This window comes from Eulemur rufifrons, chromosome 6 (genome assembly GCF_041146395.1).
Source record: "Eulemur rufifrons isolate Redbay chromosome 6, OSU_ERuf_1, whole genome shotgun sequence".
Lineage (NCBI taxonomy): Eukaryota > Metazoa > Chordata > Mammalia > Primates > Lemuridae > Eulemur > Eulemur rufifrons.
Window position 1 is genome coordinate 91,024,685 of NC_090988.1, and position 72,089 is coordinate 91,096,773.

General features: G+C 36.7%; 4 protein-coding genes and 1 pseudogene across 4 annotated transcripts; all 5 read right to left on the minus strand.

Annotated features, from left to right (window-relative positions):
- Positions 1-2,326: 2,326 nt before the first annotated feature.
- Positions 2,327-3,256, minus strand: LOC138384426 (olfactory receptor 4C6-like). The gene has a single exon (XM_069469930.1). It carries the CDS (start codon positions 3,254-3,256, stop codon positions 2,327-2,329), a length of 930 nt encoding a protein of 309 aa, XP_069326031.1.
- A 16,995-nt stretch (positions 3,257-20,251) lies between these two features.
- LOC138384933 (olfactory receptor 4C11-like) lies at positions 20,252-21,383 on the minus strand (annotated as a pseudogene).
- A 5,767-nt stretch (positions 21,384-27,150) lies between these two features.
- Positions 27,151-28,086, minus strand: LOC138384427 (olfactory receptor 4C15-like). Its single transcript, XM_069469931.1, has one exon. It carries the CDS (start codon positions 28,084-28,086, stop codon positions 27,151-27,153), a length of 936 nt encoding a protein of 311 aa, XP_069326032.1.
- Positions 28,087-47,592: 19,506 nt separating this feature from the next.
- On the minus strand, positions 47,593-48,519 carry LOC138384934 (olfactory receptor 4A15-like). Its single transcript, XM_069470576.1, has one exon. It carries the CDS (start codon positions 48,517-48,519, stop codon positions 47,593-47,595), a length of 927 nt encoding a protein of 308 aa, XP_069326677.1.
- An 11,255-nt stretch (positions 48,520-59,774) lies between these two features.
- Positions 59,775-60,710, minus strand: LOC138384428 (olfactory receptor 4C15-like). The gene has a single exon (XM_069469932.1). The coding sequence runs from the start codon at positions 60,708-60,710 to the stop codon at positions 59,775-59,777; it is 936 nt and encodes a 311-aa protein (XP_069326033.1).
- Between the last annotated feature and the right edge of the window lie 11,379 nt (positions 60,711-72,089).

The following is a 72,089-nucleotide window of genomic DNA, read 5'->3' on the forward strand; positions in this document are numbered from 1 at the left end:
CCCATTCTACTAAGTGAAGTATCCCAAGAATGGAAAAATAAGCACCACATGTACTCACCAGCAAACTGGTTTCCCTGAAGGTACCTCTTCATACTTTCAAATGCATGTTTTGGCTTGTAATTATCTTTCATTCTTTTTAGAGCCAATTTTGTGAAATGATGGATGAGTCAAAAGGGAAGGATGTGACTAATCGATGCACAGTACGTTGATGTTGTGAGAAGTTCCACTGTGGTGGTTTTAATCTTGAAAATGAGCCACATAGGCTACCTGGGACCAAGGTGGATAATGATATGCTGAAAACCGTAGTGGAAGCAAATCCACCTCAACCTACCTGTGAGATACACTACACTAAAAGCCCTGACTTAAGCATTGTAAAAGATATGCATGTGACAAAAACATTTGTACTCCCTTAATATTTTGAAATAGAAAAAATTGCCAAGACTTACTTGTGGAAAAGTACAGAATAAAATAGGGAAGCACCCCATTTAATGCGAACTAATATTAATCATCCACAGAAAAGTGAACAAACCGGGAACTGACCCTAAATTATAGGATCATGTTGTCAGAAAAACTCTCAACCATAGAATAAGAAACATAAACCTAAAACTAATATTAAGCTGTTTATTTGATTGAAATTTTTCAAATTATTAATCCCCACACATACAAATATAAAACTAAGGACTTCACTCTAAGGTCCATTCCAATGTTTTTATTATATGATTATAATAAAAAATCATCATAAGGTTTTAATGAAGATTCAAATAATCACATTATTATGGAATTTTCTTCTGTGTTGATAAGAGAAAAAACTAAAGAAATGTAAAGTCAAGATGGCTACTATATTCTGAAATATTTTAAGGAGGTATTGTGAAGTTTGCTCTACAATTGAAAATTAAAGGACACATAGAAGGTAGCTACAAAATCTTTATTTTATTTTATTTAAAAATTATATTTATTTATCTATTTATTTTTATCTCAAAATCTCTCCATGCCATGTTGTGCAACTCCCCTACAGCACAAAAGTTAGAGTCTACCTGTGTTCTGAAAGCATTTTTGACCTTGGGTCATTTTGAAGAGGTGGTAACAACATTCATTCACTTTGGGACTTTGGGAAGGGCTCGAACCTTAGATGTGTTGTCACTACATAATCTGGTACTTGCTACATTTCTGGTCCCTCTTCTACTTTTTACTTGGATCATTATGTTCCACCCACACTGGTCTTTTAGGGTTTCTTGAAAATACCATGGTAGTTTCTGCAAGAGAGTTTTCTCTCTCTAGATTCTTCATTCTACTAATCTGTATATGTCTACTTCCTTCTGATCCTTCTTCAAATTATTATTATTGGTGCTCTTCATTATTATTAATTAACATATTTAATAACTTTTCCTAAAGAAATCTCAAAAGAATATAAAATCAGCTGAAATGTCACCTACTTAGAGAATCCTTCTCTGCCTATTCACTATGAAGTATCCCCCAAAATATAATCATAGCCCTCCATTTCCATTAACTCATTGTAATAATCACTTTCTGACTTTTTTTGTTTATTTTAAATTAAATTAAATTAAATTAATGGCTGTCTCATTTTCTTCCCTAAGCATCTGAATTTGGGTATTTGGAAAACAAAAGCTCTTGTGTTCTATAATTATAAAACAAATACTCATTGTAAACCTAATAGGTGCCAAGTATAAATAAAACAAAAGTTCTCCCCTCACTGACATCATCTTGGAGAAGGAGATCGAAAGTAACAAAAGTCAAATGGTAATTATACAAAGATAATTATACTTTATACTTTTGGTCATTGTTACTAGGAAAATGAAGACGTTAAGATAGAGAATAATGGCAGGAATGGAAGAAAATTCAGTAGAGTCATGGAGGGGAAAGGCTTCTCTGAGAACATGCGACTTAATCTAACTACTACTGGAAGTTAGAGAGAAACAACCACCTGCAGAGTGTGAGGGCTAATTTTCAGGTAGAGAGAAGTAAAAGCACTGAGATGGGGAAGGGCCTGTGTACTTCTAAGGCTGATGCTTAGGGAGGAAGCGGGTGAGGGCTCGAGATGTGTTTGCAGAGGTGGAGGCAGCAGTAAGATGATCAAGGAATCCTAGGAAAAGACTAGGAGACTCTGAGGCAATGGGAACTAAGGACAATCATAAAGCAGGAGAGTATCATAATCTCTAAACTGTAAATAATCTGAATCATAAATCAGAGTCTGTAGTTTTAAAAGGTGCCCCTGGCTGCCAGGGAGAATGCACAGGTTTAGTTCTCACTCACTTCTGAAAGAAAGACTTCTGCTTAGGGGAAACACTCAATGTTCTCAGCATGACAGTTACTTGCCAACCAAAGTCTCCTGTTTCATCCAAAGTTTCTTCATGGCAGTTTTCACCTCTGAATTCCTCAGGGTGTAGATCAAGGGATTTAACATGGGTGCGATGATTGCATCAGACACAGTCATTGCCTTGTCAACGGGGTAAGTGACCACAGGCCTTGTGTACAAGAAAATACACGGCACAAAGAACAACACAACCACCGTGAGGTGGGAGCCGCAGGTGGAGAAGGCTTTGTGCCGCCCTTCAGAGCTGTGAGACTTCAGGGAACATAGGATGACCGTGTAGGATGCAATCAGGATAAGGAAGATGGCCATACACATCACCCCACTGTTGAGGGTGATTAAGAGGCCTAGGATAGAGGTATCCATGCAGGCAAGTGCCAGCAACTGAAACAAATCACATAGAAAGTGATCTATGATATTAGGACCACAAAAGGGTATTTGATACATGAAGAGAAGCTGGATTGCTGCATGAATAAATCCCCCCACCCAAGCCCCTCCCACCATCAGGTGGCACACCCTAGGACGCATGATGCTGGTGTAGTGCAGGGGCTTACAGATGGCCACGTAGCGGTCATAGGCCATCACAGTGAGCAGGATGATGCCCACACCGCCAAAGAAATGCTCCGCAAAGAGCTGAGTCATGCAGCCTTCAAGGGAGATGGTAGCACTCTCAGAGAGGGAGTCCACAATTATCTTGGGGGAAATAACGGAAGAGAAGAAGACATCCGAAATGGATAAGAAAGTAAGAAAAAAATACATAGGTGATCTCAGACTCTGACTTGTGATTATGGTGACCACGATAAGTAGATTTCCAAACACTGTGGCCACATACATGATTAAAAACATGGCAGAAGATATTTTCCTCAGCTCTGGGTTCTCTACAAGGCCCAGAAGAATGAATTTTGTCACATTGTTTTTATTTTCCATTTATCACGTGCTGATATGAGTTCCAGATGAGTGTTGAGAATCCTAAAAAAGTCAACATATGATTTATCATTAGTGACTAGTTGGCTTCCTGTATTTCCATGACCTCATGGAAACTGGTGTTTTTTATTAATTTATTCACCATCCAAACTTTTGGCTTTTAAGAATGGGCTAAATAAAGAATTTAAGAAACAGATACTTCATTAATACAAGGTTTCCCCAAACCTTTTCTCCTTTCTTTCTAAATTGTTATTCCATGTGCAGTGGGTTTCTCTCCCTCCTTCTCTTACCTTTATGATTGTTACCATTAATGGCCAAATTTTTGAGCACCTGCCTCATATTGGGGGAAATTTCTCATTCCAGGCACTAAAATAATCCTGGTACTAGAATAATCCCATGATTTGCTTTGTTTTAAGTATGAAGAATCTGAATCCTGCAGAGTTTAAGAAACTTGACCAAGGTTGCATAGCTACTGAGAAGTGAAGCCCAAACGTGGACCATATTTTCTGATTCCAGAATCAGTGTCCTCAAACATCAATATTGCTTCTTCAGCAAGTATGCTGTTAGCCTATCATTCTCCAATGACTTTATATACTTTATAATTTATAAATGCACTTCATAATTTATAAATATAAATATAATATAAATACAAATTATAGTAGTAATTTATATTAGTAATTATAGTAGTAATTTATAACTACTTTATAATTATTATCCCATTTTATCTTAAAAACAAGCTGGTAAGAGAATTATTCTTTTGTGCCTTTTTTTAAAAAAATAAGATAATTCTTTTGTAATTTTGCACTTCACTTCTACATTTTAAATGATCACATACCTAAAAGTAATGATTATGTAATCTCTGGTTAATATATTGTTTAATGATGAAGTTTGCAAACCGTGATGGTCCAGCAAAAACCCAGATTCCCATATAAATGATTTGAACCCGAGTCAGTCCAGGTCATTCCTTTCAGTTTCCTTTGTCCTCTGCATGGAGCAAAGGATTCTGAGCATAATAATGACAACTAAACAATTAGCTTTTAGGCTGACCGTGTTGCTAGGCACTGTGCCAAGTATGTTAGATATATTACCTCATTTAAACCTTAGGATACCATATGAGGTAGGTGCCTGTACTGCTCCCATTGTAAAGAAAAACTGAAGTCTTGAGAAGTTAAATCTCTTGCATAATATTATATAATTATTTTGTTGTGGAGCTGACACTTTGATCACACAACTCAAATTCTTACCTACTGTGTTCCACCACAGGAGAAGAGAAGAGATTACATGGTATTCAAGGGGAGTTACTGCTGCAACCAAGAGGAAAGCTGCAATGAAACATATCTCATATTACTGGGAGTTTTTAAGCACAGACTAGATGCCTTTTCTTAGGCATTTCTCAAAAGGCATAGCTTCACATTGATATTTGGATTATACCACTCTGTAGATGCTAAAAGGTCACCCTTGGTTTCAATAACCCACTCCAGCCCTATCCCTTACACAAAGTGCAGAGCAGCCACAGCAGACTGTGGACCCGCCATATATTACTTAACCTCATCCTCCCACTGCTAGCCCACTAGCTGAGGTCTTTCTTGCAACAGCTCTTGTGAAGTAAAAAGCGTGCTGGCTCAGAAGTCAGGAAATGAGAAGTGGGTTTTATTGCAGGTTGGGTCGCTAGCATAGTCTGTTATTTGGGTGTGTTGCTGGAATCTCTGAGCCTCAGTTTCCTCACCTGCAGTGACTCTGTGCTCTTGAAACACAAACATTCAGTTTTCATTTGCATTAATGTTTTACGGCTTGGAGTAAGATTTTCTTCAGGAGTGGTTCATTTCATGTTCAAAATATTCATTCCTTTTGCAGCAATTTGGAAGGAATTGTAGACCATTATCCTAAGCGAAGTATCTCAACAATGGGAAAACAAACATCACACGTACTCTCTAATAAATTGGAACTAATTGATGGGCACACAAGTGCACAGAGGGAAGTAGTCATTGGGGGAGGAAGGGGAGAATCGGGGAGGGGCAAAAACCCACCTAAGTGGCACAGAGAACACTATTTGGGTGATGGGCACATTTATAGCCCTGACTTAAGCATTGTAACAAAAATATTTGTACCCCCTTTAATATTTTGAATTTTTTTTAAAAAAAGGAAAATTGAAAGTGCTGCTTTAGGTAATATCGGCGCCCTGTCTGTCCTTAAAGTTTGGCACCTAGAGTGACTCCCTGCTGATGTAGAACAGAATTGAACTCTTCCACCAGAAATTCAACTCCCATCACCAGTCCTCCTCCCTTACTGATGGGACTTCATTTCTTTGTCCTCTGCACTTTATTCCTCTGTCAGTCCCACCTGTTTCCTGCCAGACTCACACCCAGTTTCTTTCCACACCGTCTTTTTTTTTTTTTTTATTTCAGCAAATTATGGGAGTACAAAAGTTTAGGTTACGTATATTGCCCTTCTCTCCCCACCCCCCTGAGTCAGAGCTTCAAGCGTGTCCATTCCTAGATGGTGCGCATCACACTCATTATGAATGTATACACTAATCCCTGGAAAAATAAGCACACCATCTTTCTTTTCTCAGGGAATATTCCTGGATCCAGACACAGCAAATCTACCTCTAAGGCACAGCCAGGATACGCACTGGCTCTGTAATCTCAACCCTCCCAAACCTCAATTTCTGCAGCAGTGCAATTAGCAAAAGAGAAACTGTAGCTACTATGTTTGTATTGCCTACTAAGTATGGGCAATGATCAAAAAGCTTTTTCTCATTTAATTATCACGAACAGCAAAATAAAGTAAGCATCATGATTCTCTGGATTTTCTAAAGCAGCAACTGAGGCTTAGAGAAATTATGTAACTTTCTCATAGTTTCTTGCAGGCAACTGATGGATTCCAACTGCTACACTTCACAGGCCCCTGGTACTTTCACCTCCTGGCTCACAGAACAGCAGTGTGAGTCATAAAGCTTGGGAAAGCAGCATTGCACGTTGTTGAATTTTTCCTGATCATGACATATGTCTGTGTGTGTAGGCTTACCTCCTGCCTCTCTCTGTGTCTTCTATCAACTGGTTTTCCCCAATGGCTGTCTTCACCAGCCTGAATATTTATCCCACCTACTTATAAAACGTTTTTTCTGTATATCATTATTTCATCTCATTACACATTTCTCTTATTTCCACAGGGAGAGCTTAAGGATTGCTACATCTTTAGCACATCTCAGAGTTCCTAATAGATGAGTAAGGATTCAGTGGGCACCAGCACAATCCAAGACATTTATCAATTGGTAGGAAACAGCAGTGAGCCGTGGGCTGATGGTGCCTGCCCATCTTCCAGGTGTGAAAGCAAATCTATTATCACGGTCTGGTTGCTATTTCTCTGTCAACCAGGTCTAATGATGCCATTTACTACACATCTTCTTTTCCATTTATTCCTAGACAGACTTCAGCCCAAACCTAGAATGAAACAGTACCTTGAACTTCCAGTTCAGTGTAGAGTCTTACCATCAGTTGCCTTCATGGTATGTCCTTTCACAGTAGGTCATGGAGGAATCCTTTTCAAAAGGCTGTTCTAGTGAAGACATGGGCAATTATAATTGACTTTCTTTTCTTGGCAAGTCCACTTCCTCACGTTTGAAATTTATTTTAGTAGACAACAAGTATTTCAAAAACTTGTCAGATGTGACCTATTTTTAAAAAACAAGAGCCAAGACTAGAAAATGTAAATTAATTGCAATGGAAATAACTGTGATCTAAAGAAATAAAAAGAAAACATGATATGAGCCTTAAAGCTAGACTGTGGCTAAGAGAAAGACAGACTAGGGGGTATTCCCAGCGGATAGAACAGATGTGTAAAGGTCCAGAGGTAGGGTGAAGGGACCTTGTGCAGTCTAAAACAGAGAACAAGGGTTCAAGTCCCAAACACTAAGTTCCAATTTTGACTTCTGGAACATGTGTTAGCTGCGTAGTTTACTGAGGATTATTTATACATTTGAGTAGGCATTTGTACTTAGAAATATTGAATTTGTAGATTTGTGTATGCAATTTAATAATGTAATTGTACAATTAATAAGCCACACACATACACATCTACATTGTACTTTATATTTCAATGAATGTCCTTGATAACATTGCATGTCAATATATGAACTTTTATGGTATTGCAATTGTCTGCTATTTTAGCAATGCTGCATTGAAAATCTTTGTACGTTTGTATACATGTACATACAGTTTGCCTATGTGTATGTACAATATGGAATAAATTGATCTAAGTATTTCTGTAAGGTAATTTTTTACAATAGAATTGCAGAATCAAAGACTATGAACATTTTAAGCTTTAACATGCCTTGATAAATTCTCCTTCCAAATATTTGTTCCCACCAATAATGTAGTAGAGAGCTTTTTTCTATAATTTGTCTTTCTTCTTTATGTCTATTCCTAACTTTTCAATGTTATTATTTTCATCTTTATTATCTCATAGATACGCATTGTATATTATAAAATAATCCGAAAAATTTTCAGCAAACATGTAAGCTACTAGATAAAATACAGTGACAGTTATTTTTGGTCTAAGTAGATTCACCAATGTACTCAAATAATAATATTAATAATAATAATTAGCAGTTGTTTATTATAGTGAGTTCGTTACTTGTTCAAGGCAACAGAGTTAGTGCAAGGTATTGCCTGGATTTAAATTCCAGGAAATCTGATTCTGCAGCTGATCATTCTTAGTTCTATTTCAACATATATAAATTATGTGTGATATTATACATACATATATGTATATGATCTTTTCCCAATAAACACCTGAGTACCTAGATAGCATATGAAGTTCTGTGAACACTCAACTAGACAATTAGATTTATCATGGAAGAACTTTAAAACAAGCCTTTAATACAAATATTTTCCCAGTTCATTTATCTTTTTATAAAACTAAGGATTAGTTAGTGGGAGTGTAACTACCTACAATAGAATTTTGCAGGGTAAAAATGGCAGTAATATTGTAATTTTAAAAACTATGGTCTACAATAACTTATTAGTGTCTGACCAGAGCTCCTAAGTTACCTCTATCATCAACATCACTAAACCACCAGCATCATCACCACCATCAGCACCACTGTCACCAGTACCATCATCATCATGGCTACCGTCACTACAGCCATTCCTGTAAAGCAGATCCACTTACAACTAAACTTAGTAGTTATGTTTTGACACAAAGACAAATATAAATATTGAACCCATTCCTAAATCAAACCATCACTCCAACATAGTATTGATAAAATATTATAAATTTTAAGAAAAATAGCACATTTTTTCAAAGTCAGCAATTAGAGGCCAATATGGGGAAGGAAAAGAAGAAAGGCCCTTGGGGCCAATTAAAAAAACATGAGAAAGAGAGAGAAGTAAAGAAAGAGTGTGAGACACATAAACCTGCAAAAGCAGAGAGAAGGAAGAGACAGAAAAAGAGGACTTAAGGAGGGAGGGAGAAAGAGAAAAAAGAGATAAAGAGATTAAAGAGAAATTATAAAAAAGCAAAAAGGGCATCAGAGAATCTAGTAATTATTTCCAAATATGCTATTGACTTCCTCTATTGCTGCCTATAAGTACTTTTTGGAAATGCACACGTATTATTTTATTTACCAATTTTCATACCTTAGAGATTGGTTTGTTTAATTTTTTAAAAATCTGCTCAAAAGGATACAAAAGTAGATCAAAATAACTTGGTCTAACTCAAGTTAGAATTCAAACGTAGACTCAAATTCATAACTCAAAGTTCCTTGCTTGGAGTATAAATATTGCTCATAGGTAAAGCAAACAGGTATTGAGTATGAATTATTGACATACATTAAGAGATCTACTTTTAGGTATATATGTACTTATTCAATAAAATTGATTCAATTAATAATTTTACATTTTGAAAATCATTTCTATGCTATAATTTTATGCACTTGCTAAAATTACATACTACATAACCAAATAATAAGGTGATCCATAGAGCTCAGCTTTTACAGTTGTATAAAGATTCTAAGGCCACCTGAGATGTAACCTAAGATTTTACCACACTCAAGGTTCATTCATGTGAAGTAACTTTTTCAGAGAGTCCAAGAACCAGGTGAAATTATTTCAGGTTGATGTTTCTAACTGTGGAGGCAAACCACCCAGATATAAATGGGTAAAAAGTCATCCAATTATTAACTCTTGGTCAAATATTTAGAACCAAAATTTCTATTGTTTACAAAGAAAAGTTTAAAGCAGAAGCCTTAATAATCCATGAGACTAATGAGGAAATAAACTTTCTGAGTCACCAAGGAATTCATAATTAAGAACAATCTCCAATTAGGAACAATTGCTAATAAGAGGTAGCCAAGTAGAGAATGTACCAAATCATTTCATGGTCCTTTTTAAATTCCAGTTGATTATATTTTTAGATGAAAGCAGAAACTGTTTTTGTTCAGCTTCGAGGAAATGTGTCATGACACTTAGGCATAAGGCTGTCTGCCACCATAAAGAAGGACCCATGAAAGACACACTTTAAGCAACCATGACCACATCCCTTGAATTCCTGATCAGAGCAAGGCTAAAACTGTGGCCATTCTCAGGAAAGACGCCATAAGACAAAATTAAAAATAAACATTAACAATAGAAATCACAACACTTTCCAATGTGATTTCATTCACATTGACTCATTTGTCTTCAACATCCTATAAATTATCAAGAACTAGCATGATCATCTCAATTTTTGAATCCAGTACTGTCAGATTATGTACTGGCTTCTGCTCTAGGGTCATTTTCATTAGCTATCTAATGTTACCACAGTCACTGGAGCCATTTCAACATGTGCTGGCATAACCTGCTCATGGTGGGAGAAGACGGGGAGGAGAGTAACACACAGCTATATATTTACTTCTTGCAACCTCTAAACCAGAAGTTATTCTAATGACTGCACTACACATCAACATCTGTCTATCACACCACTGTTTTGTTTTGTTCTTCATACTCATCACTATCTGAAATTATACCTTTCATTTAGTTTATTTGGTTAGTATTTATATGTCTTTCCTGAGAATATAATCACCATGAGAACACTGCCCTTTATATATTTTTCACCACTTGAGTCAGGGGCAATTTAGTATGTAGAACATGAAAAATAATAAACAAATGTGTGCTAAAAAGTAAATATGGTATATACATGTAATGGAATATTATTGAGCGATCAAAACAGGAAAGACATTTTTTTCTGATACAACAGGGATAAACCTTTAGCCCTTTACAAAAAGGCAAATACTGCACGATTCTACTTATGTGGTGTCTAAAGTAAAAAAATCATTGAAGCAGAAAGGAGAATGCTGGTTGCCAGGAGCTGGGCAAAGGGAGAAATAGGCTGCTTATGTTAATGGGTATAAAGTTTCAGTTATGCAAAATGAAAACGTTCTAGATACCTGGTGTACACCACTGTGCTTGTAGCTAACAATACAGTACCATCAACTTAAAAATTTATTAAGAGGTTGGATCTCATGTTATGTGTCTATATTAAAGAGAGAGAGAGAGAGAGGAAAATAAAGGGGGGGGGAAGACAGAGAAAGCAAATATTTGTAAAATCCTTTTCATGGTGCCTAGCTCAGGGTTAGCACTCACAAAACATTGTTCACCTCCTCATTTAAATACTAAAATTGTATCGTATTTCTTAACTTAATATGTTGCTTTACCTGTGTCATCATGTAACAGAGCCATACACTCCTTAGCATTCATTGTTTATTTTCAAACTTTGAAATAATTTCTTTTTTAAGGCTCAAAATGTTATTCGACAGCAGTTGCTATCCTTGAGCAGTTCTGCAACATAAGTGGAAAGCAAGATTTGGTTCCCTAATATAATTCATAAGCTAGCAATATTTTCCATTCCGAGATTGTCAAACTGACTTACAGTACCTCCTGGAGTCCTGTCATTTCCAAATCTGCTGTTGCCAATTTTTGCATGCGTGTTTCTCACTCATAATTTTATCACCTCCCCCATTGAATTCTTGGGATCTTTCAATCAGACTCCCATTTATTAGCTTTGATATTATTCTTTAAAAACTTGCTTATGCCTTGGATTAAGTGATATTTTTTCAATACTTCTCAAATTCTGACCCTTGGCTTGTTTTTATTTATTTTTTTATTATTTCACCATATTATGGGGTTACATAAGTTTAGGTTATGTATATTGCCCTTGCCCCTCTCCCCCTGAGTCAGAGCTTCAAGAATGTCCATCTCCCAGACAGTGCTCATCGCACTAATTATGTATGTATACACCCATCCCCCCACCCTACATCTGCCCAACACCCAATTAATGTTATTCCTGAATGTGCTCTTAGGTGATGATTAGACCAATTTGATGGGGAGTACATGTGGTGCTTATTTTTCCATTTTTGGGATACTTCACTTAATAGAATGGGTTCCAGCTCTATCCAGGAGAACATAAGAGATTCTATGTCACCATTATTTCTTATAGCTGAGTAATACTCCATGGTATACATATACCACATTTTATTAATCCACTCATGTATTGATGGGCACTTGGGTTGTTTCCACGTCTTTGCAATAGTGAATTGTGCTGCTAGAAACATTTGAGTGTAGATGTCTTTTTTATAGAATGTATTTTGTTCTTTTGGGTAGATGCCCAATAATGGGATTGCTGGATCAAATGGTAGGTCTACTTGTATCTGTTTAAGGTATTTCCATATTGCTTTCCACAGAGGTTGCACTAGTCTGCAGTCCCACCAGCAGTATATGAGTATTCCTGTCTCTCCGCACCCACGCCAACATTTCTTGTTTTGGGAGTTTTTGATAAAGGTCATTCTCACTGGAGTTAACTGATATCTCAGTGTGGTTTTGATTTGTTTTTCCCTGTTGATTAGAGATGTTGAGCATTTTTTCATATGTTTATTGGCCATTCTTCTGTCTTCTTTTGAAAAATTTCTATTCATGTCCTTTGCCCACTTTTTGATAGGGTTGTTTGATTTTTTTCTTGCTGATTTTCCTGAGTTCTAAATAGATTCTTGTTATCAGTCCTTTATCAGATGAGTAGCCTGCAAATTTTTTTTCCCATTCTGTAGGTTGTCTGTTTGCTCTCCTGACAGCTTCTTTGGCTGTGCAGAAGCTTTTTAATTTATCAGGTCCCATTTATTTGTTTTTGTTGTTGCTGTAATTGCCTTAGGGGTCTTCTTCATAAATTCTTTGCCTAGGCCAATGTCTATAAGAGTCTTTCCCACGTTTTCTTCTAGAATTCTAATAGTTTCACACCTAAGGTTTAAGTCTGTTATCCACCATGATTTGATTTTTGTGAGAGGTGAAAGCTGTGTGTCCTGTTTCAGTCTTTCTACATGTGGCTATCCAGTTTTCCCAGCACCATTTATTGAATAACAATTCTTTTCCCTAGTGTATGTTTTTGTCTGCTTTGTCCAAGATTAGATGGCTATATGAGGATGGTTTTATATCTGGATTCTCAGTTCTGTTCCACTGGTCTGTGTCCCTGTTCTTGTCACAATACCAAGCTGTGTTATAACCACAGCCTTGTAGTATAGTTTGAAGTCTGGTAAATTAATACCTCTCATTTTGTTCTTTTTGCCTAAAATTCCTTTTGCTGAACAGGGTCTTCTCTGGTTCCATACAAAGCTTAAAATTATTTTTTCTGTATCTGTGAAAAATGATGTTGGTAATTTAATAGGGATTGCATTGAATCTGTAGATCACTTTGGGTAGTATAGACATTTTAACAATGTTGATTCATTCAATCCACAAGCATGGTATGTTTTTCCATCTGTTTACAGGCTCTGCAATTTCCTTCCTTACTGTTATATAGTTCTCCCTGTAGAGGTCTTTTACTTCCTTAGTTAAATATATTCCTAGGTACTTTATTTTCTTTGTTGCTATTGTGAAGTGTTGAGTCTTTGATTTGGTTCTCAGTTTGACTATTATTGGCATATATGAATGCCTCTGATTTGTGTGTAGTGACTTTACATGCTCAGACTTTACTGAATTCATTTATCAATTCTAGGAGACTCTTGGTTGAATCCTTGAGGTTTTCTACATATAATATCATATCATCAGCAATGAGTGAGTGTTTGATCTCTTCTGTCCCCATTTGGACACCCTTGATTCTGCTGTCTTGCCTGATTGCTCTCGCAAGGACTTCCAGCACTATGTTGAATAGCAGTGGAGACAGTGGGCAACCTTGTCTGGTTCCAGTTCTAAGTGGGAACGCTTTCAGTTTTTCCCCATTCAATATGATGTTGTCTGTGGGTTTGTCATATATGGCTTTTGTCATTTTTAGGTAGGCCCTGTCTATGCCTATTTTATTAAGCGTTCTTATCATAAAACGGTGTTGAATTTTGTCAAATGCTTTTTCTGCTTCTATTGAGAGGATCATATGGTCTTTGTTTTTGCTTCTACTTATGTGGTGAATTACATTTATTAATTTGTGTATGTTGAACAATCCCTGCATCTCTGGGATGAATCCCACTTGGTCGTGATGGATTATTTTTTTTTTGATAATCACCTGGATTCGATTCGCTAGAATTTTATTGAGAATTTTTGCATCTATATTCATAAGGGAAATTGGTCTGTAGTTCTCTTTTGTTGTTGTGTCCTTTTCTGGTTTTGGTATCAGAGTTATGTTGGCTTCATAAAATGTGTTGGGGAGGATTCTGTCCTTCTCGATGTTGTGGAATAAATTTTGTAGGATAGGCACCAGTTCTTCTTTGTAGGTGTGGTAAAATTCAGCTGTGAAACCATCTGGTCTGGAGCTTATCTTTTTGGAAAGGTTTTTTATTGCTGTTTCAATTTCAGTTCTTGATATTGGTCTGTTCAGAAATTCTATTTCTTCCTGTTTGAGCCTATGGAGGCTGTGTATTTCTAAAAATTTGTCCATTTCCTCCACATTTTCCAGTTTGTGTGCATAAAGGTTTTTGTAGAATTCATAGATGGTACCTTGTTTCTCTGTGGCATCAGTTGTAATTTCTCCTTTCATGTTCCTGATGGGAGTTATTAGAGATTTTTCTTTTCTACACTTAGTTAGTGTAGCCAAAGGCATGTCAATTTGTTTATCTTTTCAAAGAACCATCTTTTTGTTTTATTAATCTCCCATATGGCTTTCCTGTTGTCCATTTCATTTAGCTCTGATTTGATCTTATTGATTTCTCTCATTCTGCTGGGTTTGGGGTCGGTCTGTTCTCTTTCTCCAGCTCTTTGAGTCTATTCATTAGATTGTCTATTTGCAAATGTTCTGTCTTTTGGATATAGGCATTTATGGAAATAAATTTAACTCTCAGGACTGCTTTATCTGTGTCTCACAGATTTTGATAACTTGTGTCTCCTTTGTCATTTAGTTCAAAGAATCTTTTGATTTCCATCTTGATTTCCTCGTTTATAAAATAATCATTCAGGAGAAGGTTGTTTAGCTTCCATGACTGAGTAGGAATGAGAATTTCTGTTAGGGTTAATTTCTACTTTTATTCTTCCATGATCTGAGAAGATGCATAGTATAATTTCTATTTTTAAAAATTTTTTAAGACATGCTTTGTGTCCTAGGATATGGTCAATCTTAGAGAATGTCCCATGAACAGGTCAGAAGAACATGTATTCAGTGGATTTTGGATAGAATGTTCTGTAAATGTCAGTCAGGCCCATTTATTCTAGCATTTTGTTTAAGTTCATTATTTCTTTGTTTATTGTCTGTTTGGAGGATCTGTCCTGTGCTGTCAGTGGGGTGTTGAAGTCTCTGGCTATTATGGTGTTGCTGTTTATCATTTGGTTTAGATCAAGTAGGGTTTGCTATATGAATCTGGGTGCACCAAAGTTGGGTGCATACATATTAAGTATAGTTATATCTTCTTGTTGAACTGTACCCTTCACCATTATATAGTGACAATCTTTGTCTTTCATTACTCTTGTTGATTTGAAAACTAAGTTGTCTGATATTAAAACCACTAAGCCAGCCTTCTTTTGACTTTCATTTGCTTAAAATGTCAATTTACACCCCTTTATTTTCAGTCTAAATGCATCCTTGCATGTTAGATGAGTTTCCTGGAGACAGCAAATACTTAGCTTGTATTTTTTTTTATCCATTAGGCCAGCCTATGTCTCTTGAGTGGGGAGTTCAAGCCATTCACATTTATTGAGAGAAGTGATTGATGGGGCAGATTTCTGTTCATCCTGTTGGGTAGAACTTCATTGCTATGTTTTCTCTCTTGAGCCATCGTGGTACTTTGCCTTTGATCTTTAGCTTTTGAGTAGTTTTACATTCATGAGTGTTTCTTGTGCTGATCCGTGTGCAACCCTGTTGTGAGTACTTCTTGGAGAGCTGGTCTTGTCTTAGTGAATTCCCTCAGTCTTTATTTATCTGAGAATGTCTTAATTTCTCCTTAGTATACAAAACAGCTTTGCTGTGTACAAGATTCTAGGCCGGGCATTATTCTGTTTGAGAAGAATGAGAATAGGGTCCCAGTCTCTTCTTGCTTGTAACGTTTCAGTTGAGAAATCTGGCATTATTTGGATGGGCTTTCCTTTGCCTGTCACTTGTTTCTCTCACCTTACAGCTCAAAGAAGGGCCTCTTTAGTGGATATTTTGGTCTGTCTAATGACTGCATGACATGGTGTCTTCCCATTTGCAATGAATCTCCCAGGGGTCCTTTGGGCTTCTTGTACCTGTATATCTAGATTTTTAGCAAGGCCTGGGAAATTTTCCCCAATTATATCTTCAAATAGCTTATCCAACCCTTGCATATTATCTTCTTCACTCTCAGGAATGCCCATAACTCTCAGGTTAGGCTTCTTCACATAATCCCTCATTTCTTGCAGGCTTTGGCCTTTTCTCTTATTTCTTTGCTCTATCTCTGTGAGTGACTTTTTTAATTGGAAGGTGTTACCTTCGATCTCTGAGATTCTTTCTTCTGTTTGAGCTACCCTGCTCTTGAGGCTTTCCACTGTGTTTTGTAGTTCCCTGAATAAATTCTTCATTTCCAGGAGTTCAGTTTGATTTTTCTTTAATATTTCAATTTCTTTAGTGAATTTTTCTTCCAAGTTCTAGATTTTTTTGTGGTTTCTTTGTGTTGGTTATCCATTTTTTCTTGCATATTGTTGAGTTTTCTCAAGATCCATGTTTGAAATTCTTCTGTCATTTTAGTGTTCCGAACTTGGTTAATGTTCATTGCTAGAGAGCTGGTGTTCCTGTTTGGGGGTGTGTTTTTCATTTGATTCTTCATACTTTCAGAGTTCTTTCACTGAGCCCTTCCCATCTGGATCAATGGTTGCTTCCCACCTTTCAGTTTTCATTTGGAAACTAACATGCCTCGTGCAGGCTCTGTTCCAGTAGATGCTGTAGGGTCAAAGCAGTTTGCAGCTGCTGCCTAACAGCCTGGATGTGTGGGCTTCTATGCTTGCTTCCTCTGTCACTAGGGGGAGGCGCTTATGTGTTGTTCAGGGTTCTTCTACCACATGGGGGGCTGCTCCTGGTGGGAGGGGTTACTTGGGGAACCTGTTTTGGCCTCTTGCCAGGGTTTTTGTTCCCTGGCCGGAGATCCCACTGTTGGCAGTCAACTGGAGGCAAAAGTCCAGCCCCAGGGTTTTGATCCGACAGGATTATCAAATCCAGTCTGAGGAGTAAAATCACTGGGCTGTGAGCTTTTAATCTGTGCCAGGGCCCCACGGATTCACCCTAGTTTCATAGAGAGAGTGGTTTTTCTTTTCTCTCCCTACCTCTAGAGGTGGCGCCTACCACTTTCAGCATGAAAGATGCTGGCTAGGGGGAGGGTGTGGTGCCACAGCCTGCCCAACGCCCCAGCATTGACAAGTTCTGTGGGTGATAGCCTCCCCTGACCCAGTGCCTGCAAGACCCGGGTGCTAGTCTCTCATAACTGCAGAAACACTCAGAGTTCACACATCAAAATAGGTCCAATCTGGACCCGCTGAGTGCTAGAGGCAATTTACCTGTCTTCTAACTGCCTCCAGCAGTAGCCCAGTCCAGTCCCTCCCCTGCCCAGTGCAGTCCTGGCACAGAGCTTGGGGAGTTCATGATGCTTCCCACTAATGTCTTCTCTCCACAGAGCCCCACGTCTCCCATGGTGATTTTGCACCAAATTCAGGCAGACCCCTGTCTGAGTGGGTGTGGAGGTCAGTGGGGAAGCAAGACATTCTCCTGTGGGACTGATCCTACCTCACTCACTGGGGAGGCTGGCGTAGCTGTCCCACGCTCTACTCTGTATTCTTTGTGTGACACTCTCCAGATTTAGGGATCTTATCTCCTGTTCACCTTTTCTTGTTCTGGCTTTTGGTGTCCCACACTGATTCTCTGTCGATTCACAATGCTGTTCTTGCAGGGGAGTGATCCACTCATATGTAGCAGAATGAGATCTACGCCTCCCTCTCTGGGAGCAGGAATCCAGGAGGTTACCTCCACTCCACCATCTTTCAAGACTCTGTCTTATAAGCACTTTGTTTCTCTTCCTTGCCTATGTGGTGGCTGCCAATTTGTACATGTACGTGCTTGTAGAAAGGTAACCCTTGCTCTGAAGTTCTTGCTGAAAAGAAAAATCCCACTGTTAATCCAGTGTGTGCTGGAGACAGAGGTTCTGTGTTCAAACCCCAGATTAAGCATTTGTTGTTTGCTTGAACTTAGCCTCTTTAAGCATGAGTTTCCCACCAATCAAACAGGGACAATAGGACTATCACAGACTGTGTTCTAGGCAGTGGGTCCTGAGCCCCACCTTACTTCACGTCGTCACCATGACAACACTCTGGTGTTGGCATTATTATTTTTATAAACTTCTCATTTGAAATGACAGATTAAATATAAACTCAATAATTAGTGCATACTATTTATGTATTAAGTTTATACCTAGGAATGTTCAACCAATGATTTCTCTATAAAAAATGACTAAATTCATTTAAAGGCCCAATACAGTTCAGACTTTCAAAGAAATATATGAGGAGTAGCCATGATTTTCAAGTGCCTTTTAAACTACATGCTATTTCTTCTTCTATTTGTAGATAAGGCAGTCTCCAGGTTAGGATGCCATGCTGGCCACCTCTGCTCCCATTCCATACCAATGGCAGGCATCACTAATAAATTAGAGTTCTCCTTTCCTAATAACTTGTCTGAAATGTAGTAGGCCTTTAAATGAATTACTTAATTCTTCATAAAAGAGAATGATCGGTGACAAATGCCTAGCTGTAAACTTAATACATAACAAGTGTCTACTCAGTGTTCAGTTTGTTTTTAATCTGTCATTTTAAAATGAGAACAGAAGTTTATAAAAATAATAATGGCTATATCAGAGTGTCTTCATGGTGATCAAGTGAAATAGGTGGGTCTCAGGACCCACTGAGTAAAACACAGTCTGTTATAGTCCTGTTGTCCCTGTTGATTGGTGGGAATTTCATGCTTAAAGAGGTTAAGTTCCAGCAAACAACAGATGCTTGATCTGGGCTTAGATCACAGTTCACTCACTTTGAAGAGTCAGTTGAAGTTTCAATTCACTCTGGAGCTTTCCTTATTTACAGATAAGGGTTTTTTAGCTTCAAAATATTAAGGGGGTACAAATGTTTTTGTTAAATGGAGAACATGTATAATGCTTAAGTCAGGGCTTTTAGTGTGCCTGTCACCAAGACAGTGCTTATTGTTACCCAAGAGGTGATTTTTTTTTTTAACACTCATTCCCTTGCCACTCTCTCCCTGTCTTTGTTTCCAATGTCCTTTATATATCCCTGTGCCCGTTATCCTAAATGAGGTACCTCCGAAATGGAAAAAACATATGAGTTTAATCATATTAACTTTTGTCTATAAAAGTGTATCTTTTATGTCAGTGCCAACAAATGATTCTCAAATTGGAGTAAAGTACAATCCTGTTCTAAATGAAAATAAATTTTCTTGAATCCCACTGTTGCTATGTTATTCATGAATTAAAATTTTATGTATAACAAAGTTTTATGTAGAGTATTGACTAGACACAATAGCTGTAGTGTTACAAAGTGTGTTGAAATTACTCTATGCCTGCTGTATTCTAAATGTTTCTGCTCCCCCACAAATTCATATGTTGAAATTCTAACCACCGTGGTAATTGTATCAGGAGATAGGGAGGCAATTAGTGCCCTCATAAAATAGGCCCCAGGGAGATCCTTTCCCTTTAGACCAGGCAAGGTTATAGCAAGAAGACTGCAGCCTGTGAAATGGGAAGGGTTCCTCGCTAGACACAGAGTCTGCTGGCACAGTGACATTGTACTTCTCAGCCTCCAGACTTTTAGGAAATAAACATCTGTTGTTTATAAGATACTTGGTTACTTGTATTTTGTTATAGAAGCCCCAAATGGGCTAAAACAATATCTATTTATTACCAAAGAATTTTGAGAGGTTTCCCAGTAGGTTTCCTCTGAAAACTTCAGCTTTTGTTGGAGTTTGAGGGTCTATTACTGTAGGTAGATATCTGCAGTGAGGCAGGATTAAGCACATACTTCCAGAGTAGAATTTTCTGGGAGTATCCTCCCTAATTCTCAGGTTGGCAAGAAAATAACTTTGATTCTGTGAGTGTCCAGAGTCTTGTGGATTAGCTTTTATGATCACTGTAATAATGGACTAGAATAAAATCTATAGAAGAATTGATGTGCACACATACATTCATTCTACCATTAGTACATTTCTTCCTGAAGGAAAACTTGTACAGGAAACTAAGTTACCACGCAATGATGGCTAGATATGGTTAGGATCCAAGTAAGGGCCATCATATATTGGTTAAAATGATTATGGGCTTTAAGCCATCATAGTCTAGTGCAATCTTCTCAGAACAAGGTATATACATATATACATATATATTTACACATACAAATACACACAAAGGCACAGACATGCACACATACATATCTGCAGGCATGTCTTGATTGTTTAGTTACTGACAAGAATATTTTTTCTTTTCAGTACATGCAACAAAACTAAATGGTTAAGGACATAGGCATTAGAATCTTCATATATTATTTATCAGCTGATGTCATACTTTGCTACACCGTAATTTTTTCATGGCATTTTTCACTTCTGCCTTCCTCAGTGTATAGACCAGAGGGTTGAGTAAGGGTGTGCCAATTGTATAAAACACAGACACCATCTTGTCTACTGGAAAAGTGTTTGGTGGGTGTGTGTATATAAATATATATGGATCAAAAAATAGGACAACAACAATAAGGTGGGAAGTGCATGTGGAAAGCACTTTTCGGCTTTCTTCTGCACTGTGGTTTCTCAAAGAGTATAAAATGACAATATAGGAGATCAGCAGAATTATGAAACTGACCATGCATATGGCCCCGCTATTAGACACAAGGAGCAAATTTGTCATAGTATCCACGCAGGAAGTCTCAACAGGGCTGCAAATCATAGAAAGAGTGATCAATCTCATTTGGGCCACAGAAGGGCAATCTCAAAGCCAGGAAAATCTATGCTGAAGAATGAATACAAGACCCTCTCTAGGCCAAAATCATCAATATACCACAGACATGTCAGCTCATAATGGTTGTGTATCTCAGGGGGTTACAAATAGCTGCATAGCGATCAAAGGCCATGAGAATGAGCACGAAGATCTCCATGCATCCAGAGAAATGGGCTGGAATGACCTGAGTTATACACTCATTGTAGGAAGTGGTCTTCTTCTGAGAAAGGGCATCCACAATCAACCTGGTGGCTGTGGTTGTAGAGAAGGAAACATTAGCTTGCATCAGCTGGAATAGGAAAAAGTACCTCATAGAGCTTGAGCCCATCCTCCAAAGTGAGATATCACAAAAATGGAAGAATAAGCACCACATGTAATTGCCATCAAATTAGTACTAACTGATCAACACTAAGGTGCTATATGGTAGTAATATTCACTGGGGGTTGGGATTTGGGGGTGGGTAAACTCACAACTAATGAATGTGGTGAGCATTGTATGGGGGAAGGGCACTCCTCTAATCCTGGCTTGGGTGAGGCAAAGTCATAACATGTAACCAAAATATTTGTTCCCCCACAATATCCTGAAATAAAAAATAAAAATAAATAAATAATAAAAAAGAAAAGAACCTGGGACTCCCAAGAGTCTGGCTTGTTTTAATAGTCACCACGATGAGAAAGTTTTGCAGCAGAGTTGCAAGGCACCATCACTGTGGATAATACTAGTTTTTTTTTTCATAATGATTAGAAGCTAGAAATGGCAGTGCCCAATATCTTCAATAAATATAAAAAAAATGCATAAAAGTACATAATCTTTTGAACATATGGGACCCACGATGAGAGGAAAAGAGAAATAAAGTAAGTCTCACTTGTCAAATGGTTGGGATCCAGAGATAAGAAAATCAGACCAGTGAAGGCACTATGAATAAGAGAAAAGAAACCAAGTTTTAATGGAAATCAGAAGGAAAGGGAATTATCAGGCAAGCAGAAGATCCATATGCAACCTCTAGTTAGTCAGACTCCACAGTCATCCTAGAAAAGCTTGAAATAGTAGGTTGTCCTCCCTTCCAAAGGCCATGAAAACCAGGTTGTGAAGTTTTAATGACTTTTCATTGACAAAGTATAAAATCTGGAGCCATAAAAATATGAGAGCAGCTTTTATTAAGATTTATTCATGACCTAAGAACAAAAAATACTCATAATTGTTTAACAGAATGTGGTCTTTTTTAAAACCAAATTGAGTACAACTGGGTCAGAGCTTATCTGCAGTGAGGAGCCTACCTCCTCTAAGATGCCCGAGTCCCACTGAAGACATCAGTCTTTCTGTTCCCTGCACCTAGAAACTCAGTGGGAACCAAACACCCCTGTGGTTCCTTCAGGCTTCCCAAACAGGACTCCTCAGAGGCTTCAGACTGGCCCCTTCCTTTCTGAGGCTGGATCAGAAGCAACCACCCTCAACTACTCTCTGTGAAGGATGGAAAAACGTGGGGAAGAGCAAAGTTAAACATCTTCCCTGAGGTATAACAGGATAAGTTTTATATTCCCATGACATACAGCATAATTCATTTTGCACAATATTCAGTACTCATCAAATTGTAGATAAAATGTCTCCCACAATTCAGTGAAAGAAAAATAATATCTCATGTTGGGTGAGATACCTAAGTGAGTTTTCATTATGAGAATGATTAGCTCACACGTACCAAGATCCAGGCTGAGAGTTCATGAATGCCAATGTTACAAATGGCCAACCCTAGATTCCTTGAAGTGAATTCTCATGGACCTTTATTGGATGGCTATTCTGTCTCTTTAAACAGGAAGAAGGACCCAAATTCAGGTGTGTCCTCTTCTCACTCTTACTGTCTTCTCCCCCTTTTTGCCTCCTTTCTAGCACTTGAAAAGGAAAAGTTGGCATTTTAAAAACATGATGATTCATAAATATAAGAAATGACCATTCCAGTTTCCAAATGCAATGGCTGAGATACTCGCTGCAGCTTTCAACCCCCCGACTTGGTGCCCTCACTTGCTTTCCACTTGTCCTCCCAGTGCTGCAGCCATGCCTGACATTTTCCGTGCCTCATAAATACACCTAGACATCTCACTCCCTGAATATCCATATCTCACAGAGGCTGAATGACCTGTCCTCTGCTATAACCTCAACTCTTCGTTTCTACCTGTGCACAGAGTACCGAGTTAAGTACCAATTGCTCAGAGAAAACATCTCAGATTTCCCAAAGAACTCTCACTATTAATGGCCTTCCACTGTTAAAATGAGTGTGTGTGTGTGTGTGTGTGTGTGTGTTTCATCATGAGTTTCATATGTATATCCTTCTCTCACTTTTCCTTCAACATCTTTTGTTCATTTGATTGTACAATATCTCATAGGCACATTGGCATGGCTCTGCTTTGCACATTTTAGGCTAAGCTGGGAGGGAGAGTACAGCAGTGAGCACTTAGTGAGAATACGGGACCAAGCCTGTGTGACCCACATCAATCTCTCTCTCACACCCCACCCACACTGCCATGCAGGCATCAGATTCCAACCATGCAGGTGGAGTCAGCATAAAGCCAAGGAACCATAAACAGGTGAAGAAGGAAACTACTGACATGTCGGTACATGTCTTGGCTATCAAATGGATGCTGTCTTCAGGATGTGTCAAAGAGAGAAGCATTTTATATGCATGTTTGAAAAACAATAGTGAGTAGGAGATAGAAAGGTTAGAATAATAGGAGGATTCAGAGCTGAAAGGGAAAAAAATGTTATTGTGAGCAAGAGTCAGAGAGGCAAGTGAAATCAGGAGATGAGACACAGAAAAGCACATGTATTAATACATTTGGGAATGATACCAATCGGATATCAGACTGAGGTGGGGGGAGGGGGGACGGGAATGGGTGTACGCCTACATTATGAGTGCGTTGTGCACTGTCTGGGGAATGGTCACACTTGAACGTGCTGACGCGAGGAGGGGATGGTTGTATACCTACATGATGAGTGCATTGCGCACTGTCTGGGGAATGGACACACCTGGAGCTCTCATTTGGGGGGATAGGCAGTACATGGGCAATGTATGTAACTGAATTTTTGTAACCCCCATAATAAGCTGAAATAAAATAAATAAATAAATAAAAACCATGGTAGAGATAAAAATTAGTTTCTCCTAGGATTTCACTAAAAATTTTTGCCTCTTGCCCCTCCACCCATCTATTTTTTCTTACCCCAACCCCACAAAAATGACATAGGAGGTCGTGGACAGCCAACATGGGCATCATCGAGTATCAATGCATCCTGATTGTGTATAATCAGCATGCATCCCTACCCTTGTCCTGACCTTAAACTTGGCAAGTAAGAAGTCTGCAAGTACTGGATACTATATCTCCGTCCCTCTCACTGTGTCTTCTTTTTCTATCAGAAGTGGCCTGAGATGTTGCTGCATCAAGCCAAAGCCAGTGTAAACTGGGGAATCCTGAAAGATTAGAGTCCTTTCATCATTGGGGGAAATATGTCCCTGGAATTTCAGGTTTCTTAGGAGATACAACTAGATGAAAACTACCCTAAGTTGTCCTGAGTTGGACACAAAAGAGAAGAAAGAATTTAGTTGGGCCTGAATACTTATGTTTTTTCTTATTAAAAAAAAAAGAGATGACATCCTATAGAAAGCTCGCGGTGTTCTCTTTTTCAATTCTGATTTATTTTGAAGATAATCATATGCAGTGCATCTACAAGGTATAAATTTTACTTTAGATTTGTTTGCCCTGCTGCAGAACCTACCGGGAGAGGAGATACTCCACAGTCAACGTTTCCTAAAAAGGCCCACGTTAGACTCTCAAAATGAGTCTAAAATACCAGCAGAAAGTTTCTTACTTCTGCTTCTGGAACTTTCTAAAATAAAAAGAAAATATTCCACTATTCTGCATAGAAATATCTCTAACCTCAGCTCTATTAAAACAAAATATTCCCTGGCAGAACACGTGAATTACACATGTATGTTTTCTCTGTCAAATATTTACAGAGATTTCATAAAAGTTCACAAAGGCCCAGCCTCCAGAAGGAGAAAGACCACATCCCTTCCCACCCAACCTTGAAGGATTTGCTAAGTGGGCTATTTAGCAGTTAATCTAAGACCACAGCGAACCAGGGGCCAATTAATCCCAAGCAGGGCTGTCAACAGGCAGATTCTGTCCTCAGAGCCTGCCTCCCCTCCTCCTTGTGCCAAGGGACACCTCTCACTACAGTGACCAACTGCTCCCTCAGGCATGCCCTCAGAGTCACATTCTGGTGTAGGCTACTGAAAGTTGCCTAAAGCTTTCTCCTTTCTGCCAAATCTTTTGGAATGGCCCAGATAAAGACTCAAATAGATGTTAATACCAATAGAATTGAATTCTAAATCCATCATTTGTATTTCTATGACTTTAGGCAATTTTCTTAACTTCTGTTAATTTCTTCTTCTGGAAAATATTGCTGTTAAATATAATATTTAATAACCATGACAATAAATTATTAATAAATAATTTTTATTACTACTAATGATATTGATAAAATACATTAGAGTAATTACAATGAAAACGACTAATAAAACTTGTATAATTTCTATAATATTTTGAAATCAGTAACTCAATAAAGGGAAGAGGAGAAAAGAGAGAAAGGGAATGGAAAGAAGATAATGGTTGTTTTTACATGTTTTTATTTTAAATCCACCTATTAAGATATAATTTACATACAATAAAATGTGGCATTTAAAAATGTATAGGAGGGGAGTTTTGACAAACGTATACACCCATGTAACTACTACCACAGTGGTGCGTATTTATCAGTTTTATTTATCTATTCAAAGAGCCAGGTTTTGACTTTGTTCATGTTCTCCTCATTATTACATTCTGTTTTTTTGCCTTCTGCTTGTTATTATTTCATTTCATTATGTGGTTCCTTCTGAGGACTAAGAGGGAGAATCTGTTCCATTCCTCTCTCTTACCTTCTGATGACTTGCTGACAATCTTTGAAATTCTTTAGCTTGTAGATGAATAACCCAATCTCTCTGACTACCTCTTCACGTGACATTCTCCCTCTGTGTATGTTTTTTTCTTTCCCATTTTTATAAGGACTCAGTTATGTTGGATTAGGATTCACCCTAATAATCTCATCCTAACTTGATCATCTGTAAAGACTTTATTTCCAAGTAAGTTCACATTCACAGGTACTGGAGGTTAGGACTTCAACATATTTTGGGGGATGCAATTCAATTAATAAAAATCCTATTCACCCCTAAAACTGGGGAAAATGTACTGCCTCCTGATTCAGGCTCTCCACATTTCCTCCAAAAGCTTTATTGGTGTCTCTTCCCTACCCCACCTCCAGCAGGGACCCTCTACCTGTGCAAAGCCCAGACTCTCCACCTCGGGCCCATGCCAAGAATCAAGACATGCTCCCAGGATAAAAGTGGCCACAAAATTCAACACACTTTATTGAGGATCTTGTCTCTCTAGTAATATCCCTTTCAGCTTTGGTTTTCTCAGCAGGTCTCCAGTACCTCACTCAGGTGATTCCTATATTGTGTCTGGCATGTCTAGTTGTTCACGGCAATAGCATATTTGGCCACGAGTTATTGCATTACACCCAGGAGAAGAAGCCTATTTATATATTTTTATTATTGTTCATTTGTTAATTCAACACATATGTATTTACCACTTACTATGTGTTAGACTGTTTTAGGCATTGGCGATTTAACAGTAAAATGGTTTTTTCCGTAATCATCTGAATTTAAGATCCCACAGTAAAGTTTTTGAGAAAGATGAAAATCCTTACCCTTGTATATATTAGTTTCTAGTGTATAAACAATAAATAAAATGCATAAACTGTATGACATGCTAGGTAATAAGTGTTAGAGAGAAAAATTAAGCAGAAATGTAGGAAAAGGAGTCACAAAAAGTTAGTGAATGAGATTTGCTATATTGTGAGTTAGTCAGAAAATGCATTACTGAGAAGATACATTTGAATAATCAACCAAAGGAAGTGAGAGGGTAAGACATGTACATACCTGGGGGAGGAATAATTGAGACACAGAGAATTATTTTACACAGTTTCTTAGGCAGGAATATGCCTGGGGTCATGTAAAGAGTTGACAGGAGCAATGGTTTGTAGGTTGTGATGGAGTTAAAGAATTGTTAGAATTGAGCACTGATAGAGGAAGCTTGAAATAATGGATATGTGATTGAAAATTTTTGATTATTAGATTCTACGTAAATATAAATTTAAATGCTCCTAACATATATATATATATGTGGATATTGGGCTGTCAATTCAGAGTTGATGAGTGATCAGAGGGTAAAAACATAATTTTTTGACCCTCCATTAATTCTTTTTGTTATAACATTGTGTTACCTTTTTCTGTAGAATGTATAGTCCATAAAGATTTTGTTCAAGAGTATTTTGATTTTTTTTTCTCTTAACCTTGATTTTATTAAAAAAAGTTTAATAATTTATTTTCCATCAGGAACCACCATCAATCTCTTCCATACTTTCCTCATGGCGTTTTTTACCTCTTTATTCCTGAAAGTATAAATCAGAGGATTGAACAAGGGAGTTAGGATGGTGTAAACTATTGCCACGATTTTGTCCGAGGAGAAAGTAGATGGAGGTCGTGAATATGTATAAATGCACGGGACAAAGAACAAAACCACAACAGCAATGTGAGAACCACAGGTAGACAGAGCTTTTTTCCGTCCTTCGGAACTATGAGTTCTCAGGGAGAACAAGATGATACCATAGGAGACAAGCAACAAGGAGAAGATTATGATGCAGAAAAAACCACTGTTTGCCAATGCAAAAAAGCCAAAGATGGGAATGTTGGTGCAGGCAAGCTCCAGTAACGGATGCAAATCACACAAGAAATGATCAATGATATTGGGACCACAGAAGGGCAAGTGGAAAGTAAAGAGAATTTGTATCGTGGAATGCGAGAAGCCCCCTGTCCAGGCCACCCCAATCATAATGCTACAGAGCCTCCGGTTCATGATGGAAGAGTAATGCAAAGGTTTGCAAATGGCCACATATCGATCATAGGCCATGGCTGTGAGGACAATCACCTCTGCCCCACTAAGGAAGTGTGAAGCAAAAAGCTGTATCATACAGCCTTCAAATGTGATGGTTTTCCTCTCAGAAAGGAAGTCCACGATCATCTTTGGCATTAAGGTGGAGGAGTAGCATGCATCTATGAAGGACAGGAAAGCCAAGAAGAAGTACATGGGGGACCCCAGTAGTGCAGGGCTGTTGAGGATGGTTACTAAAATTAGCATGTTACTCCCGACTGTTGCAATGTAGACAGATAAAAATACAACAAATAATATTTTCTGAATATTTGGATTCTGTGAGAGCCCCAGGAGGACAAACTCAGTAACAAAGCTTTGGTTTTGCATGATTTCCAAGTAAAAGGTAAAACTTCCAACGGTGGTGATCATGTAGAATCTGTAGTCATGATTAAGAAAAAAATGCTTCAGTTCGATTTATAGCATCATAGTGATCAATAAGGTGGCACATCTGTATACAAAATTATCTTAGTGCTTGTGTTATAACTGTGAACACAAAACTCGAAATTGTTGAAGGTAGTAGTGAAAGGTGAGGTAGAATTGGGTTGGAGATAAATTATTGAATGCCTTAAGAAGCAGAGTTTCAATATGGGGTATGGAAAGCATCCACATGTGGTAGAGAAGAGAAATAGTTTTCATCTCAAGTGCCAGCTTTGATCATTTACTGGTGGCTTCCTGGAGTGAATTCTTAAGAAGGTTTCTGAAGCCACCTCCAAGTTATGAGGATAAGAGGACTGTAATTTATTGGTGATGCCTGCCATTGGCATGGAATGGGAGCAGGGGTGACCAGCATGACATACTAAGCTGGAGACTGCCTCATCTACAAATAGAAGAAGAAATAGCATGTAGTTTAAAAGTTTCTTGAAAATCATGCCTATTCCTCATATATTTCTTTGAATGTCTGAACTGTGTGGGGCCTTTAAATGAATTATTTCATTCTTCATAAAAGAGAATGAACTGGGGAAAATACCAGGCTATTATGTCATACATAACAAGTATGTACTGAGTTTATTTTTAATCTGTCATTTTAAAATGAGAAGTTTATAGAAATAATAATGCCAATTCCAGAGTGTTGTCATGGTGACTATGTGAAGTAAGATGGGTCTCAGGACCCACTGCCTAGAACACAGTTTCTGATAGGTCCTATTGTCCCTGTTTGGTGGGAAACTCATGCTTAAAGAGGTTAAGTTCAAGCAAACAGCAGATGTTTGATCTGGGGTTTGAAAACAGAACTTCTGGCTCCAGCACCTACTGGATCAACAGGGAAAGGAGTGGGATTTTTGTTTCAGCAAGAACTTCAGAGCATGCGTGACCTTTCTACAAGCACTTACATGTACAAATTGGCAGCCACCACATAGGCAAGGAATAGAAACAAGTTGCTTATAAGACAGAGTCTTGAGGCTTTATTAATTATTTGCCAATTATTTACAGAATGTGGTCAGGTGTGATCAAGTGTAACTACTAAGGGTATAGATGTTTCAAATTTATTTGATATTATTGTAAAGCAGAGTTGTGTGTATACAGTAATAGCTCACCTGCTCATCTTCCAGGATTATAATGTGGGTCATGTTTGAAAATGTGAAGATGTTGCTTATGATAATGTGCCCTTATCAATTGTAGTTACTAGTACACTTACAAAGCCATCGACCTTCCCACAGAAAGCTTTGGAATGCGTCATCCAGATAATTATCCAATCTGAGACTTCATTTTCCTCAGGTAGACACAGCTTCACAGGATGAGTGGATCCTCATCTATACGTGTAACTGAAATGTAAAAGTCAAATAGAACATATGCATGTCTGCATGTGTTAATATTTGTACGTGTACACATATATGTTTTTGCTGAAAAATAGGTGAATAAAAGAAATATGGGATTTATTTTGAGGCTTACACATAAGGTGATTTTTCTTTTTGAATGCCACTTAGAGTTAACAGAAAGAATCAAATGTTAATAAAACTAACAAATGCACACTTGTGTATGTTAATATCTGTCCTTTGGCTTACTTTAAAACAACCATTTCCTTTATGTTTCTAGGGTCATTCTTGCTGGTGTCTGCATGATGAACCCCATATCCAGTTAGAAGTTGTTGCCAAGAAATCAATAGTTCAACCTAACCCAGTAAGGTCATTGGATCAGTAAACCCGCACCTATCACAAAGCAAAAAATATCAATATATGACCCAACAGTGCTCAGCTTAGCGTAGGACCAAAGCAGGTAAGACTATATAGTGAACTGAGTAAGAACATTAGGGCCAGACTCATATAGACCTGGGTTCAAATCAAGGATCTGCTACTGGGGTGGAGCATGTTACTTACAATTTTTCAAATTCTCAGAGCCTCAGTTGCCACTTCTGTAAATGGATGCAAGAAAAATTTCTATTGATAGGGTTCTACTGAGAATCAGATAAGGCAACACACACAAAAGCATTGATGCAGTAAAAAGCATGGAAAGTCACAATGAGTGGTGAGAACCAGCTCTCAGAGTCATTGACACAGAACAGAAGTTATAACATCTTCAGTCTTAATTCGTACGTCACCATGACCAAGATATTTTTACTCATCCTTTTTTTTTAAGTTACAAATGTAATATATGTTATTTGGTCAGTGTCAGTACTGACATGATATTTATAATATGTACAACACTTTTAAACATCCTTAGTAATTCCTGAATAAATTATTGTGGCTCTCAGACCCAGTAGCATCCACTTGTATTTCAGATAGCTTCATTGTACAAAACCTAATGGGTGCAGAGCGCACAGTCTGGGGGATGGACATGCTTCAAGCTCTGACTCAGGTGGGGCAAAGCCAATATATGCAACCTAAACATTTGTACCCCTGTAATATGCTGAAATAAAAAAAAGTAAAACCATCCTCATATAGCCATCTAATCTTTGACAAAGCAGACAAAAACATACACTGGTTAAAAGAGTCCTTGTTCAATAAATGATGCTGGGAAAAGTGGATAGCCACATGTAGAAGACTGAAACAGGACCCACAGCTTTCACTTTTCACAAAAATTAACTCAAAGTGAATAACAGACTTGAACTACGGTGTGAAACTATAAGAATTCTAAAAGAAAATGTTGGAAAAACTTTTATAGACATTGGCCTAGCAAAGAATTTATGAGGAAGACCCCAAAGGCAATCACATAACAGCAAAAATAAATAAATGGGATCTGATCAAATTAAAATGCTTCTTCTCAGCCAAAGAAATTTTCATGAAAGCACACAGACAATCTACAGAATGGGAGAAAATATTCGCATGTTACACATTCGATAAAGGGATGATACCTAAAATCTATATAGAACTCAGGAAAATCAGCAAGAAAAAATTGAACAACCCTATCAAAAAGTGGGCAAAGGACATGAACAGAAACTTTTTTAAAGAAAATAGACTAATGACTAACAAACTTATGAAAAAATGCTCAACATATCTAATCATTAGGGAAATGCAAATCAAAACCACAATGAGATATCACTTATCTCCAGTGAGAATGGCCTTTATCAAAAAGTCCAAACAATAAATGTTGGTATGGTGTGGAAAGATAGGAACACTCTTACACTGCTGATGGGACTGCAAACTAGTCCAGTCCAATTGCTTCTGTGGAAAGCAATATGGAGCTACCTCAAAGAGCTACAAGTAGGACCACCATTTGATCCAGCAATCCCATTACTGGGAATCTACCCAGAAGAACAAAAGACATTCTGTAAAAAAGACATCTGCACTAGAATGTTTATAGCAGCACAATTTACAATTGCAAAGATGTGGATACAAACCAAGTGCCCATCAATACATGAGTGGATTTATAAAATGTGCTGTATGTATACCATGGAGTTCTACTCAGCCACAAAAATCAATGACATTATAGCACCAATTGTATTATCCTGGATAGAGCTGGAACCCATTCTACTAAGTGAAATATCCCAAGAATGGAAAAACAAGCACCACATGCACTCACTATCAAATTGACATTAACTGATCAACACTTATGTGTATATATAGTAATAACATTCATCAGGTGTCAGGCAGATGGGAGGGGGAGGTAGGGGATGGACATATACATACATAATGGGCACAGTGCGGACTGTCTGGGGGGTGGACACGCTTGAAGCTCTGACTCAGTTGGGGCAAGGACAATATATGTAACCTAAACATTTGTATGCCTGTAATATGGTGAAATAAAAAAAAATTTTTTAAAAATAAATAAACTTAATTGAATGTGTGGTGGAAAGGAAGACAAGCTCGATATTATTTGAATAATTACATAATTCTTAATCTCTCCACTTCCTTTATCCAGGGTTTTCTAAGAGCAATACCATTTTAGAATTAAAATATTCATTAGATATAAACAACCCCTTCTTTTTGTCAGATGAAAGGGATATTTTAAATGTTAAAACTTTGAAAATGGAAACTATAGTGTGCCCATTGTTTATGATCACAAGATTTATGATTTTAAAATGTTTACAAGGTAATTGTCCAAAAGGCATTAAGTTGTCCCAGATTGAATACTAGAGCAGAAAAGGACAGAAATTGAAAAATTAGTACAATGTGAATAAAGTGTGATATTTAGTTAATAGTAATATGTCAATGTTGATGTAATAGTCTGGACAAAAATACACATGGTAATGTAAGATGGTAATAGTAAGGGAAACTGAGTAGTATACAGGAACTCTCCATAGTATCTTAGCAACTTTTCCATTAATCTACAATTACTCCCAAGAAAAAGTTAATTAAAAACAAAAGAAATTATTCAATTTGTGCTAGTAAAAAGCTAGCAATCCCAGCTTCATCCTCTACTAGTCATGTGTCATTAAGCAAACCACCATGCCTCAGCCTCCTCTACTGTAAAATAGTCACACTTGTTCAAGCTGCCTGACTCATGAAAGTAAGACAGACAATGATTATTAATGTGTTTTGTAAAGTAGAAATCAAATATTGATGTCAGTATTATTTTTAAGTACAATTTCCCTACAGACATAAAATGGTTTGGAAAATTGAATCAGTCATAAGAATATATGTATTTTACATCATGCTATTTTTCAATTATACCCATTCTAAAATTGCAATGAAACTGCTTTATCCATGTAATCCTTTTGAAAAAAATATTATTAAATAATTTCAGAATCATCAACATGTTTGTGTTTTTTATACAAGGAACCCCAACTCTAAAAATTTATTCTGAAGGCGAAATGAAATGAGGAAGTTTTATAATGAAAGGTTGTGCCATGTCATTTATAATAGTGAAACTTCAGAAACAACTAAAATATTCAATATTAGGAAGTTTATCTAATGAGGCTATTAGAAATTAATATCACATGGTGCTTTAAACAAAACACTAATAATATGAAGATATAGAAGGTGAAGCATCTTTACAATATGAGTGAGAAAAACAGAATAAAAATTGTAATAACTCTGCTCATTTATACAGATATTTAAATATAATTTTATAATCTAGAAGGAAACATAAAAATTATAGTGACTTTTTATTTCCAATGTATATATTATTAGGATATTTAAAATTAAACAAGTTTAAAACACACAATGGCATATTTTTGGCCATCTAAATAGTTCAGAACATGGAGGTGGAGATTAGGGATAATTCATTTGAAAAGATGGAATGAACATGCTAACATTACACAGAATCGTACGTTAAAATTATAAACTTTTGTATACTCTTCATAAACAGCCATACCATGGGGCCAGCTCTCCCTGTCCTTTATGTACTCATTTTGATATTGATGTTAAATTGAAATTGTTCTATGATTATCAGCTTATTCTGCCCATCCATATTCTTCCTAGAAGCTACCATAGTCTTTCCTTTCCTGACAGCCACACCCTCAATGTGCTGTGGCTGCACCTCAGATTTTTCATGTCCGCTCAAAGCATCTTTTACAGCTGTGACCTCGGGAAGTTGACCTCCTCATGCCCACTATCCACATTGCCTACTATTTCTTTCCCATCAGTTTTTGCAAAAAAACTAAATCTAGCATCATTCATTCCAAAAACAATGGAATCTGTTTCAAGGTTAAAATATATATAACATTCAGAATTATAACAGGAATAAGTAGTAATGTTTATGTTATATTTCAAGCAGTAAATTTTACATGCATTTTATTTACATATGTGGGCATTTCAGTCACATTTGCATACTTTTTTTTGGAATAAATATTGTTATTACAAAGAAAAAGAATAAATTAAAATCCTGTTCGTAATTATCCTCCCTGTTAAGTCCCTTAAATCCACAATACTTTTGATCCAGGTTTATTATTCAGCAACAAAAGATTTATTCTGTGCCTGTCTAGCAAAGCATATTCCTTTCCCTGGAAATCTGAGAACTATGTTCTCCTCCAATTTCAGATTTTCGGATCCTTTCTGTCCCCTCAATGTTGCTCTATAAATTTACCTAAATCTCTCAACTTTTATAGTCTTACTGTTTCTAGAATTTGGAAATAAAAACTTTCTCTGTTCCACTGGTGTCCTTCCTGATGGATGCCTGGACCTTTTTTCCCACTGTCTCAGTGATTTAGCTCATTTTAAGGAAGGGCCAAAGCCATGACAACTATCCCTAAATTACTTACATTTTTCCTGAACAATGTTGAGGCAGGTACCTAATCTATTTGTAACCTCAAATGTGCTTAGGGAAAATAAAGTGGACATATTTAGCATCAGAAGACTGCACTCTGTGATGAGAGTCATGATTTCTTACACTTAATGTCCTTGCCTGTGCTATTTGTTAGGGTGTCACTGTGGAAAAAGTAAATGCTGTATTCTTTTTCTTTTTTTTTTATTTCAGAGCATTACAGGGGCACAAACATTTTGGTTATAAGACACTTGCACTTGAATGTTTATAGCAGCACAATTCACAATCTCAAAGATGTGGAAATAACCCAAATGCCCACCAATACATGAGTGGATTAATAAAATGTGGTATATGTATACTATACAGTACTCCTCAGTCATAAAAAAAAATACTGAACTGATACTTTTTTACTAACCTGAATGGAACTGCAGACCACTCTGCTGTATTCTGTATCAATAACTCTGTAAATGGAAGCACTTGAACTTACCATGTTACAGCAGTGTTGTTTAAATAGCCTCAGAAAATTCTACTTTTTAATCTAAAACATCAGGATGGGGAGAGCAACAGAGGATAAATTAGAATATTTTAGAAAGAATAAATAAAATGCTATTGGAGAAGAAGGACAAAAATATGCACTTGTTGCATTTCTAAGTTATTCAGATTTAACTTGAATATGAAAGGCTGAAGATAGGTCTAATTTCATTAGACTTGAAGTAATTAGGAGCTCCTACCCCCTCCCCCATTAAGTAAACAGGAATTTGCATTTTAACATCTATTGTTCATTGGACACCTTATGTATCAAGTGCTGTTCTATGGACTCCACATGTATTATTTTATTTGTTTCCACATCCTTTCAGCTTGGTAATGTTATTATCCTCCTTAAGTATGAGCAGTCTAAGAGCCAGAAAGGTTATGTAACTAGCCCAAGTGTGCACAGTTCTTAAGTGATAGGGTCATGGATTACATTACACTTTATAGCCAGACTACAACACCCACACTTTGAAGCAGTACATCACAATTTGAAATCCTCTCTGAAAATGCAAAAATGTGAATTATAAACTCACCATTTATCCGTTCATTGAAAATTCTGGTGATGGTCATCTCCTATTCTCCATGGAGAAAAATGCATTTCATGGCTGGCCAAAAAGTGAAGGTTGTTTCCAACCCTTCCTTCTACATCTAAGAGAGACGGGAAGAGCATCTCTGCCAGAGGAGGTAGAGAATGTCCCTTGCTGCTTACCAAGTGCCATCTTCTACATGGTTTAAGGAAAAATAAATAAACAAAAGTTTCACTGTGCTTTCCCACTGCAAATTAAAGACTTTTCCCTGAGAGGTCAGGAGTCTGTAGAATTGCTTCTCAGCTTCCCCCACAAGGTTTGGAAATTTCCCATGAGTATGATTTTCCAAATACAATTTTATGTGGATTGTCTTACTCAAGTGGTTGGAAAACTTTTATGCCTCTGATGAATTAGAGTGGTTTTTTTTTTTTCTTTTTTTCTTTTTTAAGTTCTCCTGCGTTTCTTTTTGAAGATGCTTTCATTTTCCTTGATGTTCAGGACCAGGTCACTGTGTATACTGTGATGGAATATGCAGTGCCTCTGCAGAATTAGAGCAATTGTACTTACTAAATAAAAGAGCTGAGTTCTGGGATAAGACAGCATGAATCCATAAGGACAATGTACGTTGTTTGGGACCAGGGTAGCAATGAGTGCTTGTTTAAGGGGAACAGTTTATGTGTAAGTATGCAAAGATTTGTAGGTTAATCAAAATTTTCTTTTTTCCTCTCAGAAACTGATCTTGAGATTCCAAGACTTTAAAACTAAAAGCACCGTTTGTAGAGATTAATGGATTTTTTCTCTATTTATTTTATTTGAGAAGAAGATATGTCATGTCTGTTTAAGAAAAAAATGTAGCATTGAGACTGAAACCTGAAGGATGACTTTAACTTAGCTCATCAGTCCCAGGAACCACACCAATTTATTGCCATATACAGTCTTCAAACATTCTATCCCACTTATTTATATGTCTATTTACATCCCACAGAAAAATGCAAAATTGAAGTGATTTAAGGCCCAGAAACACCATCACATCAATTGTCTGTGGAATTAAGACAAAAGTGTTATTTTCTTTTAAATGAAATTGTATATGTGTGTCCTGACACAGAAGAATCACCTTATATGGACCACAGTCCTAGTCAGGGTGATATTTTAGAAATATCACTCAGCAACAAGACTTCAGAAATTCATTCTGGGACTCTGGTTCTTACTTCAAGCCACAGTTAGCATCTTCTACTTCATTCTATGCCTTTCTTGGCTTATCATTTGTTTCTGTTAAAAGACAACTGTACTTGTATGTTTATAGCAGCAGAATTCACAATTGCAAAGATGTGGAAATAATCCAAGTGCTCATCAATACATGAGTGGATTAATAAAGTGTGGTATAGGTATACCATGGAGTACTACTCAGCCATAAAAAGTGATGGACTAATACTTCTTGTATTAATTTGGATGGAACTTGGGTCCATTCTTGTAAGTGAAGTATCACAAGAGTGGAAAAAACAAACAGCACATGTATTCACCATTAAATTGGAACTAATTGATTAACACTTATGTGCACATATGGAAATAACATTCATCAGAAACAAAGCAGGAGGGAGGAAGGAGGAGTGGATGGGTAAATTCCCACCTAATGGGTACAATGCACACTATCTTGGGGATAGACACACTTATAACTTTGACTCAAACGGTACTAAAGGAATTTATGTAACCAAAACTTTTGTACCGCATAATATTCTGAAATATAAAAAAAGAATAAAAATAAAAGACATGCAAAAAAGACAAATTAGGGCAGATAATAGAAGAAATATTATTTTTGTGTCATTGTGAAAAAAATAGGCTTAATTTTTTTTTAAATTTATATCAGAAAACAGAAAGAGACAGAGAGAGCCAGAGCCAAGGAGGAGAATCACCAGGTAGGGGCTTAGTAATTTGCCCTTCCAGAATTTATCCAATATTCTACTCATCCTACTGATTAAAATTCCATTTTCAACATTTATTAAATTACAAAATTTATACTAAGTTTCCAAATATAGATGTCTCAATTTCTGGGCAAATTCTTCTGTAACTTATAATTTTTTGTTACTCAGCCCTTACCAAAACTTTTACAAACTGAAGTTTTAAGAAATATTCTGATATCCATTGGATCTAGTCTTCCACCTCTATGCTTCTCACATTCTCTAATTACCAAGGGCTGATATTCAACACAGGCCCACATCCATGTACATTTGAGAATTGGCTTATCAATTTATGTGAAAAAGTGTTTTGTCATTGGGGAGGAAGGGATGGGCAGGTATTAATTCATCACAAAATTATTATCTGTAAAATTAAGACCTCTCCTGGGGTGAGCAGAGTCTGTCTAATATTTTTTTTACTGTAGTTCTGTTTACATAATCAATTTGATGTAAAAAAATAAACAATTTGACTGAAGAGTAATGAGTCAGTTTCAGGTGTAGTGATTTATTGATTGAGAATTACAACTGTGAGCAGAAAGGAGGCACCTAGGTATTTGTGTGGTGTCCAATCTGTCTTTCTATTCAGGTCCAGAAACTATCTCTTCTTATTGTCTTCAGATCCTGCTTCTGTTGAAATAATGACTCTGAAATTCCTTAGTACTATTTATTTAATGGTATTTTCCTTCATTACTCATAATGCTTTATTTTTTATTGGGCTTCCCATGAATACTGGCTTCCAGTGACTCTCTCAAAGATACTCTCTTAATAATGATCACAGAGACAAATCTGATGAATAAAGTATACAGGAAAACGTGAGTAATTCTTTTCTTGTTCATGTGAAATCTCTCTTCCACACACTACCAGGAGGGAGGACAGATGAAACACCAGACTGAGGATAAAGAAAAGTGATTCGGCTCATGCAAGGCACATCCCTCGTCACAGATGGCTTAAGAACAACACAGGAGCACAATGTGTTACCATATCCAATGGAATCAAGAGAGAATGCCAATTAGTATCAAATATTGGAGTAGGGGATATGGAGATAAAGGTAGGGAGAGTAGGTGAGAGGCAACTAAAATAATCCAGGTGAAAGATGATGGTAGCTTGGAACTAGGTGACAACTCTAGAATGACTAGAAGTGATTCAATTTGGGATATACATGAAGGTTGAGTCAGTAGAATTTCCTAATAGACTGGATATGGGATATGAGATACAGAGATCAAATGTGTCATCAGCTGAGCTAGCAAGTGTTGTGAGAGAGTAGGTTTGGAAATGGGGGTAGAACGAAGAGTATATCTTTAGACTTGTTCATTTGAGAGACCTATTAGTCATTCAGGTGGCAGTGGCTTGAAAGAATTTGGATTTCCAGATCTTAACCTCAAAAAAATCTGGGCAGGAGATATTTATTTGAGAATCTTGGTCATGTTAGGAGAGTACGTCCATGAAAACTGGGTTAAAAGTTGCTACTGGATTTCATAAAATGAGAAAAGAGCAATGACTATAGAATTTAATGATACAGGGGTCATTGGTGTCCTAGATAGCAATTCACTAGTTTAATAACATGTCTGACAATGTGTGGGGTGTAAGGAAGTTCCCTATCCATAATGAAGGAGACAAAATGAGCACATATGAAACAATGGATTTGTGATACAAGTTCCAGCATGGAAAAATATCAATATGCTCTACAGATTTCAAAGAATATGAAATTAGGTAGATCTTGACTTGAGAGAGAATTTAGAAAATTCTAAATTTATAAATTTGCTACTTATAAAATGAGCAAGAAGGGCAACAGCATTAGCAAGGTATGAAGACAGAAAAGCAAGGTGTACATAGTTGAAACCTATGGAATTTGACATCACAAAAACTTAGGTTATATGACAGATCTTCCCGGGATATAATTAACTAGAGGATAGACACTCTCTCGTAATCTCAGTTGCTTTTCTCAGAGTACATATTAAACATATTAAATGCCTAGCATTATGGTTTAAATTTTAATGTCTAAACTCATAGATATTAAAATATAATAATATAGTAACTTAAATTATATTTAAATATTTATTAAACATTATAATGTTTTTCATGTTGCTTATATCTCATAAAGTTAGTCACATACACCCCTACTGGCTCTAGGTGCAAGGTGCCTTGCGTACATGCACACAAGTAGACTGGCAATAAGAGCTATCTTTTCCCAGGTAATATTCCTGATTTTCCACATTACAGTTAGTTCTTACGTGTGAGTAGTTATTACATGACAGACAACCTCTCTGTGCCCCAGTTTCATTTTCTATCAAATGGAAAACTAATGTTACCTGTCTCCAAATGTTTTTGTAAGGATTAAATGGTTTTATCAATGTAAAAGGCTTAGATCAGTATCCTCATTTCTTTTCCCGGACGTGGAGAATGATACTGAGCACAAACTACCTTCAAGCAGGCCCCCCACCTCTGCATGGATCCCACAGACATGTGCTTAGGAACATTGCTACTAAGTGCTCAGTTGGTCAGCATGGTAACAGCTTAGTACTCCCCAACACACAGCAGGATGTAAGTTTTTGAATTGCCTTTAATAGGCAAGTCTTCCAAAACCATTTCCTAAAACAGCCTGCAGTTCTAACCAAAAGCAAAATAGGTTAAATAAAACATAAGGATTTTCATTGTTATTTTTATAAATTAGGAAAGTAAAGCACAGCCCATGAAAAATATATATAGTGACAAAAAGTTTAAAGTCAAAGGATCGCTGCCAACCATAAGCACTAGTGATGGATAAAATTAGCTTGATTTAATCATTATGCAAGTATACATTCCTCAGAACATCACACTGTAGCCCATACATATATATAATTATTGTCAATTAAAAATTAAAAAATAAAAAACACTTTAGTGCATAATCTTTAGAAGGTCACTTGTATATATATTTTATATGTACAATCATTTATGTATTTTACTTTATATAAAAGTATAGAGAACATGATGAATAAAATTTTATTTTTATTTCTTTTAGAGACAGAGTCTCACTCTGTCACGCAGGCTGGAGTGCAGTGGCACGATCATAGCTCACTGGGCTGAAGCAATCCTCCTACCTCAGCCCCCTGAGCAGCTAGGACTATAGGTACATGCCACCACACCTGTCTAATTATTTTCTTCTTTTCTTTTCTTTCTTTCTTTTTTTTTTTTTTTTTTTTTGCAGAGATGGGGTCTTGCTGTGTTGCCTAGGCTGGTAACAAACTCCTGAGCTCAAGTGATACTCTCTCCTTGGCTTCCCAAAATGCTGAAATTATTGGCCTGAGCCACTGTACACAGTCTGAAATTCTAATCTAATAGTTTCATGGGCATTATCTCATGAGAGAGTTTATAAATTTCTTTCTTTTTAATTGCCGCATGTTATACCATTTTATGGTTGCATCATAATTCCTTTAACCAGCCTATTTTTGCTTGACATTGTACTGTTTCCAATATGCTGCCATACACAATGATGGTGCAATGAACATTACTTTACAGACATCTTTACTCACAGATTTTTTTTTTTATTTCAGAATATTATGGGGGTACAAACATTTTGGTCACATAAATTGCCTTTGCACTGCCCCAGGCAAAGCTACAAGGGTGTCCATTGTCTAGACAGCACATATCAAACCTGTTAGGTATGAATTTACCCATCACCTCCTCCCCACTCCCACTTGCCCGATCCCAGATGAATGTTATTTCTATATGTGCATATAAGTGTTGATCCTTCAGTTACAATGTAATGGTGAGCACTTGTGTTTGTTTTTCCATTCTTGTGATACTTCATTTAGAAGAATGGGTTCCAGTTCCATCCAGATTATTACAAGAGGTATTAGTTCATCACTTTTTATGGCTGAGTAGTATACCATAGTATGGTATACCTATACCACATTTTATTAATCCACTCATGTATTGAGGGGAACTTGGGTTGTTTCGATGTCTTTGCACTGATTTAAATATTTGTTGTAGAAATTCCTAGAAATGTCATCATGAAGTAAAAACAATTCACATGCTTAATAAAAACAAAAATCTGTACCAGATTTTATTCCCATCCGTAGTATATTAAAGAGTAATTGTCCACATAGACTTACTAATACTAAATATTATTAGTCTTGATTATATGTACCAAATGATAAGGTGAAAAATTATATTTCATTTTAATTTACCTTAATTCAGTTATTCATAAAATTGTGTGATAGCAGAAACAATATGTGTATTATTGGTCTTAAATCTAAATTAAAATCAGAATAAGATCTATATAGAAATATGTCTATATACAGTTATCCATATCATGGTAATGATAATTTTTAAAATCTTTCCTAGTATTACAGGTTTATATAATTCATAAAAGTATCTATTTTGGCTTCTTTTATGTATTTATTTTTTTAATTTCAGAATATTGTGTACCACCCAAGTCAAAGCTACAAGTATGCCCATTCCCCAGACAGTGCACACTGCACCCCTTAGGTGTGAAGTTACCGATCCCCTCTGACCCCTCACCTCCTTGGTCCCCGATGATTGTTACTTCCATATGTGCACATGAGTGTTGATCGATTTGTACCAATTTAATGGTGAGTGTCGTGATGTTTGTTTTCCCAATCTGTGATACTTCACTTAGAAGAATGGGCTCCAGCTCCATCCAGGATAATATAAGAGGTATTAGTTTACCATTTTTTTTTTTTATGGCTGAGTAGTACTTAATACATTAGTTAGCACCTGCTACGTACCAGACATTTTGGTAGTATATGTTTATATATGTTTTATCATTTAATCCTCACATCTGGAAAAGATGTGGCGCATTTTTTTTGGCGTGAAAAAAGAAAATAATTAATTTACTAAAGACTATACAGTTGGTATGTTATAGAGTCAGGATCTGGCCAGGAAGTTCACTTTATAGCTCATGTGTGTATCTGGCATCTGAATTTCTTATGGAGCTAAACAATTTCTTCAATAAAATCTTGAATTGTAAGAAGATGATAGTAATGTGTCTAGCACGGGCCCCTGGGTTGCCATTTCTAATAAGGAATCAGTGGCCCGTGTCCTCGGAAGGTCTGTAACCTGAGCACATGTATCATCAATAGCCTGCATCTCTAATTAAGGGCTTTCAAAGGATTATTACTGTTCATAAGTCTTCTTAATTCAGTTGCTTTCCTTAAGAGATTAGTGGGGACAGAATTATCTACAGGAGCACTTTTATAGGATGAAAATTGCTACACCACTGTAGGTACAAAAATTAATGCTTTCTTGGAATGCTCCTGGACGGAGAGGGCTTAGTCCCTGTACAACTTCCCTTGATATCACCGCCCTCTCCCCAGCAAATCATCAGCATCAAACTCAGCATGAACGCAGCTGCTCACAAATAAATGTGTGTTTACATTGATAAATATGTTTACAATACAATTCATCTTTGCATTAAAAATGAAAGCCAGAATTTGAAGTATCATTAACTAATTAAAACAGACAGGGAAATACCACATAACTTCTTTCTCTAAAACAATTAGTAGAAAAATAAAGATGAAAGGAAGTTGGTACAAGAGGAAAGCAGAAATACATATACTCTCTCTATATGCATATATATAAACACAAAGAGATAGATGGAATCAAATGAAAGAAGAGAAACAGATGATCTCTGTAAAACCATTCTAGATGTACGAGCTATTTCTGTTCCTCCTCTTCCTAAGAGCACATCTCTGCAACATACATACTCCTATTTGCTAATCTTAATTATCTGGCTAGAAGCCAAAAGGAAGACACTTAATTTCTGATTACTTGCCAAAAGAGATTAAAACAAATCAACCTAGAAATTGTTGATAGTTCAAGTCTCTTCATCCTGGGAGCACAATGTGTGTATATAGATAAAATGAACAAGTGAATTAATGACACATTTTAAATATAATAGAATTTGCACGTATTTAAGTGATTTGATTATTTCAACAATTTCAAAATAGTAGCTTAAATTAATAGGAGGATGTTTAATGCTCAAATAAATTCTTAAGGCCACCTCTATGACACACTAGAGCTTCAAAGTTAAGTCAGGATCGGCACAAGGAACATATCATCTAATCATTGAATGGGGAGTTATTTGATAGGACTAGAGTTTCTAATGATTTTAACAAAACATTGAAAACACATGTGCCGAGTGTCCCAGGACTTAAATAAGAAACAACCTTTGCGGTTGGCAGAGGAACTTAAATTTCTTTTCCATAGGAAAAGTTGCGGAAAATGATAGCCAGCTAAGCTGTTTACAAAATCATTCATGGGTCTGTGCCTGCCATTTGGCTGTATTTTGAGCTTAATTTGTAAGCAGTTTCCAATCTACCTTTTAGAAGAAACATCATTAATAAGATGGTCTCCTTTGGGTAATGGACCTGGGCTATAAGAGGGCAAAGTGCCATTTTCAAACGGCACAGAATTCCACAATGTGCAGACTTACATCATTCCAACCGCATCCCTTTGAGGCTGTGTCTCTACTGACTGAGGAGCTCATCACAGTACCAGGGAATTCCCATCCACCCTGCAGTGATTGGGTTTTCCCAGGGGCAGAGCTCCACTGGAGCCAGGCCAAGCTGATGCACCACAGGCACAAATCCAGGTCATGGTCTTATCCATTCAAAGATTTCCTGCACGTCTAAGCTCTGTTTGTCAGTGACACATGATCCCGCTGCCTGATCACACAAATGAAGAAAAGGGACTAGGACTCATTTTGGCCACCTACAAATATCAGGACCAAGTTTTTCTGACATGTAGTCTGGTGCTCCCTTCACTTTTCAGACAATTATCAAAATTGTGTCATCTAACTGCAGGGTAGCTGCTGTTATTAAGGATTAAAAAATGGACCTCAGCCAGAAAAAAATAAAAACTAAATTACTTCTCACTCCATGATACTTAAATAACATGTTTTCAATTTAGAAATATTATAAGCCACATAAGTGGTTTACTTAAGAATTATTTCCTTTGATTTACCATGTAGAGTAATGATTCCCAATTTCTTTCCATATACCTTACAAACCATTTCCTAAAGCAGTTTTCAAAGGGGATACCAGATTCAAGAACTAAATGTACAACCATATTTTTAATAGTGAAACTATTTTACGGGTAAAATTAAATATTTTCTGTTGTAAAAAAATTCATTTAATCGCCACTGATTATTTTTAGTCTAATAAATTGTCGCTTTTCTAACATGTAATCAAACATATTTTATATACTAAATCATAATTAAATATGAGTCCCAAGATATCCTATATTGAAAATATCATAGCATATGGAGTAAGCACATTTGGGCTCATGGATTATGTACATATTCTGTGATTTATTAATAGTTATTTGACCTGTTGATCCTCCATATTTCTGTAAAATAGGAACATTACGTGTCAGTTTTATAAAGTTGTTGTAATCATGTGAGGATCTTTAAAAATTTCTCATAGGTTTAATACAATTAATTTTTCTAATCACTGACAACTTTTACTCAGTAGAAGAAACTCAATACATTTTTAATTATAAGATATATCAAGTGTGTGCCAAGAGAGTATTGGCAAGATCTTTTTTCTAAATTATAACATTAATATATTCCACACTGTCCTAGATACCAGTAGACAATACTGCTTAAATATAGTGGCGCATTATACAACTCTGCAATTAGAAAAGAAGTTTTTTTTATTTGCTGAAAAAAAATAGGGGTTCTTATATAAAAATTCCCATTCTCCTGATACCTTTTGATATGTTTGGGGTTTTTTTTTATATCAGCATATTATGACGGTACAAAAGTTTAGGTTACGTATATTGCCCTTTCCTCCCCCTCCCCCCACCGAGTCAGAGCTTCAAGTGTGATATGTTTGAAAGAGCATCAAATTTGGATCTAGATCAATGCAGATCGGAACATGAGATCTATTTCTGACATTGGGCTGGCAACTTAACTTTTTTGAATTTTGTTTTCTTCAGCTGTAAAATTGAAATATCATGATAGTACCTACTTTGCAAAAGTGCTGTGAGAGTTGAGTAAGAGATGAGGAAAAGGCTTTAAAGTAATGAAATATAAAATTGAAAAGATCATGATGGAAATACAATCTTCATATTAGATCATTTGTTATCTGAAATTGCATTCCTGTTTAATAACATTCTGAATGCATTTTTTATCTCTGCATTCCTTACTGTGTAGATAACCGGATTTAACATGGGAGTGACAAGAGTATGAAACACTGCTATGGCTTTATCCATGGTAAAGGTGGCTACTGGTTGCAGATACAAAAAATACGGGCACAAAGAATAAAATAACAACTGTGATGTGGGAGCCACACGTAGAAAGAGCATTTTTCCTCCCCACAGAGCTGTGAGTCTTCAAGAAGCACAGGATGAACACATATGATATCAACAATGACACAAAGGTGATCACAGGGATTACTCCACCATCGGCAGCAACCAGGAGACCAACAAGGAAAGTTACAGTTGTATCAGGCGGAAAATGTGTCAGGGGGAAAATGTATTGGGGGAAAATGTGACACATGAAGTGATCCGTGATGTTGGGACCACAGAATGAGAGCCAGAAAGTAACTAAAATCTGCCCAATAGAGTGGAGAAAACTACTGTCCAACATCCCCCAACCAGGAGGCAGCACATGCGTGATGGCTCATCATGGTCACGTAGTGCAGAGGTCTACAGATGGCCACGTATCTGTAGATAGGCCATGACCACCAGGAGAACAATCTCTAAAGCACCTAAGAAATGTTCAACGAAGAGCTGTGACATGCAGCCATTGAAGGGGATAGCTTTTGTCTCAGAGAGCAAGCCAGCTAGCATTTTAGGGATTATGGAGGAGGAATAGTGTGCATCTATCAAAGAGAAGAAAACCAGGAAGAAATGCATTGGGGAGTCCAAAGTCTGGCTACAGATTATGGTAACCACAATGAGCCGGTTTCCTACAACAGTGACAATGTAGGTGATAAGTAACACCAAAAATAGAATTCTCTGCATTTGAGGATTCAGTGTCAGACTCATCAGAATGAATCCAGTCACATTCATTCTGATTTCTTTTATTGCAATGCTGATGGCAAATTCAGAAATGGTGGATTAACCTGTAAAAAGAAAATTCTTAATGGAAAAGGCACTATCTATTTTGGGTTTTCAGATAAGCCAAAGGCATTTTAACAATAGAAACTATTTTCTTTCATGGGATGCCAGAAGAGAAGAAACATGCTTTCTTTTTCTATTTTATAAAAGGAAATAAGAATTAATATTTGAAGCTCTCTAATTCAGCTTCTTTTGAGGATACTGAATTCCCAGTTGCGGTTGGACATCCAGGCAGAGAGAATTCACCTGTAAAAATTCTGACTCCTTCTCAGCCAGTAAGAAATGTTAGAAAACTCCTCCTTAAATATATTTTTAAAAACTACTTCAGAACTCTTGGTTTGGATTCTGCACACTGTTGATATACAGATTAATTGTAATTCAGCCCCCTCCCTTGTTCTATTTAAATGCTCTTTAAATTACCTTCAGAAAAGAGGGCTCTGTCTGTCTTGTTCTCCTTTTTATGCCCAGCACTTGGTTCAGTGTCTGACTCACAAAGGTATTCAATAAATATTGATTGAGTAAATAAATAAGTCAGAAGACTCTACTTATTTCCTGTGGGTTTCTTTTTTTTTTTTTTCAAGTAACTCCAAAAAGGAGTGTTCACAATCTTACTTAGAAAAGAATTGAATAAACTTTCGGAAAGTAAACTATGTATAATGCTTTCACCCTTTGGATCTACTCTCACTCTTTTCCACCTTGGGTGGTTGTTTTCAAGGTCAGCTTTAACCAGCTGCCTTACCTCTGGCCAAGGTGGATGCTAGCGATCAGGGAGGGGAGGAAAGGATGACAGGGTATTTATTTGGTTGGTTCCCTCCTTTGGCTTGTCAGTGGCTTGGGTGCCTTTAATTAAGACTCCAGCCCTTTGGGAAGAAAAAAGAAAAATTTAAGTATTTTTCTTAAATAAGAACTTGAAATAAAAGTAAAAATTGTTGTCCACCAATGAATCTTAACACAGTATGATTGCATAAACAGTATAAGGGAGTAATTAAACTTATGCAATTCTCTTGGTCTCTAAGGGGTTTAGCATATTCCATTTCAAAAAATATTAATTTATATGGCTGTTTCAGAATAAATAGGCTAAGTAACCAAAAAGAATGATAACAAAATGGAGTCATTGATAGTGAAACTATTCCTTGCTTCTGTGAAAAAATGAATGTCATGTTCTGCCATTAGGGATACAGCCCTCATTCAACTAAGGTAACTTTTTTACTCCACAGTTTCCTCATGGCATTTTTCATTTCTGCATTCCTCAGGGTGTAGATTAGGGGGTTCAGCATGGGAGTTATGAAAGTTAAAACCACAGTCATGAATTTATCAATGGGGAGGGTAGAATTGGACCTTGCATATAGGAAGATACAGGGGACAAAGAATAAAATGACCACAGTGATGTGGGACGCACAGGTGTACAAGGCTTTGCGTTTCCCTTCCAAACTCTGAGCCTTCAGAGAGTGTAATATGACCCCATAGGAAAGGAGGAGAATGAAGAAAGTGACAGTACAAATGGCCCCTCCATTAGCCATCATGGAGAGTCCAATGAGGTAGGTGTTGGTGCAAGCAAGTTCCAACAAGGGATACATATCACACACGAAGTTGTCAATGACATTGGGGCCGCAAAAAGGGAGCTGATAAATAAAAAGAAATTGAATTAATGAATGAAGAAAGCCTCCAATCCAGGCCACCAACAGCATGAGAACACACCTCTGCCGATTCATGATGATCAAATAATGAAGCGGTTTACAGATGGCCACGTAGCGGTCATAGGCCATCACCACCAAAAGAATGACTTCTGCACCAGCAAATAAATGATCTATAAACACTTGGGTCATACAAGCCTGAAAGGAAATGGTCATTTTCTCAGAAAGCAAGTCTGTGATCATTTTGGGAGCAATGGTGGTCGAATAGACAGTATCTATAAATGATAAATAAGCCAGAAAAAAGTACATGGGGGAACCCAGGGACGGGCTGGCCGCGACGGTCACTACGATGAGCAGGTTGCCCAGAACCGTCACAATGTAGATGAGTAAGAACAAGATAAACAGAACTTTCCGCCCCGTAGGGTTCTGTGTGAGCCCCAGGAGGATAAATTCAGTCACATTGTTCCTCTTTCCCATGTTCTTCTAAAGATATTGAACTCAGGTGTCAGAGCCTGCAATAAAAGGGCGGATAATGAATTTGAGATGATCGCAAGCTGCATGTCAAAAGTGTAAAGCCTTAGTCAACAGTGTTTCCCCACAGGGCCTCACACAGGGTAGCTCATTAGAAAATACGTGTGTGGAACGTCCTTCCTCAACTACCATCTGCATTTTCACAAATTTTTTGCTTCAGCTGCAGTGATGAAACTTCAGCATTGTAACTGGAAGGTATATAGGAGCAGATACATCTCTGAGATAATCTACTGAAATCAGGACGGCTGCTTTCTCCAGAGTACCTCTCATAAATACTGCATTTTCGATATTATGTTTTTTTCTTGAGGGTTTCTTGGCTCTTTAAAATCTACCATGCAAACAATCTCATATGTTTGGGCTTTACAGATATAAAGTAATACCCAGCACATGGAACATAAAATTATAGACTGATGTTCGGACATTTTCCTTTCTGAAATTTTTTAGTATCATTCAAATAGCTCCCGTCATCTAGGAATAACTCACTCACAGCAATGAAAAAACCAGGCACATTATGAGTACTCATTGAACACTTACTATAATTAAAGTGAATTTCAAAGCTCAGGAGAGAGCAAGTGATTGGAGATAGTTGTATCAAATTCTTACCAGCCGTGAAAGTCCAATGAAGGCAATGTTTTGTTTTAAAACACACACACACACACACACACAAAACCATACACACACTAAATTGCCATTTATTGCAATCTAGGCTTTTAAGGAAAAAAAATTGATAAGACAACTCAAAGTGGATGCGCACTGTACACACATTTTCCCCACTTTTAAATTTTGTTTGGAATTCATTATTTTTTAACCATGATCAATTCAGAATGTCAAAAATAAAGATTTTTGGAAAAATCATGGTATAGTAGAAAGAATGCTCAAAATCTGTAAATATTGATTTTGATGTTAGCGAACTTGGGAAAATCATGTCCTGCGTTACGTTCCTTATTGGAAATGTAATAATTTTTCTAGATAAAGTTTCTGTGTTCTTATCATTGATAAATTTATCATAAATTACATGATGTCATTTATGCTGGTAGATCATTTTTATACTAATCATTATGATTTAGCATATGCCAAAGGTTATTTGATTTTCTAAAATAATTAATACATGAGTTATTTTGTTCATTAGTTCTTGGCTAACTGAGTTCATACTGAATACAAGACATTCATTCTACCTTGAACAAAGTAGATAAACTGCTGGGTCCTTCAGATGTGAACCAGGGGCAATTTTATGTATAACACGTGCAACTTTGTATTAACATAATTATTTTAAATATGCTCCATTCTAGTGTTTCCTTTTGTTAATGGTCATTTGTGAAGGTCAGGAGATCATTCTATCCTTTGTGCCTCTAGGTGAGCCAAGTTACACTCAAGCATGAGAGGGAGAACAAAAGTGTGGACAGAAGGAAAATAAAAGATAACTGGGAAAAGGCAGATAGAAACCAGCAAAGGCCATAAGCTGAATGAAACAGGCTTTAATATGGGCAAGCATTTTTGTTGCAGGGTCTGAAAGAGTTGAGAAAAGAGGAATTTCAGATTCCTGAAGTTGTCAGTGAGGTGGTGGCCTGGAAGGTAACAGCATTAGTACCATCACTTGCTTCTCAGGAATCGTTATATTTCTGGGTAAAAAAAAAAAATCCAAATTTAAACTTTAGGATGGATCAATAGGAAAGACCAGCTGCCTAAAGAATAAGTGCCATCACTGGGGCTTCTCATATTTAATTGCGTATGCACATAATTAAATGTCCTCACAATTATGAAGCTATATCTGCATTTATAATGGAAAATAAATACTCACTGTTCGTAGGAGCTGTCTGAGCATTCAAGAGATAACTTCCAGCAGGACTATGTCTCTTACTCACCCCTCAAGTATTTATAAGACTTACTTGTGTATAACACTGTAAGTTCTTAGGCAATATTTCCTACTAAAAACATCTTAGCATTATTATTACTCTAAACTATCAAAAATTATCAATCTGTCTGAATGATACAAAATTTTATACTTAATCAATGCTGAATTTTATGAAAAAATATATCTGATTCAAACATCTGTAAGGTTCTTCAAATTTCTTAACATAATAAATGAGAACAAATAAATCATTAAGAAATGCTCAAAAAATGTTAATCCATGGTACATATCCCACATGACAATTAAAATAACATAAATCAAGTAGATCTATATTATGCCAAACTCAATGACATAAGATAAAAATCACTTATACACTATGTGATTTTTTAGTTTTCATCAAGACCCTATTGAAACATATGATCAGAATCAATACCTAAATGTTTCTCTTTAACTTTCTTTACAGTAAAAACTGTTTCCTATGTAAACAATAGCTTTATTAAATAATTGAGCATTGATGCAGGAGGGATTTGAGGTGCTAATAAACATCTAATCAGTTCATCAGATTGTTTTCTAAACAAGATAAATTTTAAAGTAATATCACATTTTCCAAGTGAATATTTTCATAATAAAGTAAAAATACCATCTCTAACACCTGCTTGTGGATAAATGGGCTTTTCTGACAAAAAAAGAAAGCAATAATCTGAGGAGTTAAATTGCCAATCTCATATGCAGTCATGGTCAGTTTTGTTTTGTTTTTCTTTGTAACTTTGCAAGGGTAGGCTGGTATGCCTGCATTACTATAGTTTTGGAGAGCTCAGGTTCCAAATTCTGGTTTGGAATTTGAGCTTCAGAACACATATACAGCAAATGTGTGTCCTTGGCTAAATTATTCAACATCATCTGTGTAATGAGAATGATAATAGCACCTAACATAGAGGGTGGTTTTAAGGATTAAATAGGACAATGCAAATAAAGCTCACCAAAATTTTCTGGCAAATAGTAAACACTAAATAAACTCAAGATACTACTTACTATTATTTGTTTCCCCTTGTAATTTTAGTGCCACATTTTTGCAAGTGATATTACATAAATTTCTCCAAAGTCCACTCTCCTCTCTATCCAAGGAAGCATTCCCTATGGGATGGATGGATTCGTCATTATTGTGCACAGTTATGGAGGTTGTCCTTTCCATTCGCACTCACAGTACTGCATGGAAATTCACTGTCTCTCTCCATACCTCTTTTCCTTCTTTAAAGTGTATGGGTAAAACTAAACTTAATCTGAGGGACCTTTTTGTAAAGGTGCATACTGTGGTGTTTAATAGTTCCATTCACTATAGCTTAAGACCTTAAAACTTCCTGGGGACAGCAGATGGTGACAAGCATTTTACTTCCTCTGTTCTCGGTGCCTTCGCACCACCATTGCTGCTGCTGCTGCTGCTGCTCTCACTTTCTCCACTGCTGATCCTGCCACCAGCAATGTCCTCCACCACTTCTCTCACTTCCCATCTCCCCTGTCCCAAAGCAGCCTCAGAAAACCAGCAGTGTTTCCAACCCCCCAAGGCTTGTGTTCAGGCTACCAGACCTCCACAGGTAATCACCTATGTGAGGTCCTTTGCAATTTTTTCCCAACTTTATTGAGAATAATTGACAAATAATTGTATGTAGTATTAAAAAAGGAGAAGAGATCAATGTAATTAACCCACAGGCAGAAATAGATGTAGGCATTTTCCTTAAGGTTCTATAGATCTTTTACCTAACAAATTTCATAACCTCTATTTCCACAGAAACTAAAATATTCTTTCTAATAGGGCATAAGTGCAGGTTCATGAATTTAATGAGTAACTTGATTTCCCAGAACAGGATTACACATTTTGTAAAAAGGGACAATAAATTTATATATCAAGATGTTATTTTGGGCATATGAAGAAAAGAATAGAAATAAGAGACTGGAATAAATATTTGTACATCTATGTTCATAGCAGCAACTCAAGTGTCCATCAATTAATGAATTAATAAGCAAATGGTGGTATTATCTACGATGGGATATTAATCAGCCTTAAAAATGTATAAATTGTGATACATGCCCCAACATGGGTGAACCTTGAAGACATGCTGAGTGAGCTATGAAGGAAACCAGACACAAAAGAAAAATATTCCAGGTGCCACTTTTACGAGGCACCTGGAATAGTCCTATTCATAGAGACAGAAAGTGCAACAGTGGTTACCGGTGGTTAAAGGGAGGGGAGAATGGGGAATTATTGTTTAATGGGTACACAGTTTCAGTGTAGAATGATGAAAATTTTTGGAGATAGTGATGATGGTTGCACAACAGTGTGTTATGGATCTTTTACAAAAATGAAAAAAATCCACAGAAATAAAACATTTACAGAGAACCAGAACATTTAAAAATACATACACAGTGTACAATTTATAAAGAGCTATAGTAATACTTACTATTAACATTCATGTATTAATATATACAATAAATAATTGTTGGGTTCTCAAACTTATGTAAAGCAATCTAACAGAAGTTATTGTGAAGACAGTCTATATGTCACATTATATTGCTATATTGTGTTATTCATTTTCTCTATTTCAGCTTACATTTAAACAAATCTACTAAAAATTTTTGGGAAAACTATGGCCATTGCACTCTTCTAATAAGAATGTGTATAAAAGGAAGGAAATGTATGTGCTGTCTTATTCTTAGAGATTCTGGCAAAAAACATTTGAGAGCAAATGATAAAATCTTCTGAAGAAATATACATAAATCATTCAAAGTAAGCCATTTTGCTAGTATTATAATAGCAGTGAAGAGTTTTTAGAAATATGTTACCTGGGTTTTATATTTCATCTTCGGTCACTTGTTACAAAGCCAGGCTTCTGCAATTTTATCTTAGGCCCTAGAAGATGACAGCTTATTTTGATAGCAGACAAGTCAGAATTGCCACCATATCAATCCAGATGTGACTATGAAGAAAAGAAAAGGGCACACTCAGTTACTGCAGCTGTAAATGCCTTGTCACACAGGGATATATCTCTTTGTACCTGCACAAAGAATGACCATTTATTTCAACTTTCAAAAACATTTTACAGTTTGGATTGTGAAATTATCCGTAATTACCTTTGAGAATAAACAGTTGATATGACTGATGAATCATCAAATTTGAAAGCTGCCAGGAATATGTACCAAGAATTAAACAAACTTAAAATTTCACCGATCTAAATAATTGGAACAAAACTTTTAAACTATTTTTAATCAATAGTGCACAAAACTGGAAAATCTGAAAAATGAGCTTTGTTTTGGATATTTCTAAAGCATTTGCATGACAGCTTCAATATGATTCATGTCTAGTAAGGTAATGGCTTTTATTAATATTTCATAACTTGATGGTAAAATTAATACCTAAGGAGAAATCTTCTCCCAGGTAAGGAAAGACATTATTGGGCACTTACCAATAAACAGCAAAATACTTCATTGAGTTGTTCATACTGTTTATTCCCAGGGCCACGTCCAAATTAAATCCACTGAGGAATCATGCCCCAGAGAAGTGAGACCTCTCTCCCACATGTTCCTCCCAGTGCATCGTATATTTCTAGATTCTCCTCCTGGACAATAACTTTAAAATAATTAATTGTTTAAGAAGATTGAGGATGAGTCTCCAGTCCCTTCTGGCTTGCAGGGTTTCATTTGAGAAGTCTGCAGTTAGTCTGATAGATTTTCCTTTGTAGGTTATCTGTTGTTTTTGTCTTACTGTGCAAAGGATTTCCACTGTGCAAAGGTTTACTTTGGCCAGTCTGATAATTATGTGACATGGTGATTGCCTCTTTACCTTGAGTCTCCCAGGAATTCTGAATATCTGAATATCTAGTTTTCTTGCCAGGCCAGGCATATTTTCTCTAGTATTCCAAGAAATAGATTTTCCAGCCCTTGTGTATTTTCTTCTTCTCTATCCAGGATTCCTATAATTCTTATATTTGGTTTCTTTACATAATCCCACATTTCTTGTATGTTCTGCTCTTGTGTCTGTCTTGTGTGTTCTTTTCCTTCATCTGCTTTGTTTAACATATAGGCATTATCTTCAAGCTCTGAGATTCTCTCCTCTGCATGATCCATTCTGTTCTTAAGGCTTTCCACTGTGTTTTGAAGTTCCTTGAATGCATCCTTCATTTCCAAGATTTCTGTTTCTTTTTCTCATAATATTTCAATTTCTTTAGAGAATTTTTTCATTCATTTCCTTTATTGTTCTCTTGGTTTCTTTGTGTTGGGTTTCTATTTTCTCTTCAATTCCCTTGAGTTTCCTTGCAATACATATTCGGAATTCTTCCTCCATCAATTTAATCATTTCATTTAAATTAGTATCTGATTTTGAGGGTCTCATGATTTCTTTTTTGGGTGACTTTTCTCTCTGCTTTTTCATATTGCCTGTATTCTTTCTCTGGTTCTTCCTCATAGGGGTAATTGATTGAGAACTGGGAGTGCTAGGACTGGTTTGTGCCTTTAACTTAAAGCCTCCAAGGGACATTCCTTAACAGGGGTGGGAAGTGGCGGGCTGGTCTTGTATTGCCTTAGAAGTATTTTGCCAAGTTGGGTTACCTCTGACCAGTTGTCTTCATCTCTTGCCAGTGGAGATTAGTGAGCTTGGTCCCCCAGTTTAAGTTCCCATGTGGTGAGTCACACCTGTGTGTATAACTCCACTGCCATCTAATAGCTTGAGATGGAGGGCACTGTGTTGAGCATTGAAGTTACTCTCTCTGACATTGGTTGTAGATTGTGTGGAGGAGCCAGTTATTGAGGTAATCTGATGCCTATGTGTTGGTTTTTTGTCCCCAAGTGAGCCATACTAATGCCCCAATCTTTAGGATTTTGCCACTCCCAAGGGTTACTTGGACCCTATTCCCCCTTAAAGTGGTGGTAGGAGCAAGGCAGATCCCAGCTGCTGCCCCCCAGCCTATATGTGTGTGCTTCTATGGTTGCTTGATCTGCCACTATGAGGAGCTGCTAATATGTTATTCAGGGATCTTGCACCATGCTTGGGAGGCTGCTCCTGATGGGAGGGGTTACTTGATGCACCTGCTGTTTCCTAGATAATGTTGGAAGGCATCAGTCTGCCAGACTTCAATCTTTACTATAAGCATATAGTGACCATAAGAGCATGGTACTGGCACAAGAACAGAGATATAGACCTTTGGAATAGGATGGAGATCCCAGACATAAAACCATCCTCATATTGTCATCTAATGTTCAACAAAGCAGACAAAAGTATACATTGGGGAAATAGTCTCTATTCCATAAGTGGTGCTTGGAAAACTGGATAACCATATGAAGAAGATTGAACCTGGATCCCAACCTCTCCCCTTTCACAAAAATCAACTCACGTAGGATAACAGACTTAAACCTAAGGCTTGAAACCTTAAGAATTCTAGAAAAAAATGTGGGAAGACACTTTTAGACATCAGCCTATGCAAAGAATTTATGAAAAATACCCCCAAAGCAATCACAGAAGCAACAAATGTAAATAAGTGGGACTTGATCAAATTCTGCATAGCCAAGGAAACAGTCTTTAGAGTGAATAGGCAACCTACAGAATGGGAGAAAAATATTTGCTTTCTACACATCTGATAAAGGGCTGAAAACAAGAATCTATATATGACTTAAGAAAATCAACAAGAAAAAAATCAAACAACCCCATCAATTCATGGGCAATGAGCATGAACAGAAATTTTTCAGAAGAAGACGGAATAATGGCCAGCAAACATATAAAACAGTGCTCATTATCTCTAATCATGAGGGAAATGCAAGTCAAAACCACAATGAGATATCACCTATGTCCAGTGAGAATGGCCTTTATCAAAAAGGTAGTAATATGCATTGGATGCTGGTCAACTGGGGGTGGGGCTGGGGTCGGGGGTGGGTGACCTCACAACTAATGGATGCAGATCACATTGTATAGGGAAAGAGCACTCTTGTAGCTCTGGCTTGGGTGAGGCAAAGGCATTATATTTAACCAAAATATTTGTACCCACAAAATATTCTGAAATTAAAAAATTAAAAAAGGACTTTTTCAGGAATCACATATAGATATTTCAATCATCAAACCTGATATTAAAGCAAAATATACCTGCAAAAAAATCTAGGATTGACTATTTTAAATATTGGCATTTATGAAATTTTAGCCTGGAACTTTGTACGTATGAGCTAATAACTATCACAATGAAAATTCACTGAGTTATCTCACCCAAAGTGTGATATTAATTTTCTTCCACTGAACTGTGGGAGGCATGTTATCTATAATTTGATGAGTACCAAATATTGTGCAAAATAAATTATGTTCTATGTCATGTGAATATAAAAGCGATCCCGTTACACCTGAGGGAAGGATTTCAACTTTGCTATTCCCCATATTTTTCCATCCTTCACAGGGTGAAGTTCTCCTGAGTTGGAGGCAAGAGAGAAGAAATAGTTTGGTTGAGCTTGAAAATGTACCTTTTTTTCTTGTAAAAAAAAAAAAAAGAGATGACATCTGATAGAAAGCTCACAGTTTTCTCTTTTTTAATTCAATTTACTCAGAAGATAATCATCTGCAGTGTGTCTACAAGGTGGAAATTTTACTTTAGAGTTGTCCGCTCTGCTGGAGAAGCTATGGGGAGAGGAGATATTCCACAGACAGCCAACCTTTCCTAAAGAGACCCGAGTTAGACTCTAAAAATGAGTCTGAAATACCAGGAGAAAGTTTCTTACTTCTGCTTCTAGAACGGTCTAAAATAAAAAGAATATATTCCACTATTCTGTATAGAAACATCTCTATAAAAGCAAACAGGTCTATTAATCCAAAATATTCTCTGGCAGAACATGTGAATTAGACATGTATGTTTTCACTGTCAAATATTTACAGAGATTTCATAAAAGTTCACAAAGGCCCAGCCTCCAGAGGGAGAAAGACCACCTCCCTTCCCATCCAACCTTGAAGGATTTGTTCAGTGAGGTATTTAGCACAGTCAATCTAAGACCACAGCATACCAGGGGCCAATTAATCCCAAGCAAGGCTGTCAACAGGCAGATTCTGTCCACAGAGACTGACTCCCCTCCTGCCTATGCTAAGGGACCCTTCTCAGTACAGTGACCAGCTGCTCCCTCAGGCATGCCCTCAGAGTCACATCCAGGTGTAGATTACTGAAAGTTACAAAAAGATTTCTTCTTTTGGCCAAACCTTTTTGAATGGCCCAGATAAAGACTCAAATAGATGTTAATACCAATACAATTGTATTGTAAATCAATCATTTGTATTTCTATGACTTTACGTAAGTTTCTTAACTTCTCTTAATTCCCTATTCTGGAAAATATTACCATTAAATATGATATTTAATAATCAGAAAAATAAATTATTAATAATCAATAATAATTATTAATATTAATGATATTGATAAAATAGATTATCAGTAGTTACAATGAAAACAACTAATAAAACTTCTATAATTTCCAATGTATTCTGAAATCAGTAAGTCAGTAAAGGGCAGAAGGGAAAAGAGAAAAAGGGAAAGAAAAAATAAAGGCTGTTTTTACGTCTTTTTATTTTAAATGCACCTCTTAAGGTATAATTTACATACAATAAAATGTGGCATTTTAAAATGTATAGCAGGAGAGTTTTGACAAATGTATACACCCATGTAACTACTACCACAATGGTGGGTACATATCAGTTTTATCTATTCAAAGATGCAGGTTTTGGCTTTATTTATGTTCTCCTCATTTTCATATTGTGGTTCTTTGCCTTCTGCTTTTTATTATTTGATTTGATTATATGCTTCCTTCTGAGGACTACGAGGGGAAATCTGTTCCTTTCCTCTCTCCTAGGTTCCGATGACTTGCTGGCAATTTTGAAATTCTTTAGCTTGTAGATGAATCTCGCAATCTCTCTGCCTCCCTCTGCAGGTGACATTCTCCCCGTGTGCATGTTTTTCTGTTTCCCATTTTTATGACAACACAGTTATGCTGTATTAGGATTCACCCTAATAACCTCATTTTAACTTGATCATCTGCAAAGACTTTATTTCCAAATAAGGTCAAATTCACAGATACTGGGGATTAGGACTTCAGCATTTTGAGGGGATAGAATTCAAACCATAACAACCCTATACAGCCCCTAAAACTGGGGAAAAAGTACTGCCTGATTCAGGCTCTCCAAATTTGCTCCAAAAGCTCTGTTGGTGTCTCTTCCTCCACCCCACCCCCAGCAGGGACCCCCCACCAGTGCAAAGCCCAGACTCTCTACCTTGGGCCCCTGCCAAGAATCAAGACGTGTTCCCAGGATAAAAGTGGCCACAAAATTCAACTCACTTTATTGAAGATCTTGTGTCTCTAATCTTATACTTTTCAATTTCGGTTTTCTCAGTAGGTCTCCAGGATCTCATAGAAGTGATTCCCATACTGTATCTGGTGTTTCTAGTTGTTCACAGCAAGAGTATTTTTGGCCCAAGTTATTGCATCGCACCCAGGAGCAGAAGCCCATTTATATATTTTTATTATTGTTCAATTATTAATTCAACTCATATATATTGACCATTTACTATGTGCCAGACATCATTTTAGGCACTGGCGATTTAACAATAGTTTTATTTTTTTTCTTAATCATCTGACTTTAAGATCCCACAGTAAAGTTTTTGAGAAGATAAAAATCCTAACCCTTGTATTTATTAGTTTCTAGGGTATAAACAATAAATAAAATGAATAAACTGTATGACATGCTAGGTAATGATAAGTGTTAAAGATAAAAATTGAGCAGAAACATAGGAATAGGAATAACAAAAAGTGAGTGGATGAGATTTGCTGTATTGTGAGGTAGTTGGAAAATGCATTACTGAGAAGATACATTTGAATAATCAACCAAGGGAAGTGAGAGGGCAAGACATGCACATACCTGGAGGAGGAATAAGTGAGACACAGAGAACTATTTTACACAGTTTCTTAGGAGGTGTATAACTGGGGTCATGTAAAAAGTTGACAGGAGCAATAATTTGTAGGTTGTGATGGGGTTAAAGAATTATTAGAGTTGAGCACTGATAAAAGAAAGCTTGAAATAATGGATATGTGGCTGAAAATTTTTGATTATTACATCCTAAGTAAATATAAATTTGAATGCTCTTAATTTACACATGTGGATACTGGGCTGCGAATTCAGAGTTGATGAGTGATCAGAGGGTGAAAATAAAATTTTCTGAGTCCCCATTAATGCTTTTTGTTATAACATTATGTTACCTTTTTCTATAGAATGTATAGTCCATAAAGTTTGTCCACTACAATTTTAACTTTGTTACTCTTAAACTTGATTTCATAAAAAAATTTTAATAATTTATTTTGCATCAGAAACCACTAGTAATCTCTTCCATACTTTCCTCATGGAATTTTTTACCTCCTTATTCCTGAAGGTATAAATCAGAGGATTGAGCAAGGGGGCTAGGATGCCATAAACTACTGCCACCATTTTGTCAGAGGAGAAAGCAGATGGAGGTCGTGAGTATGTATAGATGCATGGGACAAAGAACAAAACCACAACAGCAATGTGAGATCCACAGGTAGACAGAGCTTTTCTCCGCCCTTCGGAACTATGAGTTCTCAGAGAGAACAAGATGACACCATAGGAGACAAGCAACCAGGAGAAGGTTATGATACAGAAAAAAACACTGTTGAGTACCACAAAAAGGCCAAAGACATGAGTGTTGGTGCAGGCAAGATCCAGTAATGGCTGAAAGTCACACAAGAAATGATCAATGACATTGGGACCACAGAAAGGCAACTGGAAAGTAAAGAGAATTTGTATCATGGAATGCAAGAAGCCCCCTGTCCAGGCTAACCCAATCAGAATGCCACAGAACCTGCGGTTCATGATGGAAGAGTAATACAAAGGCTTGCAAATGGCCACATACCGATCATAGGCCATGGCTGTGAGGACAATCAACTCTGCCCCACTTAGGAAGTGTTCAGCAAAAAGCTGAGTCATGCAGCCTTCAAAGGAGATGGTTTTCCTCTCATAGAGGGAGTCCACGACCATCTTCGGGGTGAAGACGGAGGAGAAGCATGCATCTAGGAAGGACAGGAAAGCCAAGAAGAAGTACATGGGGGATCCAAGAAGTGCAGGGCTGTTGAGGATTGTTACTACAATTAGCATGTTGCCCCCAACGGTTGCAATATAGACAAACAAAAATACAACAAATAATATTTTCTGAACATTTGGATTCTGTGAAAGCCCCAGGAGGACAAACTCAGTAACAAAGCTTCGGTTTTGCATGATTTCCAAGGAAAAGGACACCTCCAACAGTGATCAGCATGGAGAATCTGCAATTATGATAAAGAAAAACTTGCTTCAGTTCAATTTATGGTATTATAGTCATCCAGAAGTTAGAGCATCCATGTTCAAAATTACCACTAGTGCTTGTGTTGTCACTGAGAACACAAAACTCAAAATTGTTGAAGTAGTAATGAAAGGTCAGACAGAATTGGGATGTAGATAAATAACTATAACACTACTTTAAAAGAGGCTGAGTTTGAAACGAGGGAAAGGTAAGCTTCCACATGTGGTAGAGAAGAGAGATAGTTTTCATCTCAAGTGACAGCTTTGATCATTTCCAGTGGCTCCCAGAGTGAATTACTGAGAAGGATTCTGAAGCCACCTCCAAGTTATGAAGAAAGCAGGACTGTAATTTATTGGCCATGCCTGCCACGGGCATGAAATGCGAGCATGAGTGATCAGCATGCCACCCTAATCTGCAAACTGCCTCATCTACAAATAGAAGACAAAATAACATGCATTTCAAAAGCCTCTTGAAAATCATGGCTATTCCTCAGATATTTCTTTGAAAGTCTGAACTCTGTGGCTTCTTAAAATGAATTAATTAATTCCTCATAAAAGAGAATGATCTGGGGAAAATGTCAGTCTGTACACTTAGTACATAACAAATATTGCTAATTGTTGAGTTTATTTTTAATCTGTCATTTAAGAATGAGAATAGAAGTTTACAAAAATAATAATGCCTATATGAGAGTGTCGTCATGGTGACTAAGTGTAGTAAGGTGAGGCTCAGGACCCACTGCCTAGAACACAGTCTGTGATAGTCCTGTGGTCCCTGTTTGATTGGTGGGAAGCTGATGCTTAAAGAAGTTAAGTTCAAGCAAACAACAGATGCTGGATGTGAGGTTTGAACACAGAACCTCTGGCTCCACTGGATCAACAGGGAAAGGAGTGGGATTTTCCTTTTCAGCAAGCATTTCAGAGCAGGGGTGACCTTTCTTAAAGCACTTACATGTACAAATTGGCAGCCACCAATTGGCACCATTCATTACAAAAGTAATGGATTTTCTGTTTCAAGTTTGGAATATACATAACATTCAGAATTATAAGAGGTATTAGTAGCAAGGTTGCCATTAAAAATAATGTTTTGTAGTTATATTTCAAGCAGTAAACGTCAGATGCATTTATGTATATATGTGTGCATATCAGTCACATTTGCATACTTTTTTAAAATAAATAATGTTATTACAAAGAAAAAGAATAAACTAAAATCTTATTTGTAATTACCCTCCCTGTTAAGTTCCTTAAATCCACCATATTTTTGATCCAGGATTATTTTTCAGCAAGAAAAGGTTTGCTCCTTGCCTGTCTAGGAAAGCACATTCCTTTCCCTGGAAACCTGATAAATATGTTCTCCAATTTCAGAATTTCAGATCCTTTTCTCTGCCCTCAGTGTTGCTCTATAAATTTACCTAAATCTCTCAACTTTTATACTCTGACTGTTTCTGGAATTTGGAAATAACAAACTTTCTCTGTTCCACTGGTGTCCTTGCTGATGGATGCGTGGACCTTCTTTTTTCCCATTCTCTTAGTGATTTAGCTCATTTTAAGGAAGAGCCGAAGCCATGACAAATAGTGCTAAAACAATTTAAATTTTCCTGGATAATGCTGAGGGAGGAGCTTAATGCTATTTGTGACTTGTCAAATATGCACAGGAAAATAAAGTGGACAAAGATAAAATCAGAAGACTGCACTGTGTGATTAGAGGCATGATTTCTTACCCTTGATGTCCTTCCCTGTGCCGTTCGTTAGGGTGTCATTGTGGAAATAGTAAATGCTGTATTCTTTTTTTTTTTTTTTGATCTCAGAGTAATATGGAGTACAAATGTTTTGGTTACAAGACACTGGCACCTGAATGTTTATAGGACCATAATTCACAATCTCAAAGATGTGGAAACAGCCCAAATGCACATCAGTACATGAGTGGATTAATAAAATGTGGTATATGTATATACCATGCAGTACTCCCCAAACATAAAAAAACACTGAACTAATACTTTTTACTAACCTAAATGGAACAGGAGACCACTCTGTTATATTCAATATTAATAACTCTGTAAATTACAGCACTTGAATTTACCATGTTACATCAGCATTCTTTAAACAGCCTCCCAAAATTCTACTTTTTAATCTTAAACATCAGGATGGTGAGAACATCAGAGGATAACTGATAAATGAGTATATTTTAGAAAGAATAAATATGCACTTGTAGCATTTCTAAGCTATTCAGATTTAACTTGAATATGAAAGGCTGAAGATAGGTCTAATGTCATTAGACCTGTAGTAATTAGGAGCTCCTACCCCCCTCCCCCATTAACCAGACAGGAATTTGCATTCTAACAGCTGCTGTTCATTTGACACATTCTGTATCAAGTGCTGTTCTATGGACTCCACATGTATTATTTTATTTGTTTCCACATCCTTTCAGCTTGGTAATATTATTCTCCTTAAGTATGAGCAGTCTGAGAGCCAGAAAGTTTATGTAACTAGCCCAAGTGTGCACAGTTCTTAAGTGATAGGCTCATGGATTGCATTACCCTTTATAGCCAGACCACAACACCCACACTTTGAAGCACTACATCACAAGTTGAAATCCTCTCTGAAAATGCAAAAATGTGAATTATAAATCTCACCATTTATCAGTTCATTGAAAATTCTGGTGATGGTCATCTCCCATTCTCCATGGAAAAAGTCCATTTGGTGGCTGGCCAAAAAGTGAAGGCTGCTTCCAACCCTTCCTTCTACATCTAAGAGAGCCAGGAGGAGCATCTCTGCCAGAGGAGGTGAAGAATGTCCCTCGCTGCTTACCAAGTGCATTTTCTTCTACATGGTTTAAGGAAAAATAAATAAACAAAAGTTTCATCCTTGGTTTCCCATTGCAATTTAAAGACGTTTCCCTGAGAGGTCATGAACCTATAGAGTTGCTTCTCAGCTTCCCCCAAGGTTTGGAAATTTCCCCTGAGTATTATTTTCCAAACACAATTTTCTGTGGATTGTCTTGCTCAAGTGTTTGGAAAACTTTTATGTCTCTGATGAATTAGAGGATTTTCTTTTCTTTTTTTCTTAAGTTCTCCTCGGTTTCTTTTTAAGATGTTTTCATTTTCCTTCATGTTCAGGAATAGGACGCTGTGTATACTGTGATGGAACCTGTAGTGTCTCTTTGGAAAATTCGGGCAATTGTAATTACCAAATAAAAGAGCTGAGTTTTGGGATAGGACAGTATGAATCCATAAGGACAACACCCATTGTCTTGGAACTAGGGTAGCAATGAGTGCTTATTTAAGGAGAACAATTTATGTATAAGTATGAAAAGATTCAGAGGTTAATCAAAATTTTATTTTTTCGTCTCAGACTGATCTTGAGATTCTTAGACTTTAAAACTAAAAGCAAGATTTGTAGAGACTAAATGATTTTTTTTCTATTTATTTTATGTAAGAAGAAGATATATCATGTTTGTTTAAGAAAAATGTAGCATTGAGACTGAAACCTGAATGGCAACTTGAACTTAGCTCATCAGACCCAGGAACCACACCAAACAATTTGTTGCTGTATAGAGTCTTCAAACATTTTATCCTACCTATTTATATGTCTATTTACATCCCACAGAAAAATGCAAAATTGAAGTGATTTAAGGCCCAGAAACACCATCACTTCAATTGTCTGTGGAATTTAGACAAAAGTGTTATTTTCTTTTAACTGAGATTGTATATGTGTGTCCTGACACAGAAGAAGCACCTTATATGGACCACAGTCCTAGTCAGGGTGATATTTTGAAAATATTATTCAGCAACAAGACTTCAGAATTCATTCTGGGATCCTGGGTCTCACTTCAAGCCATAGTTAGCATCTTCTACTTCATTCTATGCCTTTCTTGGCTTATTATTTGTTTCTGTTAAAAGACACCTTCAGTGGAATGTTTATAGCAGCACAATTTGCAATTGTAGAGATGTGGAAATATCCCGTGTCCATCAATATCTGAATGGATTGATAAAATGTGGTATATGTATGCCATGGAGTACTACTTAGCCATAAAAATGATGAACTCATACTTCTTGTATTATCCTGGATGGAACTGGAGTCCATTGTTCTAAAGTGAAGTATCACAACAATGGAAAAAACAAAGAGCACATGTACTCACTATTAAATTGGAACTAATCGTTCAACACTTATGTGCACATATGGAAACAACATTTATCAGAAATAATGCAGGAGGGAGGAAGGAGGAGGAGATGGTTAAATTCACACCTAATGGGTGCAATTCACACTATTAGGGGATGAGCAGCACACTTATAACTTTCACTCTAATGGTACTAGAGCAATTTATGTAACCAAAACCTTTGTGCCGCATAATATTATAAAATACAAAAAGAAAAAAATAATAAAAATAAAACAGATGCAAAAAAGGGAAAGTCGGGCAAATAACAGATGAAATATTATTTTTGCGTCATTATGAAAAAAATACACTTAATTATTTTTAAACTTAAGTAAAAAAAGAAAAAGAGACAGAGAGAGCTAGAGCCAAGGAGAAGAAAGAAGAGGTAGGGGCATATTAATTTGCCCTTCCAGAATTTATCCAATATTCTACTCATTCTACTGATTAAAATTCCATTTTCATCATTTATTAAATTGCAAAATTTATACTAAGTTTCCAAAGATAGACGTCTCAATTTCTGGATAACTTCTTCTGTTACTTATAATTCTTTATTACTCAGCCCTTACCAAAACTTTTACAAACTGGAGCCTTAAAAAATGTTCTGATATCCACTGGATCTAGTCTTCCATCTCTATGCTTCTCACAGTCTCTGATTACCAAAGGCTGGTATTCAACACAGGCCCACATCCATGTACATTATAGAATTGGCTTACCAATTTATGTGAAAAAGTGTTTTGTCATTGGGGAGGAAGGAATGGGTGGGTATTAATTCATCACAAAATTATTATCTCTAAAATTAAGACCTCTCCTGGGCTGTGCAGAGTCAGCCTAACATTTTTTTACTGTAGGTCTCTTTACATAATCTGTTCGATGTAAAAAAATAAACAATTTGACTGAAGAGTAATGAGTCAGTGTCAGATGTAGTGATTTACTGACAGAGATGTAGAACTGTGAGCAGAAAGGAGGCACCTAGGTATTTGTGTGGTGTCCAATCAGAGCACATGGAGATTCTTCTGGTGTCCAGGCATCTTTCTTTGTATTCAGGTCCAAGAACTGTCTCATCTTGTTCTCTTCAGATCCTGCTTATGTTGAAATAATGACTCTGTAATTTCTTAGTACTATTTATTTAATGCTATTTTCCTTCATTAATCATAAGGCTTTATTTTTTTATTGAGCTTCTCATGAACACTGGCTTCCAGTGACTCTCTCAATGATACTCTCTTAATAATGATCACAGAGACAAATCTGATGAACAAGTATACTGGAAAATGTGAGTAATTCTTTTCTTGTTCATGTCAAATCTCTCTTCCACTCACCAACAGGAGGAAAGATAGATGAAAGATCAGACTGAGGATAAGGAAAAGTGGTTCGACTGATGCAAGGCACGTCCCTCGTCACAGATGGCTTAAGACAAACACAGGAGCTCAAAGTGTTACCATATCCAATGGAATCAACAGAGAACACCAATTAGGATCAAATATTGGAGCAGAGAATATGGAGATAAAAGTAGGGAGAGAGGTGAGAGGCAACTAAAATAATCCAGGTGAAAGATGATGGCAGGTTGGAACTAGGTGACAGCTCTAGAGTGACTAGAAGTGTTTGAATTTGGGATATACGTGAAGGTTGAGTTAGTAGGATTTCCTGATAGACTGGGTATAGGGTATGAGATACAGAGATCACATGTGTCGTCAGCTGAGCTAGCAAGTGTTGTGAGAGAGTAGTAGGTTTGGACATGGGGGCAGAACGAAGAGTACATCTTTAGACTTGTTCAGTGTGAGAAACCTATTAGTCATTCAGGTGGCAGTGGCTTGAAAGAATTTGGATTTCCAGATCTTAACCTCAAAAAAATCTGAGCTGAGATATTAATTTGAGAATCTTGGTCATGTTAGGAGAGTACGTCCATGAAAACTGGGTTAAAAGTTGCTACTGGATTTCATAAAATGAGAAACGAGCAATGACTATAGAATTTAATGATACAGGGGTCATTGGTGTCCTAGATAGCAATTCACTAGTTTAATAACATGTCTGACAATGTGTGGGGTGTAAGGAAGTTCCCTATCCATAATGAAGGAGACAAAATGAGCACATATGAAACAATGGATTTGTGATACAAGTTCCAGCATGGAAAAATATCAATATGCTCTACAGATTTCAAAGAATATGAAATTAGGTAGATCTTGACGTGAGAGAGAATTTAGAAAATTCTAAATTTATAAATTTGCTACTTATAAAATGAGCAAGAAGGGCAACAGCATTATCAAGGTATGAAGACAGAAAAGCAAGGTGTACATAGTTGAAACCTATGGAATTTGACATCACAAAAACTTAGGTTATATGACAGATCTTCCCGGGATATAATTAACTAGAGGATAGACACTCTCTGGTAATCTCAGTTGCTTTTCTCAGAGTACATATTAAACATATTAAGTGCCTAGCATTATGGTTTAAATTTTAATGTTTAAACTCATAGACATTAAAATATAATAATATAGTAACTTAAATTATATTTAAATATTTATTAAACATTATAATGTTTTTCATGTTGCTTATATCTCATAAAGTTAGTCACATACACCCCTACTAGCTCTAGGTGCAAGGTGCCTTGTGTACATGCACCCAAGGAGACTGGCAATGAGAGCTATCTCTACCTGTGTAATATTCCTGACTTTCCACATTACAGTTAGTTCTTACGTGTGAGTAGTTATTATATGACAGACAACCTCTCTGTGCCGCAGTTTCATTTTCTATCAAATGGAAAACTAATGTTACCTGTCTCCAAAGGTTTTTGTAAGGATTAAATGGTTTTATCAATGTAAAAGGCTTAGATCAGTATCCCCATTTCTTTTCCCAGGACATGGATAATGATACTGAGCACAAACTACCTTCAAACAGGCCCCCCACCTCTGCATGGATGCCACAGACATGTGCTTACCTACACTGCTACTAAGTGCTCACCTGGTCAGCAGGATATCAGCTTCGTACTCCCCAACGCACAGCAGGATATGAATTGCCTTTAAAAGACAAGTCTTCCAAAACCATTTCCTAAAACATCCTGCAGTTCTAACCAAAAGCAAAATAGGTTGAATAAAACATAAGGATTTTCACTGTTATTTTTATAAATTAGGAAAGTAAAGCACGGCCCATGAAAAATATCTTATATATAGTGACAAAAAGTTTAAAGTCAAAGGATTGCTGTCAACCGTAAGCACTAGTGATGGATAAAATTAGCTTGATTTAATCACTGTGCAATTATACATACCTCAAAACATGACACTGTAGCCCATACATATATATAATTATTGTCAATTAAAAATTAAAAAATAAAAAACACTTTAGTGCATAGTCTTTAGAAGGTCATTAGTATATATATTTTATATGTACAGTCATTTATGTATTTTACTTTATATAAAAGTATAGAAAATATGATGAATAAAATTTTATTTTTATTTTTATTTTTTTTAGAGACAGGGTCTCACTCTGTCACGCAGGCTGGAGTGCAGTGGCATGATCATAGCTCACTGGGCTGAAGCAATCCTCCTACCTCAGCCCCCTCAGCATCTAGGACTATAGGCACATGCCACCACACCTGTCTAATTATTTTCTTCTTTTCTTTTCTTTCCTTTTCTTTTTTTTTTTTTTTGAGAATATTAAAGGTTTATATCATATTAATTACAGTAATAAAATATAAGTAATTCAGGGAAGTCCCCAGCAGCATCCTGAGAAGCTAATTAAATTTTACTTTTGCTATTGTTAAAAAATAAAAATACACTGGTGTATTTATTGCTCAGTTGTTTCCATTTATGAATATTTTTTTTTATTTAATTTTACAGAATCAAAGAGTCTAACAGTATATCTTGTTAGATACAGTATGTCCTCATAATGTATACATTATTTCTTGTACAATGATATGAAATAATATGGGAAATATTCATGATAAATTATCAAGTGAACAGTGCAAGTTAAAAACAATAGTTTCATATTTTTTTCCCCACCCCCCCCTTTCCCAAGTCAGCACCTTCAAGTGTTACCACTCCCCAAACGGTGCGCAATGCACTCATTGTGTAGGCATACCCCCACCTCCTCCCCCACCCCCCACCTCAGTCTGATGTCCAATTGGTGTCGTTTCCAGATTTGTATTTAGGTGATGATCAAGGAAACCAATTTTCTGGTGAGTACATGTGATGCTTGTTTTTCCATTCTTGGGATACTTCACTTAATATAATGGGTTCCAAATCTCTCCAGGAGAACCATAGAGATGTTGTATCTTCATCATTCCTTATAGCTGAGTAGTATTCCATGGTATACATATACCACAGTTTACTAATCCAATCATGTATTGATGGGCATTTGGGTTGTTTCCACATCTTTGCTATTGTGAATTGTGCTGCTATAAACATTTGGGTACACGTGCCTTTGTTACAGAATGACCTTTTTTCCTTTGGGTATATGCCCAGTAACGGGATTGCTGGGTCAAATGGCAGGTCTACTTGAATCTGTTTAAGATACCTCCATAATGCTTTCCACAGAGGTTGCACTAGTTTGCAGTCCCACCAGCAGTGTATTAGTGTTCCTGTCTCTCCACACCCACGCCAACATGTGTTGTTTTGGGTTTTTTTGATAAAGGCCATTCTCACTGGGGTTAAGTGATATCTCATTGTGGTTTTGATTTGCATTTCCCTGATGATTAGAGATGTTGAACACTTTTTCATATGTTTGTTAGCCATTTTTATATCTTCTTTTGAAAAATTTCTATTCATGTCCTTTGCCCACTTTTTGATAGGGTTGCTTGATTTTTTCTTGCTGATTTTCCTGAGTTCTAAATAGATTCTTGTTATCAGTCCTTTATCTGATGTGTAGTATGCAAAAATTTTTTCCCATTCTGTAGGTGGTCTGTTTATTCTCTGGACTGTTTCTTTGGCTGTGCAGAAGCTTTTTAATTTAATCATGTCCCATTCATTTATTTTTGTTGCTGCTGTGATTGCCTTGGGGGTCTTCTTCATAAATTCTTTGCCTAGGCCAATGTCTGTAAGAGTCTTTCCTACATTTTCTTCTAGAATTCTGATTGTATCACGCCTAAGGTTTAAGTCTGTTATCCACTGTGATTTGATTTTTGTGAGAGGTGAAAGCTGTGGGTCCTGTTTCAGTCTTCTACAAGTGGCTAACCAATTCTCCCAGCACCATTTGTTGAATAGGGATTCTTGTCCCCAGAGTATATTCTTTCCCGCTTTGTCGAAAATTAGGTGACTATATGAGGATGGTTCTATATTTGGATTTTCTGTTGTGTTCCACTGGTCTGTGTCCCTGCACTTGTGCCAATACCAGGCTGTTTTAAGAACCACGGCCTTGTAGTATAGTTTGAGGTCTGGCAAATTAATACCTCCCATTTTGTTTTTGTTGCTTAAAATTGCTTTTGCTATACGGGGTCTTCTTTGATTCCATACAAAGTGTATAATTATTTTCTCTATGTCTGTAAAGAATGATGTTGGTAATTTAATCGGGATTGCACTGAATCTGTAGATCACTTTGGGTAGTATAGACATTTTAACAATGTTGATTCTTCCGATCCACAAGCATGGTATATTTTTCCATCTATTTGCAAGTTCTGCTATTTCTTTTTTCAGTGTTTCATAGTTTTCCTTATAGAGGTCCTTTACCTCTTTAGTTAGATATATACCTAGATATTTTATTTTCTTTGTTGCTATTTTGAAGGGTATTGAGTCTTTAATTTGGTTTTCCGATTGACTGTTATTGGCATATATAAATGCCTCTGATTTGTGTATATTAATTTTGTAGCCTGAGACTTTGCTGTATTCGTTAATCAATTCCAGGAGTCTCTTGGTTGAATCCTGGGGGTTTTCCAGATATAACATCATATCATCAGCAAAAAGTGAGAGTTTGATCTCTTCCTTCCCTATTTGGACTCCCTTGATTCTGCTCTCTTGCCTGATAGCTCTCGCAAGGACTTCCAATACTATGTTGAAAAGTAATGGAGACAATGGGCAGCCCTGTCTGGTTCCAGTTCTAAGTGGGAGTGCTTTCAGTTTTTCCCCATTCAGTATGATGTTGGCTGTGGGTGTGTCATATATGGCTTGTATCATTTTTAGGTAGGTTCCATCAATGCCTATTTTGTTAAGCGTTTTTATCATAAAAGGGTGTTGAATTTTGTCAAATGCTTTTTCTGCATCTAATGAGAGTATCATATGGTTTTTGTTTTTGCTTCTATTTATGTGGTGAATTACATTTATAGATTTACGTATGTTGAACCACCCCTGCATCTCGGGGATGAAGCCCACTTGGTCGTGGTGGATTACTTTTTTGATAAGTACTTGGATTTGATTTGCTAGTATTTTATTGAAAATTTTTGCATCTATATTCATGAGGGAAATTGGTCTGTAGTTCTCTATTTTTGTTGTGTCCTTTCCAGGTTTTGTTATTAATGTTATATTGGCTTGGTAGAACGTGTTAGGGAGAACTCCATCCTTCTCAATATTGGAGAATAGTTTATGTAGGATGGGCACCAGTTCTTCTTTATATGTATGGTAAAATTCAGGTGTGAACCCATCTGGACCAGGGCTTTTCTTTTTGGGAAGGTTTTTTATTGCTGTTTCGATTTCAGTTCTTGATATTGGTCTGTTCAGGTACTCTATTTCTTCCTGGTTGAGCCTGGGAAGACTATGTGTTTCTAAAAATTTGTCCATTTCCTCCACGTTCTCCAGTTTGTGTGCATAAAGATTTTTGTAGAATTCATAGATGATATCTTGTATCTCTGTAGCATCGGTTGTGATTTCTCCTTTCATGTTCCTAATGGAGGTTATTAGAGATTTTACTTTTGTGCTCTTGGTTAGTCTAGCCAGAGGTGTGTCTATTTTGTTTATCTTTTCAAAGAACCAACTTTTTGTTTTATTAATTTCCCTTATAGTTTCTTTGTTGTCCTTTTCATTTAGTTCTGATTTGATCTTAGTAATTTCTCGCCTTCTGCTGGGTTTGGGATCGTTCTGTTCTTCTTTCTCCAGTTCTTTGAGTCTATTCGTTAGGTTGTCTATTTGCATGTTTTCTGTCTTTTTGATATAGGCATTTATGGATATGAATTTTCCTCTCAGGACTGCTTTAGCTGTATCCCATAGATTTTGATAAGTTGTATCTCCATTGTCATTTAATTCAAAGAA

Bases quoted from the DNA above. Each gene is read 5' to 3' on its own strand.
- LOC138384426 (XM_069469930.1), bottom strand. From the start codon at position 3,256: ATGGAAAATAAAAACAATGTGACAAAATTCATTCTTCTGGGCCTTGTA.
- LOC138384427 (XM_069469931.1), bottom strand. From the start codon at position 28,086: ATGCAAAACCAAAGCTTTGTTACTGAGTTTGTCCTCCTGGGGCTCTCA.
- LOC138384934 (XM_069470576.1), bottom strand. From the start codon at position 48,519: ATGGGAAAGAGGAACAATGTGACTGAATTTATCCTCCTGGGGCTCACA.
- LOC138384428 (XM_069469932.1), bottom strand. From the start codon at position 60,710: ATGCAAAACCGAAGCTTTGTTACTGAGTTTGTCCTCCTGGGGCTTTCA.